Source organism: Crinia signifera, chromosome 12 (assembly GCF_055691185.1).
Source record: "Crinia signifera chromosome 12, ASM5569118v1, whole genome shotgun sequence".
NCBI classification, from domain to species: domain Eukaryota; kingdom Metazoa; phylum Chordata; class Amphibia; order Anura; family Myobatrachidae; genus Crinia; species Crinia signifera.
In genome coordinates, this window is record NC_139228.1 from 44,249,914 (window position 1) to 44,322,002 (window position 72,089).

A 72,089-nucleotide genomic window follows, 5' to 3' on the forward strand; every position below is an offset into this window, starting at 1 on the left:
CAAATATATCAAGGGTTTTAACATAGTACAGGTGGGAAATTTTCTTCAAAGGAAAACAAGTAATAAAACACGAGGACATGCACTGAAACTGGAGGGAGGTAGGTTCAGGGGAAATGTTAGAAAGAATTACTTCACAGAAAGGGTAGTGGATAAGTGGAATAGCCTCCCATCAGAGGTGGTAGAGGCTAAGACAGTAGAACAATTTAAACATGCTTGGGATAGGCATATGAATATCCTTACAAAGAAATAAGGATTAAAAAGGGTTGAGTTTACCTGAAGGGTAAAAAAGGGGCAGACTAGATGGGCCAAATGGTTCTTATCTGCAGTCAAATTCTATGTTTCTATGTTTCTGCATGTCTACATGGCATTGGTCTTCCCTCCTCCACTTCTCATAATAGGCCCTTGAACATTTTCAGCTCCAGGCCCATGTAGCCCTTAGACTGGCCCAGGTCCTATCTATGAATAAAGGGTATGAGATCTTCTGTACATCATTCACAGAAAGGGTTCATCTCTGAAGCTGTCACTCATAGTCACTTTGTTGCTAATTTCTGCAGAAACTGAGGGGAGCTGGAAACAGGACCAGCTGCACTTTACTAATTACTCCTGTAAATAACACAGCACCAGATTAACAAGATAACAGATGAAGCTGCAGCCCCAGGGCTACACATAAAAACAGGCCCATCATCATGACAGCATTGTGATCACCAGACACTACATGGCCACATGGTTGGCTATAAATCATAAATATTACAACTGCATTCTTATCTTACACATTTATGCAATTGTTGTACTTTTATGAACATAGGGAGACATTAGAATGTATAATATTAGACAAAATATTAAGGCTATAAATAGTACAACGTCCGTGATTCTATTGCTGGTTTTCGGCTTCCTCTTCACAAACTCTCATATATTCAGACATGTTGATAAAAAGAGAAGGAAAAAAAAATGTGTATGATTGTTCAAATTTACGTAAAATTATTATGTCGAGTGTGAGGGCCAAATAAATCTTTATTTGGACCCTCGCCAAATTCACCCAGTGGTAGGAGAAGGTAGAAATGTACTTTCTCACTGACATATACATATATATATACTAGTACATGTGAGTGAGAAAGTACATTTCCACCTTCTACTACTGGGTGAATTTGGTGAAGGTCGGAATACACTATTATTTATTATTTATTTATTTATTTATTTACAGTTTCTTATATAGCGCAGCAGATTCCGTTGTGCTTTACAATAGTAGACAGTGATAAAACAAACTGGGTAACATACAGACTTGGGGGTTAGAGGGCCCTGCTGCAAGCTTACAATCTATAGGGATATAGGGGGGGAACACAAGGACAGGCATCAGTAATAGCATAGCAGTCCCACCAAGTTACAAGTCCAGAAGGGAAGCTATATAGTACATAAGTGCCTCCAAGGGTTATGCGTGTAGAACTTAAATATGATAGGCTTGCCTGAAGAGGTGAGTTTTCAGGGAACACTTGAAAGTTTGGAGGCTAGCGGAGAGTCTAATTGTGCATGGAAGGGCATTCCATAGGATGGGAGCAGCCCGATGAAAGTCCTGTAATAGTGAATGGGAGCTAGTGATCCATTCAGAAGAGAGACGCAAATCTTGTGCAGAGCGGAGTGGTCGAGATGGGAGATATTTTGTGATAAGTAGAGAGATATAAGCTGGTGCAGTATGGTTAATAGCTTTATATGCTAGCAGAAGGGTTTTATATTGAATACACTAAGATACAGGTAACCAATGGAGGGACTGGCAGAGCGGATTAGCAGACGATGAGTTATAAAGATACCTTTATGTGTTTATCCCCACACTTATATGTGGTATATGTTCATTTGTGGTCCTCACAATCTATATAATCAATTTATGTAAATTTGAATGATCCTACATATTTGTTTTTTTCCTACTTCTCTTTTTCAACATGTATGAGTATACGAGCTATAAAAAACATATGAGAAAATAGACACATATGAAAAGTAAAATACAGTAATAAATAAAAAACAAGTGGCCATCTATGGAAAATATTACTAAGAGCATTATATGCTATTGATACCAGCAATGAAAGAGATCTTAATTAGATGAAGTTTGTTTTGAAAAAGAAAGGAGGGGGGTGTCTTTGTCAATTGTTCCAGAAATGTATATTTGTATATAATTTAGATTATGTCCAGTGGTATAGAATGGAACGCTGTTTTTTGTACATGGAGGCCCAGGATTATACCCAGCAAGTATCCTGCCATTTATTGTACCAGGACAGGAAGAAGGAGCCGACCAAGGGTTGTGAGCTATTCCAACATTTTGGTCAGCTCATCAGCAAGGCAGAGGCGAGGATTTATCTGTCACCTGCCGTCCGTCTCAATGGAGGTTCAACGTACACCGCGACTCCACACTTCAGGTTGGCTCGGTAAGCTAAGAACACCACTGCTTACCGAGCAACCTGAGATGCCGCCCGGTCACTGAATACCCTCGGTACCATGCGAGGGGATGTGTACGAGAACCCACCCCAGCGCATGTCTCCTCTAGCTGGAGAAATCATTTGATTGTCGTTGACCATCGAAGGATTCGCCCTCCTTAAAGTATCAACTGCCTTTTATTTCCAAGCCCAGGACGAAGATGGGACAGGCGGCTGACTCCCTGTAACATCAGCCACCCACCCCTAGCAGGCATCAGCCCATCCAGGAACCCATGTGAACACCCAGAGTTTTCATGGGACGACCATAAAACGCTGGGCATTTCCATGGGCATGCCCCGTTTTCGCCCTCGGCCCTCCCCTCAGCGAACGGCCCGGCGAGTATGTAAGTCGCCTAAGCCGTTTGCTGTACGGGTTTGCACAGGTGCAGAAATGTACATGCGCATGTGCAAACTCCAACCATCTGAGCTGGGGCTAAATTTGGATCGCTACGTGCAATCCTGAATCAGTCCCTTGGTGTGCCTGCTGCTCATGTTGGGCTGGGATTGGATGAGGTGAAGAACATCAGGCTAAGTATTTGGGAAAGTTGAACCAAAGGCAGAAGGTTACTGTAGGCTTACAAGTTATACGTAGTCCTATGAGGTGAATGTTAAGTTATAAAGCATACGGCCAGATGCACTAAGCTTCAAAAGTGATGAAATGGAGAGTGATACACAACCAGCCAATCAGCTCCTACCTGCTATGTCACAGACTGTGCTTGAAAAATGTCAGTCAGGAGCTGATTGGTTGGTTTTTTATCACTTTTCAAGCTTAGTGCATCTGGCCCACTTTGTTAAATGTACAGTAAATTGTATTGGTGTTCCTGTCACATTGCTTAGACACAAGTAGCTGAAATCAACCTGGCATCTCTAACACAATCTGTTTAGGTTATATGAGCCTAAGTATTTTTACCACATGTGCAAATGCCTCTGGTTTAGTGTGTAAGCTCCCTGAACTGATTTAATCATGTGATGGGATTGTTTAGATTTCATAGTGATTACCAAACTATGGTTCGCTGATAGCCATGACTAGGACATCATTGTTCCTGGTTATGCTCTGATTAATAAAAGGTCAGCTAGAAAATACAAAGTGGACTTATGTTCCTTATTCAGACTTGCTAGCAAGGCTTTTTTAGGAAATGGGAAAACAATTTTACATTGCTGGCGAGGCAAATGTAACAGAAAGAGTTAAATTTGGGTGAGTTATTTAGTTTTTGTGCAGGGTGAATACTGGCTGCTTTATTTTTACACTGCACTTTAGATTCTAGTTTGAACTAGGGGTGTGCACCAGGCAACGTTTGTGTTTTGGTTTTGGATCTGGATCTCCTGTCATGTTTTGAATCTGTTTTGGAAAAACCACCCTTTCGGGTTTTGGTTTTAGATCTGTATTTTAAAGAAAAACACAGAGAATGTGGGTGTTTTTTGTTCCTACACTATTATTAACCTCAACAACATTAATTTCCACTGATTTCCAGTCTATCCTGAATACCTCACACCTCACAATATTGTTTTAAGGCCAATAGGTTGCACCGAGGTAGCTGGATGACTATGCAATGTGACAAAAGTGGGCGGCACAAACACCTGGCACATCTAGCAGTGGCACTGCAGTGACAGACAGGATGGCAGTTGTAAACAGTAGGCCCCAAAGAGAACAAAATGCAAAAATAAAGAGGTGCAAGCTGGAAAAGTCCTTGGGCCTTTCCACCCACCCTTATGTTGCATAAATAGGACATGCACACAGGGCCAGTTTAAACCTTTGGGGCCCGGTCACTTTAGACAGGAGGGCCCCCTCCCGCTTGTTTGGCACATCCCTCCCTCCAGTTCCGAAGGCAGTGGCTCCCGCAGCGGCTCCCCCACAGTCCGGATCGTGGCACCACACTCATCAGGATGATTCCTATTGGTAACAAGGGAGCTCAGTGCATGCATGCTAGAAAGCAGACGCACGCTTTAGCCCTTGAAAAGGACCAAGTGGTGCCCTCTCATCCACACATTAATACCACACATCACTGGGCCACCTTACTCCATCCGCCCTCAGAAGCTAAGATGTGATTGGATATACCTGGAAAGTAAAAATACCACAGTCTGTGTAGAGGAGCCTTCCTCTCCTCCTGCTTTTCTTTCACTTCTTTCAAATTAAAAAGTACCTGATAAGGTTATTATATGACAGTGGGGATAACTGCCTTAATCTTAATTAAATTATATCAAATAATGTATTTATTTATTAAGAACCATGGAGGATGTTTTGTGTCATGCGTCTCCATTTTTTACTCTCTTTGACGGTAATCTGTTCACTTTAGAATTGCAATTGTTGCTAACATATTGAACAGTACTCACTTCAATCAAAGGAGTCTTATGTATTCGCCTTCAAAACTATTACATGTTCATTATAATAATTTTGTGACTGCAGTGTTAATACAAATATTATTTACTGATTATTCTACATTTATGATGTTGTATATGTTTCATGTGGTATATTTTGTCATACCTACGTGCTTATTTATTAACTTAGTATCTCAAATAAAAGTTATGTTTTAATTAACCAATTTATCCATTATTGATAAAGTGTGCCCCAAAAAGCCTTTTGTTCTCTTCAGGTCAACCTTATGACCCATTTTATCAGTCTCAGCACAAACCTCTCAGCCTCTGACCTCTTGTGCAAAATCTCATGGGACTTAGTCAACTCCCAGTAAAACACTGCATACTGTACTTGTGCAATCAGTGTGCATTGGCTCCCAATGCTCAGCACCATTAATCATTGTCACATTGGCAGATAGGTGAAGCTGCAGCACTACCCCACTCCCATGCACAAAACCTTTAGCTATAAAAAAAAAAAAAAAAAAAAAATATATATATATATATATATATATATATATATATATATATAGGTACTTGTTTCCTAGCACGGCCACAAATCTTGGCCATCGGGGGTAATTTTAGTGGCCTGCGACGCGACCGACGCGATGCCCCCGATTTTTCCATTGAAATGCATTGAAAACAGTGAAAAATCGGGTCGGTCGCGTCGTGTGCGCCTAAAAATGCTTAAATGGTCCACCCGCGATGGCCGCGATTTCCCCATAGGGAACAATGTTAAATGCCTCAATTTACCCGCGATGACCCCGATTTCCCATAGGAAACAATGTTAAATGGGTCAATTTACCCAAATCATCATAGGGAAGAATGGTAAATGGGCCAGAAACCCCCCAAAAAAACCCTGACCAGTGAAATGTACCCCCAAAAGTAGTTTACGCCACCCCGCGATCAATGTGAACCTGAAGCGTGGCGAGCGCAGCGAGCCCGCGAGGTGCGGCGGTACGCGTCCTCCGACCTTTTCATACCCCCATGCGATGCCTGCGATGGCCCCGATTTTACCTCCGATGACCGCGATTATGATCGTTGTGGCTGTGCTAGGAAACAAGTACCTATATATATAAAAGCACTTACCCCCCCCCCACCACCACCACCACGTGAGGAATTGGAGCCGGCACACGGAGTTGAAGAATAGGTGATGATTTAATGTATCAGCAACATGTAGACAGTAACAGCTGTATTACCCGACAGCCGTTTCAACTGCTCACAGGCAGTTTTCATCAGGGGATGTGAACAGTTGAAACGGCTGTCGGATAATACATCTGTTTCTGTCTACATGTTGCTGATACATTAAATCACCGATTCTTCAACTCCGTGTGCCGGCTCCAATTCCTCACGTCGTGAGGGGTAAGTGCTTTTATTATCAACCTTTATGTGCCTGGCACCGGGACTGTGTTTTACTTTGTGGAGTGCCCACCTGTGACCCCTGCATAAATATATATATATAATGAAATCGCTGAAAATATAGTCGCAGGCGACCTTATTGCCAGTGATGGGAGTGTGGCATCACCGGGGCATCACCGGGTGCGCGCTCCCATTTTCAGCTCCGTTCTAATCGCTGGTCGCAGGACCAGCTGATTACCTCTGCGGCAATATATGGCTGAGCAATATATCTCCCCCGTGTGTACGGGACTTAAGAAATCTAGAGTTGGGAGTTATGCAGTTTTCTAAAAAAAAAAGGATTTGACTTCAATATTATTAGTCCTTAAGCCCCATACACACGGGGGGAGATATATTGCTCAGCAATATATTGCTAGCAATATATTGCTGAGCAATATATTGCCCAGTGTCTCCTTTGCATCAGCGACCAGAGATGGTCGCTGATGAAAAGGAACCTCTGCTGGGGGAGCCGCAGAGGTAATTAGCTGGTCGCAGGAGCAAGCGATTACAATGGGGCAGAAAACGGGAGCGCGCACCCGGCGATTTATCACTGGTGCGCACTCCAATCACTGGCAATATGGTCGCCTGCGACCATATTCCCAGCGATTATAGCCCCTATCGCCCCCGTGTGTACACAGCATTAGAGTCTGTGTTTGCATTTTATTTTTCTCGGCATGCCATGGTCCTACAAGTCTCAGCATTAAAGCATCTTTTGTTATGTTTAAAATTAGGGTGTGCCATCCAGCCCCCCTTTCCTTTAGTTTGCAATTGTGGATGTGGATACTCCTTCTTCTGTATCAGGATTACCACCCCACCCTCCTGCTCTTAGCTGTTGTTGTTTTTTTAGAATACAATTTTATTAATTTTCATAGAAATATTTTACAATCATTTGAAACTTGAAAATAAACAGGTATTGATTGGATATTGGAAGCAATAAAATACCTTTGTATATTACTAAACTGTTTGGAGCATGAAATTCCTTGAATATAGAATAAAGAAGCAGTTTTACAAATACAGAGCAAAAATTAACTATAGCAAAATTGTTAGTCAACAATCAATAATAATTTAATATAAAATGACTGTAAAACATCCTTTAATATCCTAGCATAATAAAAAATGAAGGGATAGGAGTGGGTTGAGGGAGGGTGAGGAAAAAAATTGTAGGGAGGTATGATTAACAGGGGGAGATTAGGGGTTTATTCTAGTTCATTCTTTCTGACAAAATCCTTCTTAGATGGACAAAACCATGTGCACTGCAGGGGGGCAGATAAAACATGTGCAGAGAGATTTAGCTTTGGGTGAGTTATTTTGTTTATGTGCAGGGAAAATACTTGCTGCTTTATTTTACACTGCAATATAGATCTCACTTTGAAGAAAAACCCCACCCAAATCTAATTCTCTCTGAACAAGTTACATCTGCCCCACCCACAGTGCACATGGTTTTGTCCATCTAAGAAGGATTTTGTCAGAAAGAATGAACTAGAATAACCCCCTAAAAGAGGAATACAATACTCAATAATACTTTGGAGGAGAAATCGGAGCACAGGAAACCCATTCATGATTCTTACGGTGGTAATCCAAGTTGTCCCATTAAGAACCAATTGGAAGATTTGAAGAGTTTTTGGATATGCAGTTGTGTATGGGCATCTTGATTTAAAAAAAAAAAAACAACAACACACATTTCTTATATAAAATGTCATTTTTAAGGATGTTAGGAGCACATCTAATGCAGTTCAGCTTGACATTATAGATGGACTCACATTTTTGGGCAAACATACATTAAGAAACTAATTTATTCTCCATGTTAATAGTAGAGTTTATAAATAAATAACGGTACTTATGTAGTAACTGGGCTGCCGATTTTGAAATCGGGTCCATCGCATTGCATCGCACCCGACCATATCGCATGCGATGCGATGCGATGCGATGGACCCGATTTTTCCATAGGATTCAATGTTAAAATGGACTGAGTCCATTTTAACATGGAATTCAATGGGAAAAGGGGTCCTTTTCATACCCCTACTATCCAAGTGGGCATGGAGTCGGATATAAACCTGTGGCGAGCGTAGCGAGGCGAGCGTAGCGAGCCCCGCGAGGGGACACAGAATACCGTTCGCTCGCCACGCTTCGGGCATGGTGGCTCGCTACGCTCGCCACTCCATGCCCACTTGGATAGTAGGGGTATGAAAAGGACCCGATTTTCCCATTGAATTCCATGTTAAAATGGACTCAGTCCATTTTAACATTGAATCCTCTGGAAAAATCGGGGCATCGCATCGCATCGCATGCGATATGGTCATATGCGATGCGATATCGCATCGCATCGCATCTGATTGTATGCCTTAACTTAAGGCATACAATCAAAAAATCGGCAGCCCAGATACTACATACAGTAAGTACCTAAATAACTATTAGTATTCTTTGTGCTTAAAGTGTGCATCTGTATCCCCCCCCCCTGCATATTCCTGTAAGTCTGTACATCTGATTATGTTTAAAATTAGGTTGCACAGTCCAAGTGCCTTGCTTTCCCTTGATTTCCTAAATCTTACAGCACAATACCTTCCACATTTACATCATAAATTTCCACTTCTCATATCATTTTTTTACAATCTCTGAAGCGTTTGCTTGTAGTGCTGCTAATAGTGCCATCATCTCTGAAAGAAATCACAGAAAAAGAACTCACACAAGGTGGGTGTAGCAGCGCTTAAATCAATGAAGAATACCAGGAGTAAAAAGGTATAACAATTTTAATGAAAATATTAAAATTACATCAATAAAACAATGACATCAATAATAAATTACAATAATGGTATAAGGTGGTACGGGGGGGGAATAAAAGTAAACTGGAATAAATGTCAAAATGTAAATGATAAAAATAGGCCCCGCCTCAAAGGACAGTCACAGTGAGCGGTGTCGACACTGATATGGAGAAAAACAGGTAAGTACACTTTACCAATGATGAATGGTAGATCCTTATAGGTAAGGGATGTACTGGGAGTCCTCACGATGTTTGCGGCTGGATTGGTAGCCGCTGGAGGTGGTAACTATCGCTTGGTGTGAATCAGACCATATATTGGTGCGAGACTGATGAATATAGACTCGGGAGACCAGAATTTGTCTGTAGCGATCCCAGATGATTGATCCCAACGATGGAATGGAGATGTGGCTTCCGTGCCTGATAGCAATCCACACTGGTATAGATGGTGATAACCAGTAGTGGTATGCACGGTGTCCGCCAAAAGAACCAAATGTCCAAGTTGGAAAATGAATGGAGATAATATCCAAATGAAACTGGAGGTGTCACAGCTAAGTCCAGAGGTGAGGGGCAGTCATCTAATGTGTTTCACTGCGTCCTGCAGCTTTATCAAAGGTGTCCCTTTCATCTCTGAAAGTGCTAGTTTCTCCAGTGCAGAAAGTAAGCTCTGCAACTGCTACCAAACAGTAGCAAACCTAGGCCCTTATTCTAGTTCACTCGCAAAGGCAAATTCCTTCTCAAATGGACAAAACCATATGCACTGCAGGTGGGGCAGATGTAACATGTGCAGAGTAGTTAGATTTAGGTGAGTTATTTTGTTTCTGTGCAGGGAAAATACTGACTACTGTACTTTATTTTTACACTGCAATATAGATCTCACTTTGAAACCCCACCCATTACTAATTCTCTCTGCACAAGTTACATCTGCCCCACCTGCAGTGCATATGGTTTTGTCCATTTGAGAAGGGATTTGCCATTGCGAGTGAACCATAATAACCTCCTTAGTCCAGGCCATCCTATTTACCCATTTGAGGTGCTGGTGGAAGGTGCCCACAAGTTCTAGTGTCTGATTATACAGCAAAATGGTGCATACTTCCAGTAATCAGAATTTGGTCTTTTTTTGGAACTTCCTCTTGGCAGTGAGAAGAACAGATGCAAGTGTGAAGACCCGAAGTATCAGAATCTGAACTAACAGAGTGTAACCTGGGACTTCTGGGTCAAGTCAGGTTATGCAAACAGGAGACAGATAAAGATTCAGCAATATATTTATTAGAGATCTATTTAATCCCAGTTCTCTAAATCAGCTATAAAATAAACAAATGTGAAATGTGTCAAATCCGGAACAACAGGACCCAATAAAGACCATTAGACTCCCTCTGTATCAGGATTACCACCCCACCCTCCTGCTCTTAGCTGTTGTTGTTTTTTTAGAATACAATTTTATTAATTTTCATAGAAATATTTTACAATCATTTGAAACTTGAAATAAAACAGGTATTGATTGGATATTGGAAGCAATAAAATACCTTTGTATATTACTAAACTGTTTGGAGCATGAAATTCCTTGAATATAGAATAAAGAAGCAGTTTTACAAATACAGAGCAAAAATTAACTATAGCAAAATTGTTAGTCAACAATCAATAATAATTTAATATAAAATGACTGTAAAACATCCTTTAATATCCTAGCATAATAAAAAATGAAGGGATAGGAGTGGGTTGAGGGAGGGTGAGGAAAAAAATTGTAGGGAGGTATGATTAACAGGGGGAGATTAAGGGGTTTATTCTAGTTCATTCTTTCTGACAAAATCCTTCTTAGATGGACAAAACCATGTGCACTGCAGGGGGGCAGATAAAACATGTGCAGAGAGATTTAGCTTTGGGTGAGTTATTTTGTTTATGTGCAGGGAAAATACTTGCTGCTTTATTTTACACTGCAATATAGATCTCACTTTGAAGAAAAACCCCACCCAAATCTAATTCTCTCTGCACAAGTTACATCTGCCCCACCCACAGTGCACATGGTTTTGTCCATCTAAGAAGGATTTTGTCAGAAAGAATGAACTAGAATAACCCCCTAAAAGAGGAATACAATACTCAATAATACTTTGGAGGAGAAATCGGAGCACAGGAAACCCATTCATGATTCTTACGGTGGTAATCCAAGTTGTCCCATTAAGAACCAATTGGAAGATTTGAAGAGTTTTTGGATATGCAGTTGTGTGAGGGCATCTTGATTTAAAAAAAAAAAAACAACAACACACATTTCTTATATAAAATGTCATTTTTAAGGATGTTAGGAGCACATCTAATGCAGTTCAGCTTGACATTATAGATGGACTCACATTTTTGGGCAAACATACATTAAGAAACTAATTTATTCTCCATGTTAATAGTAGAGTTTATAAATAAATAACGGTACTTATGTAGTAACTGGGCTGCCGATTTTGAAATCGGGTCCATCGCATTGCATCGCACCCGACCATATCGCATGCGATGCGATGCGATGCGATGGACCCGATTTTTCCATAGGATTCAATGTTAAAATGGACTGAGTCCATTTTAACATGGAATTCAATGGGAAAAGGGGTCCTTTTCATACCCCTACTATCCAAGTGGGCATGGAGTCGGATATAAACCTGTGGCGAGCGTAGCGAGCCACCGAGCCCGAAGCGTGGCGAGCGTAGCGAGCCCCGCGAGGGGACACAGAATACCGTTCGCTCGCCACGCTTCGGGCATGGTGGCTCGCTACGCTCGCCACTCCATGCCCACTTGGATAGTAGGGGTATGAAAAGGACCCGATTTTCCCATTGAATTCCATGTTAAAATGGACTCAGTCCATTTTAACATTGAATCCTCTGGAAAAATCGGGGCATCGCATCGCATCGCATGCGATATGGTCATATGCGATGCGATATCGCATCGCATCGCATCTGATTGTATGCCTTAACTTAAGGCATACAATCAAAAAATCGGCAGCCCAGATACTACATACAGTAAGTACCTAAATAACTATTAGTATTCTTTGTGCTTAAAGTGTGCATCTGTATCCCCCCCCCCCCTGCATATTCCTGTAAGTCTGTACATCTGATTATGTTTAAAATTAGGTTGCACAGTCCAAGTGCCTTGCTTTCCCTTGATTTCCTAAATCTTACAGCACAATACCTTCCACATTTACATCATAAATTTCCACTTCTCATATCATTTTTTTACAATCTCTGAAGCGTTTGCTTGTAGTGCTGCTAATAGTGCCATCATCTCTGAAAGAAATCACAGAAAAAGAACTCACACAAGGTGGGTGTAGCAGCGCTTAAATCAATGAAGAATACCAGGAGTAAAAAGGTATAACAATTTTAATGAAAATATTAAAATTACATCAATAAAACAATGACATCAATAATAAATTACAATAATGGTATAAGGTGGTACGGGGGGGGAATAAAAGTAAACTGGAATAAATGTCAAAATGTAAATGATAAAAATAGGCCCCGCCTCAAAGGACAGTCACAGTGAGCGGTGTCGACACTGATATGGAGAAAAACAGGTAAGTACACTTTACCAATGATGAATGGTAGATCCTTATAGGTAAGGGATGTACTGGGAGTCCTCACGATGTTTGCGGCTGGATTGGTAGCCGCTGGAGGTGGTAACTATCGCTTGGTGTGAATCAGACCATATATTGGTGCGAGACTGATGAATATAGACTCGGGAGACCAGAATTTGTCTGTAGCGATCCCAGATGATTGATCCCAACGATGGAATGGAGATGTGGCTTCCGTGCCTGATAGCAATCCACACTGGTATAGATGGTGATAACCAGTAGTGGTATGCACGGTGTCCGCCAAAAGAACCAAATGTCCAAGTTGGAAAATGAATGGAGATAATATCCAAATGAAACTGGAGGTGTCACAGCTAAGTCCAGAGGTGAGGGGCAGTCATCTAATGTGTTTCACTGCGTCCTGCAGCTTTATCAAAGGTGTCCCTTTCATCTCTGAAAGTGCTAGTTTCTCCAGTGCAGAAAGTAAGCTCTGCAACTGCTACCAAACAGTAGCAAACCTAGGCCCTTATTCTAGTTCACTCGCAAAGGCAAATTCCTTCTCAAATGGACAAAACCATATGCACTGCAGGTGGGGCAGATGTAACATGTGCAGAGTAGTTAGATTTAGGTGAGTTATTTTGTTTCTGTGCAGGGAAAATACTGACTACTGTACTTTATTTTTACACTGCAATATAGATCTCACTTTGAAACCCCACCCATTACTAATTCTCTCTGCACAAGTTACATCTGCCCCACCTGCAGTGCATATGGTTTTGTCCATTTGAGAAGGGATTTGCCATTGCGAGTGAACCATAATAACCTCCTTAGTCCAGGCCATCCTATTTACCCATTTGAGGTGCTGGTGGAAGGTGCCCACAAGTTCTAGTGTCTGATTATACAGCAAAATGGTGCATACTTCCAGTAATCAGAATTTGGTCTTTTTTTGGAACTTCCTCTTGGCAGTGAGAAGAACAGATGCAAGTGTGAAGACCCGAAGTATCAGAATCTGAACTAACAGAGTGTAACCTGGGACTTCTGGGTCAAGTCAGGTTATGCAAACAGGAGACAGATAAAGATTCAGCAATATATTTATTAGAGATCTATTTAATCCCAGTTCTCTAAATCAGCTATAAAATAAACAAATGTGAAATGTGTCAAATCCGGAACAACAGGACCCAATAAAGACCATTAGACTCCCTCAGGGCCGATGTAAGGTTTCTGGGCACCCTAGGCAAAACATCAACCTACTGCCCCCTCAGGGACCCAACACCCAGAGGCAATGGAGACACCAGCCTCCGCACTAGGGAAGCCAATCCCGGGGCATTTTTTCAATCCCGGGATTCGGGATTGAAAAATGCTCAATCCCGGGATTCCCGGGATCCCGGGATTGGCTTTCCTAATAGAAAAAAGCCCTGGCTGCCCCACAATTACTTACATGCAGGGGCAGCTGGGTTGCCGGGTGGGTGAATTGGCGGTCATCTTAAGGAGCCAGAAGCCGGGTTGGGGGACGGGTGGTTAATGCTGCTGCTGGCTGGCTAGTTGGGCGGGCGAGCGGCACGGTGTGGCTTCTTCATGCTGCCGGCCATGACGTGAGTGACCTGCCTGCGCAGCGTGACCTTGTCACGCTGAGAGGTCACGCTGCGCAGTATGCTCCTGCTGGCCGGCTAGTTGGCGGGCGAGCAGCGTGGTGCTGCCGGGCGTGATGTGAATGACCTGCCTGGCCTGAAAAAAAGTAGATGTGAAGTACTGGGGTGTGGAAATGAGCCTGTGAGGGCTTAAGGCAGTTTCAGAGAACTCCTTTACAATCCCATAGGCTTCAGCCTATGTCCTTTCCCTTCTCCGTGATGGAGGATTTTAATTGTCTGGTGTGTGTCTCTCCACTTAATAGTGGTAGGAGTTAGTGGGTGTGCTCTGTCACAGTGGGTAGGAGAGAGCCTTAAAAAAGAAAAAAACAGCAATAGCTGTTTAGAGCGCTGGTCATGGTTGTTTGGCTCAGGGTGAGCTGCTGCAACTAGGGATTAGTCAGATCCCTGGTAACGATTAAGAAAGAACAAAAAGAGGGATAGTTGCAGCGCTCTAAAATTTTAATGAGTGAGTAGGATCTCAATAATAAAATGAATAATAAACGGTACTCTTTACCTAGAACGGCGACCATCGCGACCATCGAATGCACTAAAAATCGGGTGCGATGCGATGGCCGCGATGGCCGCGATTTCCCTTAGGGACCAATGTTAAAAATGAGATTGGACCCGATTTTAGTGTTCAATGCCTCAATGCCCGCGATTTTTACATAGGAAACAATGTTAAATGGGCCACAGAGCCCAAATAGTCACCGTGAAGTCTGAAATGGCCCCCACAATTGTTAACGCCACCCCACGATCAACGTCAACCCGAAGCGTGGCGAGCGCAGTGAGCCCGCGAGGGGCGGCGGTACGCGTCCTCCGACCTTTTCATGCCCCACTATCCACGTCGGCGTGGAGTTGAGAATAGAATAGTGTGGCGAGCGCAGCGAGCCACCGAGCCCGAAGCGTGGCGAGGGGACGCGGATACCTTCACAGTTATACGCGTCCCCTCGCGGGCTTCACAGGTGTCCGTGGCGACGCGGACACCTGTGAAGCCCGCGAAGGGACGCGTTTACCTGTGAAGGTATCCGCGTCCGCTCGCCACGCTTCGGGCTCGGTGGCTCGCTGCGCTCGCCACACTATTCTATTCTCAACTCCACGCCGACGTGGATAGTGGGGCATGAAAAGGTCGGAGGACGCGTACCGCCGCCCCTCGCGGGCTCGCTGCGCTCGCCACGCTTCGGGTTGACGTTGATCGTGGGGTGGCATTAACAATTGTGGGGGCCATTTCAGAGTTCAAGGGCACTATTAGGGCTCTGTGGCCCATTTAACATTGTTTCCTATGGCCAAATCGCGGGCATTGAGGCATTTAACAGTAAAATCGCGGTCAATCACCGTTTTTACATTGATCCCTATGGGAAAATCGCGGGCATCGCGTCGCACCCGTTTTTTATGTACCCGCGATTTACCCGCAATGCCCGCGATGGCCGCGATTTTTTACCCCCGACGCCCGCGATTCCAATCGCGGGCGCCGTTCTAGGTAAAGAGTACCTAATAAACATACAGTACATATGAAAAATAAAAAAAATTGAATAAAACAATGTATTGGTTAAAAGCAACAAGTGGACCAATTATTGGCCCTTATCGGTGCGGTAATATCCGTGTGCATTCGTGCCGCCGATGTTTTGTGTCTGCGCATGTGCAGAGGCGTCTCTGCGCATGTGCGAGAGGGGCGTACGGCCAAATCCCGCATGAAATGTGAACACTCCGAACAGGGGGTGGAGAGGGGCGTGAAGGGCTATTTGGGCTCATTACCATATGCATACGCCCCGCGTTTCATGGGCGTTCCCATGCAAACGCTGGGCGTACGTATGGTAATGCGGCCGTGACGCACGTGTAGGGGGCGGACATATGACATCGCCGGATGTCAGCTGCCCGCCCAGATCCCTGCTTTTGCACGGAAAAATGTCTGTGTGGTCTGAGGTTGCGGGAGCTGGTGGAGCACTCGGTCCTGCATTCGATGGTCTGCGACCATCGAATGGTGGGGGAGGTTCCCTGAGATGGAGGAGGCGTATTCCGTGAAAAATACACGTGCGGTCCGTTCGGCCAGCTTCTTACCGCGTACGTATGGAAGGCGGGGTTTCGCACGCACGGTCCTGGCCGCATAATCGGATCCGGCCGCACCGATCAGAATAAGGGTCATTGTGTGGAAAATATAACCTGCTCTGGTAAATAACCACTGGATACGGGTGCTGGAGTCCAATTTGAGCCCCAATTTGTAATCCCAAAGGTCGCTGGAGGTGTCCCTGGCCCAATGGGGCGAAGAATATTGCTTGTAGGGATCCTCTCTAAAGTGCGGATATAATGCAGTTGGGGAATGGGTATGGTACTCCAATTGAAGCAAGCAAGCCGTGATCTTTTTGCCCCAATCCGGATGAGTATGGGGAGGCTGCCGTAGTAAGGTGCTCTATGCTTGGGAGTAAGGAATGCTCCAAACGAAATGAAGAGGTGGTTTTTAGAGTCCCAGAAGGATTTAGCAGGTAAAGTGAAATGTCCACAGGTGGTCCCACTTGGTCACCGACGCGTTTCGCTGTCACTAGGGACAGCTTTATCAAGGTGACTAATGTTGGCACATTGCCTGGTATATATACCATAATCAATTAGTGAGGCTTGACCTCATGACATCACAGTGTTACAGGTCATGGTAAAAGATTACACTCATATGATAACATATTGTTAGACAAGAAACTCGGAGACAGACTTTCATTAATAGGACCATACACATAATGTAAAACAAAATGATTTTGACTATATAAAACAAGATTAGACCAAAAAGAAAAATTATTATGATTATGGTATATATACCAGGCAATGTGCCAACATTAGTCACCTTGATAAAGCTGTCCCTCGGTTGCCGGAGCCTCGTCTGGGAGCTCCGTGTCCGGCTGTTGGTGTCGGAGATCTTCTCCCTGTGGGTGCAGGAGAGATCTAGTGGTGTGCGTGGTCTCCTACGCGTTTCGGCTTGTCAAAGCCTTTTTCAAGGATGGTTTAATGGGGATAATCGGTGTAGTATTTGTGCGTGCCGCCTGCATACGATTGGCTGCTGTGGGGCACTTCCTATTGGTTCATACGTTGTGATGCTGCTGTGTAGGGGAGTGCCAGGTTTCCCTCACACTTAGGGGGTCTGTTGAATGGGGTTGATAGTGAATTGTAGGCTGCGTCGTTCCATTGATTTGCATTACATATGCTGAGTGTCACCTGTCCTGGTCATGTTCCAGGGTTTTCTGTCATATTTACACTTAGGTTTGTTTAGATGATGGGGTATAATTGAGGGTTGTTAAATAAGGGATGGGTTGTTCAAAGTAGTAGGTTTATAAGGAAAATTAGAGTTATAGAGAGGAGTGGTAGAGTGTAGAGAGATAAAGTATTGGAAAGATTTTGGTTGATATATAAATTAATGTTCCTAGTGTTTGTTGGTCTAACTTGCTTGTGGTTGCTGGTGTGGATTAGGATCCACTCGAGTGCATAAAGTGTGGAGAGATAAAGTCATCAATTTTGTGTCTGTGTAATTGCTGTGCTGAATCTATTATCTTTTGTGGGTGTGAGTTGTCTGTATGGGTTGAGGTAATGGCATTGACAGAAATGGTGTTTGTTGGGTATACAGATGTGGATTTGAAACACTAAAAAACTAATAACACTAAAATACAAATCCACATCTGTATACCCAACAAACACCATTACTGTCAATGCCATTACCTCTCTTTTCATCTCTTTATTTCCCAACTCCACACCAAAATCAAAGACAGAGCACACAGTTAAAATTTACAATTGCCAGTATAAGGGATCACAAGAGAAAGGCAGCGCCATAAGCCCAGCCAAACAATTCTTGTGCTTGGATGCCATATGTTCTTTTTAAAAAGTATAAATAATAATCCCTAGTTCCAGTTTTATGGTTACTGCAGCCCTGAATGACAGGAACTGATTGGTTGGTAATTTATCTCTCTTCTCTTTATCACTCTCAAAGGCCACCTAAAAGCTGCATAAAATATTAGAACTGGCGGTGTTCTCCCATCGACATACGTAACTGTCAACAAATCACATCCCTAAAATGTTGCTGTCCATAAAAAATCAAGGGATAAAATATTATATACTATCGTTACTGTTATTATTCTTATTCTTTTTATTATTATTATTATATTTAAAAATCACTTTTGCTGGCTTTTCCTGCTTCCCCCTACTGGGTACATGATCTCACTTGATGCCTCAGTGTGTCTGTGTAGACAAGCTACCACTTTATATGTGCTTACCACTCTTGCTCCTATGTTTCCAACCTCTCAGAGTATATCTTACATGCAGGGGTGCCGACACTTCAGCCGGGAAAAAAAAAAGAAGGGGGCCACCGGGTGGGGCATCCGTGGTGTGGGTGTCGCCATCCCCCGTGGGAAACGAGAGGGAGAGAGAGGACAGGCTGCTGCAGCTGTCTCTTTACCCAGCTCAGCACACAGCACTGAGCAGCATTTGCTGAGCTGGGGAGAGAGGCTGTGCTGTGGTGGCAGCCTGTCATCTCTTTCCTCACTATCCAGCTTTCTGTCACTACTTATACAGTATGTAAGGTTAAAAAGAACTTACATTGGAAACAATTATGAGCACAGGCAATATGAATATGCTCTATGAATGAACTGACAATGAGTCCTACTATATTTGTACCAGCTAAGCCATTCAAACCCTATTTTTGAAAATGTTTGAAAGCAAAATTAAAAATGAGTTTGTACCGCTGGAGGGGCTACTAAATTCTACATACCATACACATGGACATTGTGTATAAAAGCTTTTGCAGGATATACTTAAATGTAAAAGAAACTGTGAATAAGAGTGAGTGATTGTGCAAGTAGTCAGCACTACCACCGATCCCCATTTTAATTGGCCAGATTGGCACTGCTGTGGTTTGATTTGTCCTGCAGACAGAGCCAATGTCATGTGGGTAAGATTAATGTTGTAGACACTATTAAGATGCCACATGCTTTCTCCTGAAATCGGTGTGCAGGCTCACAGCAGCCTGAAATATTACCAGTGAATGTGTTCATTGAATTGTTGTGTACTCTGGCAGCAGGATAGAGCTGTCTGCTCTCTTTAAAATGTCACCAAAGACACAGAGCTCTGTACTCATTCATTAATGTGTTTTATTAATTACCACAGATCTGGCAGTAATGAGTAACTGCTTCTGGCTTGGAGAAAAATAGCTAGAGTCAGATAATTTGATTTAACAGGGAACTACTTTCTGTCTATAACGCTCACCGCTCCGCAAGTCCCGTTGTCAGACCCCCCACAAGGACTCCTGGTTCTCCTGCAGCTGGCACCCTCTCATTGCTAGAAAGCCAGCATTCATATAGCTTCGGAATTACCAAGCCAAGCCCAGAGAGCTATTTGACCAAATACATTTTCGTTATGCAATGGCAGTAGTATGCAGTAATATTACCATAGTGGGTTTTGTGGGAAACTATAGAATTTCAAGCAAGCTAAAATTGTAAATTTAGATGGCTATAACATTATAATATTAAATATAAGGATGTAGTCATTAAATAAATCACTACTGTATTGACCTATCGTATAAATCAAGTTAAGCATATTTTAAAAGGTATTTCCAGTTGTGTGCATTTGTTATGCTATTTATTTTTCTCAGAAGAATAGCTTGAAATTGACTATGTTAATAAGTTTATTTATATATTTTGAAAGTAAAATATTTGTATGTATTTTTATTGTATGTATTTGTGCTTAGTATGCCTAATTTATACTTGCAGTTTGCCATGTGATACAAAGTACTGTGAGTACTGTTACTAAAAATGAACCCACAGAATAATTTTTTTTTAGTGTATACTGTCATCATACAGAAGTTTTATTCTTTTAGTTTTATAACTTTTATTCTGTAAAACAGATGAACTTTTTTCAAGTTTAAACCAGCTATAAAATATGTTTGACAGAGGTGCACATTAAGGGCCTTATTCTGTTTCACTCGGTCGGATGTGCGTTCGGTCGTATCGGACCAAATGCACCTCACAACCACACGATGAGCGAAGACACGCCTACAAGGCCACCGCATCCGTTCAGATGGGCTACCATATAAGAGGGAGTTGCGTGGTTCTGCATGAAGACAGAACTCTTTTAGCGTCCAAGCGGCCGGACAGCCGACCAAACAACCTCTGTTGGAGATTTTCACAGCACAGCAAGAATCCGCACGGAACTTATGCTTCTAACCCATTAAACAATTATCCAAACTCTATGGTCTTTATTACTTTCAATTAAATGCTTTTCTACCCAAATTGCACTTTACATTAACCCTTGCTTAAGGTTTCTATGTATTATTTTGAATATGGCATTTTCCAAACTACCTGCGTTTATGTGTCCCACAATTTAACATACTACAATGACCTTTGCACCACTACAATCTAATGTTTAATCAACACCCCTTCAATTTGTATAACTGCCACAGTTGTGTACCCATTATGTAATCTGCATCTAATATTTCTCATAAACATTACACACAATAAATAAATGCCATTTTTGATTTTTCTAATATTGTGTCATGCAATGCTGTCACTTCCATATACTACATTCCCATACCTATGTGGCCCAGTACGTGTGTGTACTTCATCACTTATCTATGATAGCATTGCAAAACACAATTTCTGGATTCAACTCAAATGTGTGCTTATGTGTACATGTGTTTGGAAAACCAGTGTCTGCTGTTACCAGTGTTTACATTCATGCATTAATTATTATGGTCATATTTATGGTTATCACACACTAACCTAACCCTTTATTCTGAAAACACACACACACCCCACCACACATTCAGCAACATGTATTCATTACCCTTCACTTTTTACCACAAATAAAAATGCAATCATACATGTGTATACAGTATGTTCCTATTTCCCTTACCATAACACAATACACAAACATATTTCACAGACAACTTCTAACTTATAATAAACTTTTATTTTAACATACAAAACAAAAACAAAAATTTAATTCAGCAGGTCTGATAGGTTGGCAACCTCCTGCGCTGCCGCCAGCAAATAATAGCACAGTCCCGCCAGCGTCCCTTGAACTGCCTGATGAACTTGGGTCAGGTGATCTGTTGGCATGGGAAATGGGGTTTCACATTAGTGCTGTTAATGATTTACACGTTAAAAGTTTTTGTCTCAAGTTATTTGAATTGAGCTAGAAATCCTACAATCATTTCTATACAGGATTAAAGAGCTGCTGTCAACATGTTACTAACTACGATGTGTTAGGACGCCGGACGCCCGGTGGCAGGGGGACGGTGCACGGAAGGAGCACCGGGCACTTTCGCCCGGCTCAGCCGAGCGCCCATATAGCGCTTCCACCCGACGGCGGAACGTCACTTCCGCCCGGCGGGGGAGCGCGTCATTCAGTGCTCGGCGTTCCCCTGCCGAGCAACAGGGGACGCCGAGGCACGTAGCGCGCCTTCAGCCACCTGAACGCAATTCAGGCTGGGGGCTGGTGGCACGGCAGCCTTGGATTGGCGGATCTATCCCTCTTAAGGGATGAACCCACTCAACATGGCGCCGGTTATAGTTTCTCTTGAAGCACCTGCCGGTTTGGATTCTGCTCCTAGTCTCTGTTCCAGCTTTCCGGGTCCTGCTTCCTTGGTGTCTTTCCCTGCCCTGTTCAGTACCCCCAGCCTGGGTCACGTAAGTGCTCCGCTGGAGCCAGGTTTCGTTTTCTGCCTTTTGCAGTTTGGCAGTTATTTTCTGAGTTCTAGTGGATGACCCGCCGCGGGTGTCTCACCTGTCTCATTCACTGGAAGATTCCAGTACATACTTTAGTTTTCTTTTGCCCAGTCATTCCTGATTCCTTTTCAGGTGGAGCCCCCCCAGTTCGGTTATTGTGTTTGTTTTGGGGATTGGTACTTGTGGTTACCTTTTATTTGGTGATTCCCCCATCTGTCACTTGTATCTGTGACTGGGTCACGTCCCCGTCTTTGGCCAGGTGCTGGTAGCTAGGGGTTATTTCCAGCTAGGCCCTGTAGTTAGTCCTTCCTCTTGAAGTACCCCCTGACGATTGCTCACCCCTTGTCCCATCCTAAAACCTGGCTGCATCGAGGTTGGAGCTGGCTTAACCGGCTCCTTCGAACGCGGTGGCCACAGGTGAAGCCTAGTTCCTGCAGGGGTTTGTCATCTGCCCGGGGGACTCAACAGAGTCAGAGTAGGGTTCGCTGTGGCCGTCCTGACCGGCGGTCCCGGCTACGGGCTCACGTCTGACTCCTGTATCCTGCTGCCCACCCGGAGCCCAGGCGGGCCTCGTAACATGATGATTGAGAGACACACTAGTCTAGTATATTAATTGTATGGCTTGTGCCATCATATACCAATGTATGTTGGCAAAGCTTGATTAGGCTTGTGGCTGTGTCAAACTGGACAACCCTCTGCAGTAACCAATGTACTGATAAGGTCCTAAAATTGGTGCTCCTTGCCATTTTGAACCATCACCAACTATATGGCAATGTAATGGGGGTAAGGTGTGGCTTTTCTTGAAGGGTTACTGCATGGACACAATTCCAAGCTTCAACAAGGGGACGAGTGTTGGTTGTGGTGGACATACAATAGTCATTGGTGTGTGTGGGGCGGCCCACACGAAATACCAATAGTGTTTTAACTGGAGTTTTGTGTGTGCAAGATAATGGTTGTGGAATGTTCGGCACATATATAATGTTTGCATTTACAATGCAATCTGGGTGGAGTATTACCACCCAGATTGCATTGCATTGGGGATGCGGCCTCCAGCGGTGAAGTGGGTTTGCAGCAGGGATTTGAGATTCCTGCTGCCGACCCACATTGATACATTATGAGGTGACTTAATATTTGTTGCTAAACCCCAAAAACTGGTGTTTTCTGGGTTTTAGCCACAAATATAGTGTGATAAATGGGCACCATAGTAGCTGACATGTGGCATGTGCACTACATAGCAAATACATGAGTTCAAGTACATGAGGCATATTGTGTACTTACCACTCTCTCCATCTTGTGAGGGCATTCCTGCATGCTGGGTGGCGGTGGGAGTGTAGGTGGTTGTTGGGAGAGGGGATTGGCTGGGGGAGGGTAGGTGGGTGCTGGAGAGGGGATTGACTAGGGGAGGGTAGGTGGGTGTTGGGAGAGGGTAGGGGATTGGGGTGGGGAAGGTATTGGGAGTGGGTAGGGGATTGGGAGTGTGTAGGGGATTGGGAATGGGTAAGGTATTGGGAGTGGGTAGGGAATTGGGTGTGGGTAGGGGATTGGGTGTTGCCATTCTCTTCATGGGCTGCCTCCTCCGCCTGCAGCCGTTGCTGTCTTGATCTTTGTTGTGCTGTGTATATTTTGTTCAATTGTAGATTATGTGTTGTAGGTGGTATCCATGGAGATTGGGGGAAAAAAACACACATTATAGTTTTACTACTGAAGTTAGAAAGCAATAGACAGGACTCTTTACAAACAATAAAACTGAGGTTAGGTGAAATTTAAAAAACAAAAACACACTCTCACACACACACTCACACACACACAGATTTTACAAATCTCACACTAATACAAACAATTGGCCTAACATGGGCAAATATGAACAAACACATGCAAACATTTGCAAAAAACAGTGATTATGTGTTGGATGATAAAATAATCACAGCGTCTTAATCAGCTCCTCAGCTATTCTAGGAGGTCCGGCTGGCGCCTTCACACGTCGGACCATCGCCGCTCCAATTTGGTGATGGTCCGATGTACGCCTTTGCGGGCGTAGATGCGGTGCCGGTAGATATGCCCGGCGCTTATCTTGATTGGAAATATAGGGGGCTGCATACCCCAGCCTGAGTTCCATGACACCCACAAGGGCCAGAAGTTCCCTGTGGGTAAAGGGTGCTGCCCTGTAGGAAGACATATTGGCAATGGCGCAGTAAACAAATGCAGGGACATATATTAATAATGGTGTTCTCTGATTGGTTGTTAACATTCTTATTTGGTATTAACTTTATTGATAATAGTTCAATTAACAGTATGTATGCGAAAATTTTCTTGATTGGATCGGATCGCATAACTTACTCTATGCATGTATGTATATGCTCATATTTTACTTAAATATAGCCATACACATACAGATGTAGCGGGATTCATCTTTGCAGGGGATGGCGATGGCGACGCCAGCCACCATCCCCTGCCCCGCGCCATCTGTATGCCGGAAGGGGACGCGCGCGCACGAGGTGCGCGCGCGTCCCCTTCCGACGGTACTGCTCTCGGTCGCCCGGTGCCCACACCGGGCGACCACACCCCCGCAGTGCCCTCGGGTCCCCCCCAGCCCCCTCGAGCAGGAGGCGGACAGTATTGCATTCGCCGCCCCGCCACCCGGATACTGAGACGCGCGTGCGTGGGGAACGCACGCGCGTCTCAGTCAGATGGAGTGCCGTGTTGCTGGCGGAGCGTGGCGCTTCGCCAGCAACACTAAGGCCGGCTACATCTGTATGTGCATGTCTCCTGCCTACATGTTTTTATTAAACCTTATTTAGACTCCTGACCATACCTGCCTGACTCTCTATAGCCACTGAAATATTAGTAAATTCTTAAGCACCATATAATACCTACGTATAACAAACACAAAATACAAATACAAACATATCTGTTAAAGTAGGATAGACATACAAATCAACTCACCTTATATGGCCTCAATAATCAGCTATATAGAAAAATGACAAATGCAATATGTTAGAAAATTGTCAAAACATGCAAAACATCATCCAGTTCACACATGACTGGACCCTCAACCCATTACACCAAAATCAGTATGTAGCCTACAGGTATAATGTTGATGAATTTCAAATAAACCGTGATGTGACCTTTTTAACACATCTTAAAGTGTGTGTGTATTTCTAATGTAATCGATCACTTTAAGATATTATATAGTATGTTGTCCATTCAGACAGATACCTGAAGTAGCGTGCTACCATACAGTCCTGCAGATGGTATCCCCGGATGCTCTCATGGGTGCAGGATGGGCGCAGGGCAATATCTTGCGGCTCAGCTGTTGTTACTTCTGACTCAGGAAAGGGAACATTACGCCTCACAGCGATGTTGCGCGAAGCAACACACCCCCACAATCCTTGCCACCATTTCTGAGGAATATTGCAGGTCACCACCAGTGCGGTGGAGCACACAAAAACGGCCCTTTAACAGGCCAAATGTGCGCTCCACCACTTGCCTGTTGGTGACATGCGCCTCATTGTATGACTCCTGTGGGCCCGGTGTTGGGGAACTGTAAGGAGTAAGCAGCCAGGACGTGCAGGGGTAACCGGAGTCACCCAGAATCCACGCATCACGGCCTTCCATCTCTTGGAGTCTTTGCCAGGTCCCAGTTTGTCAGATGACATGAGAGTCATGGGCACTTCCGGGAAAGTTGGAATTGAAGGCAAGTATTTCCATGGATGGGCCACATACCACCATCACATTGAGCAAGTGGAACATCTTCCTGTTATGGTAGATCCGATCGCTCCGTGATGGTGGTACAAATGGTACATGGGTCCCATCCACAGCCCCTATCACATTAGGGAAGCCAGCCAGTTGTTGAAATGCAAGCTTATTCCTATCAAGGGTATCTTGGGCAAAATACATGGCCATGAGCCCCTTGTACCTAAACATGGCAGACATCACACGCCTCAGGATCCTGCTGAAAGCAGGCTGGGATATCCCAGCAAGTACTGCCACTACTTGCTGGAAGGATCCTGAGGCGCAGAAATGCAACACCGCCTACACCTGGGTGAGTGGCGGTATTGCTGTTTTGAGCCGATGATGAGCTTCCAGGTCACTCTCAATTAAAGAGAGAGTCTCTAGAATAACATGTGGGGGAAACCTGTACCTAGTAAGTACCTCATCATCGGGCATCCCAAAGAGGGTCACCCATGAGTGGTAGATTCTAGCATGACCATGCCTCCTTTGGCGCCGAGTGTGTGGAGCCACACGTTGCCCCTCCTCGTACACAGCATACAGCATACACCATTGCAGCTTCTGCTAACTAAATTAACAGAAAATACTCACAATCAAAAACCTATTTAATTCTACCATACATACAGGTGACGGATGGGCAATATTCTCCATTGTTCTGTATGGATGGCAAATGTTTTCTGAAACAATGGACATTTAAGTTGACACATACCACAATTAAACATATATGTAATTACCGTGGACAACATTGCCACCAGTTAGACCAGTGCTTGCAAAAATGTGACAGTAGCAGCATTATGCCAACAAAAATGTACCTGAGATACTGTATTCTAGCCACCATTCAAGAGGCAAAAGTGTGCACATGTAACATGCACTATTTAGCCAAGCAATATATGTAAAAATTATGTTGGGATTGTGAGAAAACGCCTTTTAAACACATACGGAAGCATGAAGTAAGAATTAGTAACTTTAAAACAGACATCATATCCAAACTTACCTTGCTACTGAAGACACTGGGACACAACTACATTGCAGGCATCCCATATATATATAGGCCCCTTACATGTGTTTGCCATGACATCAGCTAATTTGAGGTGCTCTGATGTTGGTTGTTTCAAAATCTGCCATGGATTTCTTTATAGTACTGCAATATAGCACCAAGACGCACAAATACATATACAGAAGTACACAGTAAGATCTGTCACCAACAAATAACTCCATTTACTACATTTCAACTTGGCCTGTGTGTAATTATTCAATTCCCAACAGATTTTCGGCGTGTTTTTCATGGTGTGAACGCCGAATGTTCTTCGTGTGAGTACGGAACGCTGCATGGAAGGGAGGGCGGAGGGTTGTTTCAGGGGTATTTATAGAGGGCCAAACATAAGGTCTCTTTGCTGTCCATCACCTCCAATGTGTGGCAGTGGGCCAATCAAGAGCGGAGGAATGAGGAGCAAGGCAGCACCTCACAGGCAGGACAACATATGGCATCAGCAGAATCATCACGATCACAGCAGGTGCTTTCCCAAGAGAGAAGCAAGGCCAGCACTGCCAGTGCATCAGAAACTAATCCTGGCAGTCAGAGGTCGACAGGCACAAAGAAAAAAAATTAAAGCATTTCAAATGAGGAACTTGCGATATTTGTACCCTGAGCATGGGAGTGGATAAAAATTACAAGCAAGAGGCTGATGCCCACAGTGAAGGAAAAAATATGGGACGAAATAACGGAGGAGATCAATAAGGTGGCACCACAGCATCGTGATGTGGATTGTGTGAGGCGAAGGCAAGTGTGTGTGTTTGTACTTATGTATTTGTTTGTGTAAACAGTCCAAACAGCTGTATGTCAGGTGTACCTGACAAATGTGTATCTGGCGCTATAGAATAGGTAACTGTTGAGTTGTGTGCAACTCTGAACAGAGGGGTGTGATGGTGCAGATGAATGCTGCTACTGTAGTGAGCATTGAAGTGTTCATTGCAACATTCTGGATAAGGAATGTTTAGTAAGCAATACAGGATAAATAAACCATTTTTTATGTTTAGATAACACCCACAAATAGGTTGGTCAATGATGGTTATATGTGTCTGAAGTATGGGTTGAAATCAGGGGCGGGCTGGGCCGGGGGGCAGGGTGCCACATGCCCCCCAGGCCGGTATGTACTGGCTGGACCCGGGCCGGTTCTCTGTCCCCTGCTGCCGCAGCCGCCGCCTCCAGGCTCCATGTCCACTGCCGCACTGTGCTTCCCAGACACTAGAGGTATTGATGAGAACAGCGCGGCCAGCGTTACCCGGAAGTGCGGATTCGGGTAGCGCTGGTGCGCTATTTAAAGGTAGAGAGACTAGATGGAAGCATGGAACCCCTTGACAACGAGCAAGTACCCTACCCTGTCTACCACCTGACAAAAAATATCACTCCCATGGCAACAGCACTCACAAATAGAGTGTTACATGCCCCTTCCTCCAGCAAAGAGCATGTAGCACTCCATAGCAACAGCATGTCATTTCCACTAGCAATGAGGAAGAAAATCCCCCATGGCAACAAATGAAAACCCTGGCAACGAGCCCCTGGCAATGAGCAATATTAATCTAATAATGAGCATGCAGGTAAGCAGCAGTTAAATGGTATAACATGTAATAGGCATTATTATGTTTAATGGTTATCACGGTGTTGGCATTATGTGTAATGGGCAGTACGGCGAGTGTCATTATTTTTTATGGGCATTACATTGTTGGTATTATGTGTATTGGGCATTACGGTGTTGGCATTATGTGTAATGGGCAATACGGTGTGGCATTATATTTAATTGGCATTAAGGTGTGTGGCATTATGTGTAATGGGCATTACGGTGTTGGCATTATGTGGAATGGGCATTACGATGTTGGCATTATGTGGAATGGGCATTACGGTGTCTGGCATTATATCTAATTGGCATTAAAGTGTGTGGCATTTTGTGTAATGGACATTACGGTGTTGGCATTATGTGGAATGGGCATTATGGTGTGTGGCATTATATTTAATTTACATTATAGTGTGTAGAATTATGTTTAATAGGCATTACGTTGTTGGCATTATGTGTAATGGGCATTACATTGTAAATTTTTGCACCACGCCATCTGAGCTCACTGTCCCCATTTCTGGTGTATATGTGTGTGTGGGAAAATGATTGTTTAATCCATGGGTCCTCAAACTGCAGCCCTCCAGATGTTGTGGAACTACAAATCCCAGCATGCCTTGCCACAGTTTTAACACTCCCTTATAGCAAAACTGTGGCAAGGCATGCTGGGATTTGTAGTTTCACAACATCTGGAGGGCCGCAGTTTGAGGACCCATGGTAATCCTTGCTGCATACTTGAAGTCAGAGGGTAGGGTGGTGAAATGATGGCGATGGTGGTGGGCCACTTGCTTGTGTAGCCCCCCAGGCTGAAAGTTGCCAGCCAGCCCCTGGTTGAAATAGACTTAGATGCGAAATACACTTCACATATGATGTTGCTATGGGCAACCAATCTGAGTGTACTTCTTATTTATGTAGCACCCTCTACAAGATAGTAGACAGTATATGATTTGTTGCCCATAGCAAGTGTCTTTCACATCTTACAAAATAAGACCCCACGGGGTGTATGACACCTTACTGTCCTATGAATTTAAGTATGGGAGGAAACATAAATAAGTTTGGGCCTTATGCACTTCAACAATTATGTCTATTTGGATTGGTGTGATAAGTAGGCGCCATGAACACAGCATGTAAAATTTGTACATTGCTGTAAGTGCAATGTGCATGCTTTAAAGTGAATGCAAATGATGTTGACTAAATGAAAACAATTATATATTATGGCCGTATTCAATGAACCTAATCGCGATGTGCAGCTAATCCTGTTTAGGATTCACTGCACATTCGCCGTGTTCCGGAGGGCTTGAGCCCTCGCTGCCAGCCCTCACTGACACAGTATTCAATGAGGCAGGGGCTCGCTGCCCCTGACGGCGAATGTGAACCCCTGAGGAGCCGGTGGACGATGGCAGACGGGGAGATGGAAGTCTCCCTGCCTGCCCCAGAACGTATGTGGGGGGGAGGTGGGCTCCCCGGGAGCCAGGCAGCAAAAGCTGCCCCCCGGGAGAGCCAGCAGGGGACCAAATATGCACTGCTCCCGATCGTGCATATGTAATGATCGGGAGCAGTGAATATATGAATATGTAATGAGCGGCTCTCTGCTCCCGGCCCCCTGCTGGCTGTTATGTGTAAAAAAACATATATATTTTTTTTTATTAAATATATATTCATGTGCTGTATGCACATGAATAAAAATTGCATGCCCCTTCACAGAATAAAATTGCTGATTTTTTTTTACACCAAACAACATTATTTTAAAAGTTCACATTCCACTTCACTATGAAAAGATGGCGATTGCTACACGGTGACACACGGCGAAAATCACTTAGAAAGCAATTTGCCATCTTCTCATTGAATACACTCACGGCGAATCACATTGAAAAACCCATTGAAAAACCACAGCGAGTTGCGGAGAGTATCAGACGGTGAATTGTCCCTCATTCACTATTCACCATCGACGAAAAGTGCACGTTGAATAGGGTGATTCACTTTCTGACACAAAAAATCATCTTCCAAAGTGTAAATAGCACAAATTCGCCATGAAACATGGCGAATTGGCCTCTTTGAATACTGCCCTATGTATTCAGTGGTCATTTCTCTTTTTTATGTCAAATGCAACCTAAAGAAGAAGCTGTCAGGGCGGTGGAGGCACAGCCAGACCACCGAAGCTGGCAGAATGCCCAAACATCTTGCGCTGACCTCCCTGGATCTCCTGGCACATAATTGTGTCACAATCGAGGAGATCTGAGGAGTGGACAATATGGACGGCGAGCTCCCGGTGGAGGTGTTTGCGGCAGAACTTGGAGGTAAATGTTGATCGTGGCCTTTTCTTGTTTGCTTCCAGTGTATTATAGCATGTGTGTAAAATGTTTTTTTCCCCCTATATTTTTAGACCAAGATGGGCCTCCACCATCCCCAGGCACTCCATCTTTGTTCATGTTGACCATGGCTGCCAGGATTCTTGGCTGATGCCCAGTCAGTGCTGGTGTGGTGTATCACTTGAGCAAACACCTGTTGTGTGAGAGATGATTCTTCTGATGCTATATTTTGTCCTGCCTGTGTTTTGATTTGAGTTATGTTTTACTTTGACATTATGATTTTTCCTGTAAAACTGAACAGAAAAAAATAACAAATAAAATACTGATTTAAAGTGACCTTTGTTTTGTTTGTGAAATGATATATCTGCAGATTTGCAGCTTGATTTTGGTGCAATGTGGGTCCCCACACCCATATTGTCTTACGTTTGTAGAGTGATGAAGTCATATTACAGTATTTTTGTTTCAGGAATGGACACGTGTGCATTGGGGGAAATTTACTAAGATGGGAGTTGTATTTCACATGTGAGGTTGCTATGGCCAACCAATCTGAGTCTTCTTCCTATTGATTTAGCACCCTGTAGAACAGTGGTCAGGGAACTCGGGGGTAGATTTATCACACTGCGCTATGGGGTATACGCGCTATCCGCCTGCGCTAAAGCAGGGGATAGCACTTCCCCATATCTATCAAACCCGCGATACGGCTGATTAGCGTGCCGCGGTATGGTGCAGGAGGGATAACGTGTATACGTTATTTGAATGTGGGCGCCCGGCTCATACCTTATTTATGAAGGTGTCGGGTGTCCACGCGCTCCTCCTCTAACGTCCAGGGCATAGCGCCAGATTTTTCTGGCGCTGTGTAGCCTGAAGTCACTTTTTTTTTTTTGTTCATTTAAAAAAACACGTTATTGTGTCTCTTCCTGGCTGACACCCGCCGATGACGTGCAGCCACAGGGTGCCTGGCCGCACGAAATGGGGGGAGCAGTGCAGCTGAAGGGGCAGGCCGCCGGGGATGACAGAGGAGAAAGGCTCCTGAGTCCTGACAAGGCATGAATGCTACACTAACGGCTTCCCTCCTCGGCGCCAGCACATCCCCGCTGGCCGATGGGTGACGGTGTATCTGCGCATGCGCCGGGTACACATCGCAAGACAAGGTATCCGGCGCATGCGCAGAAGACACCGCCGGACACCTATGCAGCATTCGTTATGGGAGGAATCGTATCCCCAGCAGGAGGGGATAACGCACTCCCATAACGTGTGGCCAAACAATAATAGATTCGGGTGAAAGCCAGGTTCTCTTCACCACGATAAAGTGGTGAAGAGAACCTGCGCCCTTAAGGATCGGTACTGCATTATTAATAAATCTACCCCTCGGTCCTCATTACCCCACGCAGTGCATGTTTTGCAGGTCTCCTCACAGAATCACAAGTGAAATAATTAACTCCACCTGCAGACCTTATACAATGTGTCTGTGAGTAATTAGTACACCTGTGCACCTGCTGGGTTACCAGCAAAACATGCACTGTGTGGGGTAATGAGGACCGAGTTCCCTGACCACTGCTGTAGAAGATAGTAGAGAGGGTGTGATTGGACATAGCAACATCACATGTGAAGTACAAGACACATCTTAAGAATTTTGGGCCAATGGCCCTAAACAGCATTGATGGATGATAAGGGAGAAATGTGCAGGACAGGCCAAACTAAAGATATCCAAAACAAGGGCATCAATCATGTTTGTTAACACATCAGTGAGCTTAGAGTACATGATCGTATAGATGCATAATCACATAATGATTATTTTTGCATACAAGTATGAGAGTTGACACATGTCGATGAGTTGACACATGTCGTCGATGAGAGTTGACACATGTCATTAATTGTGACCAGTACTGTGTTAACAGGATAAACACACTTATGTTTTAAGGGTGTACATGTAGTAATGGGGCAAAATAACTCACATGGCATCAATAATAGAAATTTCTTTCATGACACTTTTCAAACAAATGTTTGCCTTCCATGTGCGGCCTTCAATGACTAAGGGGAGATTCTCTAAAAATCGCGGCTCAGCTCCGCCCCCTTCGCCGTCCATCGCATACATAATTATCGCATATGTTCTAACATATGCGGTAATTATTGCAAAGGACAGCTCTTGTGTAAAGAGCTGTCCTTTGCGGTGAGAGTCGCCGGGTCCCATCGGGTCCCGGTGGCTCCCCCCTCCCTCCCTTACCCGGCTTGCTGCTGCTGTGCCAGGCTCTCCTCCTCCCTGCACCCGTAAGAGGATTTTAGTGCAGGGAGGAGGAGGTCACAGGTCCGGGCAGCACAGCTCTGTGCTGCCCGGACACAGGTAAGGTGGGGGTTGATGCCGGACGGTGGGGGCCATGCCATGCCAAAATGCAGTAAAAACCCAGATAACGGGGTTTTTACCGCATTTTTTTGCTTAGAGAATCTCCCCCTTTATTTTAGCTGTGGGGTGTACTGATTGTCTGACCGAATGCGGTACAGATGAACTAATGCTCTCCGAGACATGAAAGCTACTTGTTTGCACCAAAGGTTTTGGGTGTGTAGGGTCGCGGCCGCTCAGTGAACGGTCCGAGGGCACGCCTACCATTTATTGACCACACCCATGTTGACACCCCGATTTACGCCCAGTTTTGCCCACTTTCAAACCGCGATCATAGATACACCTACATTACGCCCATATTGTCCGAGAGTGTTCAGTGGACTTTTTTTTTGCGTAGCGATCCGACCAAGTGCGGAGTGCCGCCGTTGCACATGCGCAATGCGTAGGCTTCGCGTGCGCACTCTGCAGGAATATGCAATCCAAACGAAAGTGTAGCTGTCCAACTCAATCAGAATAAGGGCCTAAGTAATAATGGTCCTGATTTAGTAAGTCCCACTACTGTGTAAATATTGCTTATTGGTGCGCAAGTTGCAAATTCTCAAACTGTGGTTGCATCCTGGAAAAATGCGTACGTAGAGTGACAGGAAGGTGGCTTGATATGGTGGGGATGCGACATTGGGTGAGCGCGGTCCCGACAATGCAGATGCGTCTGACCATTTTCAGCTGTTGCAAGCTTAAAAATGGGGCTACCATAGTATTACAAATGTATAGCATTTCTGCAATGCGATTGAATATAAAAAAACAATGTATTATGTGAACACATGCAATGTCTCAATAAAAAAGTTTTGTTAAAAAAAAAACAATAAAAAAACTAAAGAATTAAAAAAAGAACATCTGTACCTGAAAAAATTGGTATTTGATAATTTAACAAACACAATTAATTCTCTCATTAATCCACATTATTATCTAGTTTTCTGTATTTCATTTTCAAAAATGAGGGCTGTGGATTCAACTTATAAATCGGAACGGAATATAATGGTGTCACATAAACATTAATATATACTGTATATATTTATCTAATAAAATTAAAGTTTGCAGTAGTAGTTTTGGTACTCTTTACTTAGAAGGGCGCCCACGATTTTGATCGTGGGCATCGTTAGTAAAAAATCGTGGCCATCTCGGGCATTGAATGCACTAAAAAATCGGGTGCGATTCAACCGACGAGATGCCCGAGATTTCCCCATAGGGAACAATGTTAAATGTCTCAATTGACCCAATTTTCCTGTTCAATGCCTCAATTGACCCGATTTTTCCATAGGAAACAATGTTAAATGGCCCACAGAGGCCAAATAGGCACCCTGAAGTGTGAAATGGCCCCCACAATTGTTAACGCCACCCCACGATCAACGTGAACTCGAAGCGTGGCGAGCGCAGCGAGCCCGCAAGGGGCGGCGGTACGCGTCCTACGACCTTTTCATACCCCCACTATCCACGTCGGCGTGGAGTTGAGAATAGAAAGTGTGGCGAGCGCAGCGAGCCACCGAGCCCGAAGCGTGGCGAGCGCAGCGAGCCCCGCGAGGGGACGCGGACAGCTGTGAAGCCCACGAGGGGACGCTGATACCTGTGAAGGTATCCGCGTCCCCTCGCGGGGCCCGCTGCGCTCGCCACGCTTCGGGCTCGGTGGCTCGCTGCGCTCGCCACACTTTCTATTCTCAACTCCACGCCGACGTGGATAGTGGGGGTAAAAAAAGGTCGTAGGACGCGTATCGCTGCGCTTGCCACGCTTCGGGTTGACGTTGATCGTGGGGTGGCGTTAACAATTGGGGTGGCCATTTCACACTTCAGGGTGCCTATTTGGCCTCTGTGGCCCATTTAACATTGTTTCCTATGGAAAAATCGGGTCAATTGAGGCATTGAACAGGAAAATTGGGTCAATTGAGACATTTAACATTGTTCCCTATGGGAAATCTCGGGCATCTCGTCGGTTGAATCGCACCCGATTTTTTAGTGCATTCAATGCCCGAGATGGCCACGATGGGCGCCCTTCTAGGTAAAGAGTACCGTAGTTTTTTATCTAAACATTTAAACATTGAAAGTTGCACCTAATATCATTATGCCTTAATTAACAATAAAATGCAGTTAATCTTTTTTGCTCTGCACAATCATGGAGATGGACATTCAGCAAAGCCTGGTTTGAAAGCTACACAAAAATGCCTTAAATAGAATTCATATACAGCAATTACACAGATAGTAGACAGTATTTTGAAAAACAAATAGAAGAGAATGAATCCAGCCTTCAGTTAGTCCTATTTTATACAGTGTACTAACTGCGTGGCACTATAAATACATAGTAACATAGTAACATAGTAATTGAGGTTGAAAAAAGACGTTAGTCCATCGAGTTCAACCTATTTCACTTGTAACTGCTGACTTCAGTAAGTCATATCTATAGGATTCCCTAAGTGGCCAAAAAAATTATCCAGGTTTGATTTAAATTAATTAACAGTAATTGCTGTAACCACCCTCACCGGCAATGAGTTCCAGAATTTTACTGCTCTAATGGTGAAGAATCCTCTTCTTAATTCAGTATGGAATTTATTTTCCTCAAGCCTCAGTACATGCCCGTGTGTCCTAAGTATAGGCCTGTTAGTGAGCAAATCATCTCCCAGTTCCATATGATTGCCAATCCTGTGTTCGAACATAATGTACTAATCATATCACCTTTCAACCTCCATTTCACCAGTGAAAGCATATACAGCCTGGTTAACCTATCTTTGTATTCTAGTGAATTGAGACCTTTTACTAGCTTAATCGTCCTTCCCGGTACCTGTTCCAATTAATTTATATCCTTTTTAAGGTGCGGTCCCAGAACTAAACACAGTATTCCAAGTGTGGTCTCACCAATGCCCTGTAAAGAGGCACTATCACATTGGTATCCCTTGAATCCATCACCCAATTGTCCTGTTTGCTTTTGCTGCTGCACTTGAGCAGTGTGGACTATTACCCAATTTTTATCTATGATGACCCACAAGTCCTTCTCTACAGCAGAATTCCCTATAATACCTAAATTTAGCCTATAAGTAGCTTGTTCATTTTTGTTCCCATAATGCAGTGGTTCCCAAACTGTGTGCCGTGGCTCCCTGGGGTGCCTCGGGACACTTGCAGGGGTGCCCTGGGTTGGTGGTCCAGGACCAATTAAAATTATTAATGGCTAATTATTTATGAGCAAAACAAGTGCTGGTGGCTGGCAATTATAAAATGTGTATAAACAGAAGCAAATCCTGCCCTTTACCACACAACTGATCCTAAGAATCGCATATAAACCCAATCTAATAAAAAAAAATTTGGCCTAGGGGTGCCGTGAATTTTTTTTTATACTCTAGGGTGCCGTGAATCAAAAAAGATTGGGAACCCCTGCCATAATGAATTATTTAACATTTAGCAACGTTGAACTGCATTTTCCACCTTTCCACCCACCTTTCTAGTTTAATTAAGTCACTTTGTAGTGTATCCAAAACCTCTCCTGAGTTAATTTCCTTACTCAATTTCATGTCTTCTGCAAATATTGCAATATTCCTTGCAATATCCATGTCGGCGTGGAGTTGATTTTACAAGGCGTGGTGAGCGCAGTGAGCCACCGAGCCCGAAGCCACGCTTCAGGATCGTTTTCCGCTGCGCTCGCCACGCTTTATAAAATCAACTCCACGCCGATGTGGATAGTGGGGGTATGAACAGGTCAGGAGGGCGCGTAATGCGTCCGCTTGCCACGCTTCCGGCTGACTTGGATAGTGGGGGTGTGCAAGGATGGAATAGCATGCAAATCGTCAGGAAATCACGAAAAATCGGCCAAAAATCGGCCTCGAAATCGCATTGCGGATCAAATCTGTCGTTATTGTATGCGATTTAGATAAAAACGGGCGCCATAATAATACACAAGTACCTTTTTTCTGCTAGATGGCCCCTATATTGGCTGGCCACACCCCTTTCAGCAAATGACCACGACTGGTCTCCTGTGAGTGCATTTCCCTTCATGCCCCAGTCCGACACTGTACATTACTCAGTGATACCCAGCATTGTTCATACCACCTTTCTTTACTGTTTAATCCTGATGTCTAATGGTGCAACATACACTATACGATTCACTCGCTGAGCAATATTGTTAGCAATATCAGCAGGTCTCTGAGGCAAAGTATATAGTGCATACACACTGAAAGATATTGCTAATGATATAACTGAGGTGGTCAATGACCTGCGGATGAGTGTTATTGTTTAAAACATTGCATAGTGTGTATGCACCTTATGAGTCTCAGAAACAGAGAAAATATTGGGGGCGATTCATGTCAGCTCACCAAGAGCTGATTTTGGTGCGGCTCTGCGATTCAGCAAATATACGCATGTACAGAGCTGCTGTGCGCATGCCTATGGCGACTATCACAGTCACCAAGGCATTCGCAGACATCGGTGCGGGCAGTGGGCAGACAGGAGACTGGTGCATGGGGATGCCCAGTGTTTCCTGGGCCTGCCCTCAAAAACGGTTGGTGCACCCAGAAAATCTCTGGGCAACCCCATGTGAACTGCACCTGCCCCTCGAAGCAAAGAAATCCAGACTGACTTTTATTTGCGGAGGCCTAAAAAAATCATTTGATGGTCGGCGATACAATCACATGCGAATGGATGTGTGAGTGTACACATCGATTACATAGCGGAGCTCAGTGGGATGGGCGTTCGTTCACCTAGCGGGAGGCGTTAGCCCGCTCGCTAAGCAGCGAAAGACCGCTGCTTAGTGAACCAATGTGAATCACCCCCATAATGTATTAAAACTTAAGGTACTTGTGTATTATCTGGGCGCCCAATTTTTTTCATCGCATGCCACTACTTAAGGCATGCGATGCGATTTTTCATTGTAAAGACCTGATTTTTAATTGTATAGTCACCCATGGGTGATTTCATACTACCACTATCCAACTACAGATGGAGTTGATTTTATATAGTCTGGCGAGCGCAGCGAGCCACCGAGTCCGAAGTGTGGCGAGCCACCGAGTCCGAAGCGTGGCGAGCCACCGAGTCCGAAGCGTGGCGAGCCCCGTGATGGGATGCGGATTACTTTACATGTATTCTGCGTCCCCTCGCGGGGCTCGCTGCGCTCGCATCGCTTCGGGCACGGTGGCTCGCTGCGCTCGCCACACTATATAAAATCAGCTCCATGCGTAGTTGGATAGTGGGGGTATGAAATCACCCATGGGTGACTATACAATAAAAAATCGGGTCTTTACAATGAAAAATCGCATCGCATGAATTGTATGCCACTATATTGCATGCGATGTGATGCGATGCAATACAATGAAAAAATCGGGCGCCCAGATATTACACAAGTACCAAACTTAATAAACATTACCAATATATTCTGCATAAAGGTCCTCATATTCCATCACAAGTGTACCAACATATTAATTGCTATTAGTCAGTACATTCTTTAAGCACTTTGAGTCCTATTGGGAGAAAAGTGCTATATAAATATTATTATTATTATTATTATTACATTCAGCTCATCTAGGGGGTTATTCTAATCCACTCTTTCTGACAAAATCCTTCTTAGATGGGCAAAACCATGTGCACTGCAGGTGGGGCAGATGTTACTTGTGCAGAGATAATTAGATTTGGGTGGGGTTTTACTTCAAAGTGAGATCTATATTGCAGTGTAAAAATAAAGCAGTCAGTATTTACCCTGCACAGAAACAAAATAACTCACCCAAATCTAATTCTCTCTGCACAAGTAACATCTGCCCCCCTGCAGTGCACATGGTTTTGTCCATCTAAGAAGGATTTTGTCAGAAAGAGTGGATTAGAATAAGGCCCCTAGTCTGCCCCTTTTTTAACCATGTTGTTACCTCAAACCCTATTTGATTTCTTTGTAAGGATAGCCTATCCCATGCATGTTTCAATTGTTCTACTGTCATAGCCTCTACTACCCCTGTTAGGAGGCTATTCCGCTTGCCCACTACAAATTGGAATAGCCTACCAACTGTGAACTAATTGTTATATAAGTCTTACCATTTTTGTAGTGAGTGTGTGGGTTGAGTATAAGAAGGGCTTAATATGTATTGATATTGATAGTTTAGATAAAGGAGATTGTGGACTTCACCAATAAATCAGTTAGGGCCAGATGTACTAAGCTTGAAAAGTGATAAAATGGAGAGTGATAAACCACCAGCCAATCACCAAATCACCTCCTAACTGTCATGTCACAGGCTGAAAAATGACAGGCAGGAGCTGATTGGTTGATGGTTTGTGGATTTTTCACAATGCACTCCCAAAGTCCCTTTGATGTTTATTAAAAGAGAAAAAAATGGACACACAAAATGATTTAATCCACTGTATGTGGGTAGTCAGGTTACTTTAAATGCGACACACAAATTAAGCCTACTTCCAAAAGACCTAGAGCTTGATTCAGAGATGTACGCAGTGCTGATGTTAACGCAGCTGAGCATTTATCAGGAGACTATGCACACACCAAAACAGCCAAAATATAGTGCTATGGATTGTTTGAGGAGGGCCCCAAACTAGTATATTGCCTAGGGCCCCATGAGATCTAATTCCAACTCTGCCCCAAACCCTTCCCAGCTGGGTTACCAATGTACCTCATTCATTCCTCATCTTTATTTTATGTGCCTTGTTTGCCCTTATTTTATACCTGCTCTATTTTACCCACTTCCTAGCATTGTGGAGAAATGCAGGGGATGTGTTCTGCATCCCATCAGTGAGTCTGCTGGCATTCACAATACCGACTACAGGGCTGGCGCCACCACTAGGCAAATCTAGGCATTTGCCAAGGGCGCCAGCCACTGGAGGGCGGGCCCTTCGACCCTCGCCTCTCGCATGGAGGCTGCAGGGGTGTCCGTGCCGGGTACCTGCGGCGCTGTGTGATCTGGCGGCGAGGTCCCTGCAGTGATGCGCGCTATCCGGCAGCCAGGCGGCGGCGCGGGAAGCGCTGCTGGGTTTGAAAACATTCCGCATGCTGATTGGCTGAGATTCAGCCAATCAGCGTGCGGCGAGTTTTCAAACCCATCAGCGCTTCCCGCAGCGCCGCCTGGCTGCCGGATAGCGTGCATCACTGCAGGGACCCCGCCGCCAGATCACACAGTGCCGCAGGTACCCCCCCCCGTAGGCACCAGGGCGCCCCACCCCCCCTCGCCTGGGGCGCTCCGGTGACTTGCACCGGCCCTGTCCAACTATATTCAGACTAAAGTACCAACCAATTAGATCCCTCCAGTCATTTTGCAAACATAGCCTGTAACATGTCAGCTGTCACCTGATTGGCTGATACTCTTGCCCTCCACTTTCTCTCTCTCCGAGCCTTAGTTCATAGTACACGTAGTTGTCTGACAATGACAGTGCATGGCAATCTGAGGTGATACAGTACTATTTACTGTTGCAATTGTGCACTTTATTAATCCTAATTTTTTATACATACTGTACAAAGTGTCTGTGTCCAGGAACATCAAACAGAGTATACGGACAAGCACCTATGTACACACCTGTCAAACACACTGGCCCACTTGCTCAAAATAGAATGTTCTGCATCTCCACATTTATTCTGGATCATAAATAATCCTCCACGTGTATCAAAGCAAACATTATTAGCAATGTGCAAAATATTATGCTTGCTAGGCTTCCATTTATACATCTCGTTGTTTTCCGACCGAGGAAAGAATTTGTCATTTTGTTCTTTCCAAAAGAACAAAAATAGGTTCGAAAATAGAGGAGAAAACTTGTTTGGTAATGAATGGAATGTCAAACAGTCAGAAAGTAATGGGCAACTTGGAGACGGATGTCATGTGGTAGGGCAAGGTATGCAGAGGGTATCATGTAACTGTCTTTATACAGAAAACAGTGGGGCTTTGTATTTCTGTCCACATGTGGAATGCTGAAGCTCACAGGCTCATACCTCAGTCAATGAGAATAAGACACACCGCTGGGCAGAGGCACAGAAGAAATAAAATGTTTAAGAACTGAACATAAAATCTCACATGCTTATACTTCCTATGACAAATTAGATGGAGGAAATATTTTACGTAAATGTGACACGTCACCTGTTCAATCGCTTTTTCTCATTTGCTGTCACACTTGCCTTGGCATACTAATATCATGCATATTACCATAAAGATAGCATTCTTGTGGAGAACATACTACAGGTTACTTTTGATTGGCCAGTTGGGTCAGGTTGTAACTTTTGTGTTTATTTCAGTTATCTAAAAGGGTTCAGAGGGGTTTCCAGACCATGCACCCAACAACCACCAAACGCTGCAGAAATGACCAGCAAACGGGAGCTGGCACCATTTTACCGGAGCTCTACCTCTGTGCGACAGAGAAAATACCAGGAGAGTGATTCAGCCCATGCAGCAGGAAGGGGGCACCCATATGGGATAATAAATTAAGTAAACTCTCAAATAAAAAAAGATGTTTTGAAAATACATTTAATTTTGTGGGACAAAATGTTATTTGCAGACTGAACTGCTCTGGCTTTCCCAGCACAGGTAAAAATGATGATATTGTCCTGCAAGCTTTTTGAATACACTGACCCATTCCATATTATTGATTTTATAGTTGTAGTCATCATTGTGTCCTGGCACCAGCCCTATTGTACTGGTTTCTTTACCTTAAGAGAGCATCCCCATCACCCCTACCCTAGCCTCCACTGTTTCCCATGTCTGAAATACACTCTCAATCTTCAAGGTATCCTATTTAGTCATATTGAAATCTGTATTGCTTCATGGCTATTTCACATATTCTTCACCTGTACTCATTCCCTTATTAAATCAATAGTCAACAAATGTTCCTTCCTTTACCTGCGTAAGTCATTATGGGAATAGGAGAGTGAACTTGCAAGGTATCCCTTACACCCAGTAATCCAATATTGTCTGAGGACTCCCTTACCGAAACCTCTGCAGACCCATGACATACTTTTCCTGCCTCTCTCATGGCCTTAAAAGCCTTTAAAGTTAATGCATCTGCTCATAAGTGTAAACCTTCCTTCCAGAGTGTAATTTAGAAAGTCATTAATATCTATAGTCAATTCAACCTGCAGGTGCAAACCCCTTCTTCGATTCTCATATTCCATCCAACATAAGACCCCATACAATCTATATTATCTGCTCTCTCTACTCTAACCACCTCAGACCTATCCATCCACCTAATACAGTACATCTAATCCTTCTAAACATATACACATCCTTTCCGTTCCTCTGTCTTTGCTTCACTCTGGAATTCGAGATGTGTTTCAAACTTGTATCTATTTCCAAATCCCTCACCCTCCATGCTATTACAGTACGCTGGCCAACATACCGTGACCCTACATCCCCTGCTGCTCTATCCTCGATTCCTACCTCCCTCAGCCACACTGCGAAACCTTGTCTAAGACAAGTTGGTACAGGAGGTACATGTACAGTATCAATTTACAATATTGTATTTATACTGTATATTTATGTATTTGTGGATACATAGCTGCTACTGGCCAATTAGTGCGGTTTCTAGTGCTTTGACTATAAGTGACTAGAGGAACCTCATAGAGTAGACTAGACATCTCCAGCTCAGTGCAGCTACCAATACTTTGGCACATTGCTTTATAGTTCAGGACCTCCTGCCTAACTCATTTGTAACTAGTGGTGACCATCGACAGCTCAGCTACCCGTTGATGGTTTTTAACTATGATGGTTCATATTAACTTGCAGCAATCATCCTTCTTAGCATCGATATGCACAGTGAGTAAAGAGCATTTCATGATCCTATTAGGTGTCTGTTGGTTTAATTTAGCAAAATCAGTTCGGCCATGATCAGGGCTTAGAGCGGTCCTGGATAGGTGGTGGAACTCATTTAAGACTGCCAATCCCCCCCCCCCCCCATTAAGCAGATCCAGGGCCAATGGTAGGGTTTTGGGCACCCCCTGCAAACTATTATGCTTTTCTGTTGGAACTACTGTACGGTGCCATGCCAAGGTGGAGCTTGAACTAGTTCAACCTCACCATTACAGGTGGTGTAACTCAGTTCCAACCACCCCTCCCCTTTTTGCAGTCATGATGTCCACCATGTCATGACATCAAACTCTGGACCCTCCGGTGGGCCTTTACTCTACCAGTCCGACATTGCATGTAGAAGACGAATCTTGCTAAAGTTTACTTGTATGGTATTTTACAGTCACTCCTCAGGGTAATTTTGGGGAGAAGAAAGCTGGGGAAGGGGGGCTGTTGAGACACACAGAGCGAGGAAGCTCGAGATGCTAGAGACATAGAGCGAGGGGGTGGGTTGCTGAGAGACACAGAGCAGGGATGGGTTGTTGAGACACACAGAGCGAGGGGGGACGAGATGCTAGAGACATAGAGCGAGGGAGGAGGGTTGTTGAAAGACACAGAATGAGGGGGCAGTTGAGAGACAGTGAAGGGCATGAGATGGAGAATGGTGGCAAGGGTTGCATGTAGCAGATGATGGTGTGGTTGAGAGACAATCAAGATAGGAGATGGTGTGGGCTAAGAGATGATGCAGATTGGAGATGATGGTGGGGGCTAAGAAATGACCCAGATAGTGTTAGTGAGGTGCCCTCTGCTACTATCTCTACAGCCCGCAGGCTGATTGTGCCGTAGCTCTCCACGATAAGGTAGGGGGTGCGTGCCTTTGCATGCCTTCACAATGTCACATAGTGAGTGACAGCGCGCTTAGCCAATAAGGTGATAGCGCACCCTTCTGACAGTGTACCACCTAATAAAATGTGCTATGCATGCCTATGCCTGGTCCTTTAATTTTAGCTATAAGGAGTACATGTTGGTCTGACAAAATCACTTACATTTAAGAAAACTAATATCCCTCATAGTTCAGAATGACAATTTCTTGAGAAAAGACAGACTGTAAATGGAAACATTTTCAAACAATTTCAAATAAATAATATACTTCCCAGACTATTTCTACGGTGAAGAAGCACAAAAGAATAAAATCAAAACAAATGTGGCTTACTTCAAAAGGTATAAAGTTAAATTCAAAGCAGAGGGCATCTAAAAAATGTAAACTCAGAAGGAACAGAAACTTATTTGTGAACTTCAAAGAATGTAACAAGAAATGCAAATCATATTGGGCAAAATAGAAAATGAAAAGCAGGTTCCTATAGAGCAGGACTAATCTCAAATAGACTTTAGGTTAATTATAAGTACAACTAGTTAAAAACCTGTCAAAATGACGGTGTCAACAATGTACTTCCACTTTCAGCTGTGACAGTTTTTAGCCCACGAACTCTCCACCCCACCACCAGTCCCTATCTGCTCTACCTCTAATCTCTGTCTTCTCCATATCCAGCAAGTTTGAAATAGATCAGTGTCCCTGCAAAAGTTTCTTTCACTTTCTATTATGACATCTTTTAGTACACAAAGGAGTAATGTGGTCTGTTAAGTGGCCTCTAGTGGTCACTGGTGGTACTTCACCTCATAGAGGTGAGGCGTAGTTGGCCTTTTATATACATTGATGTAAATGAGGCAGTTAGTAACTGATGTTAAATACTTCCTTTTCCTCTGTGTATATACAGAATCAAGGAGCAAGGGTGAGAGACACTATTACTAGTTATGACCATTAGAACATTCTATGTCCAGTGGCAAAATCTAGATGGCCCGCCTCCCCTTTGCCATTGTCACTACAATGCAGTTAGAGAGTGTGTCAGGGAGGGAGGGAGAAAGAAATGGGTTGCAAGAGAGTGTCAGGGAGAGAAAGAGAGAGACACAGGTAGAGAGTGAGTGAGTTCCACATGCAGCACACACCCGCCATCCCACGCGTAGTACGCACCAGCCATCCCAAACGCAGCATGCACCCGCCATTCCACACACAGCATGCACCCATTGTCCCACACACATCATGCACCTGCCGAAACACATGCACCCGCAGTCCCAGGCACAGCATGCACCCAACGTCCCATGCACATCAGGCACCCACTGTCCCACACACAATGCATCCGCTGTCCCACACAAATACACAAATACACAAAAGAACATATTCAGGTCTGTTCGCTTGCATGTGAATTCGTATGCAAGCTCTATGTTTTCCAAATGCGCATTTCTGGGTGTGTACAGTTAGGAGTTGATTGGCTGGTGTGTTATCATCTTACACTTTATCATGGCTTTACCAGGCTTAATACAACCCATTGTATCATAGATGGCAGTTATTTACGATTCTTAAGGTGGTTTTTGATTTGTATAACATTCAGTACTTATAAATGCCATTGTACTTTATATCATACAGCATATAGTATAGTTTGCTTCTTAAATTGCTGCTTTTTTATTGAAATGTTGTGTACTGATTCATATGCTTCAATAAAAAAAAATATATGTACAGATAAAAAAAATCATAATAAAAAAAAATTAAATGTTGATTCAAGGGCGTATGATTGATTACAAACCAGGAATACTTTCAAGAAAAATTAGATAAATAGATAAAAAAATTTAATAGGTTGCTATCATCTATAGGGATGTTTGAACACACACACACACACACACACACACACACATATATATATATATATATATATATATATACTGTAGTCTGTAGGTAACATGCGGCACTCGGAAGCTTTAGCGTGGTGAAATCAAGCGAAAAACTTTATTGCCAAATCAACGTTTCGGGGTCGAGGTCACCCCTTCTTCAGGATAAAAAGCAAGTGTACAGCCTGTGTATTTATAGTAAAATAAACTCTTACCTCCTCCCTCCGTCCAGCCTAGCAACGGAATGGTGTCTAGGAGACAGAAGCAAAACAACAACATATCAGTGATCAGTGATAACATAACAAATACAGCCAGTGATTTGTTTTGCTTCTGTCTACTAGACACCGTTCCGTTGCTAGGCTGCGGCAGACGCCACACAAGGGTCCGGGACGTCACTTCCGCCAGATGTGCAAAGACGATACCGGAAGCGGACCGGAGACCCTGTGCAGGCGCCGGCGGGCCAGGGGACGGACGGAGGGAGGAGGTAAGAGTTTATTTTACTATAAATACACAGGCTGTAAACTTGCTTTTTATCCTGAAGAAGGGGTGAACTTGACCCGAAACGTTGATTTGGCAATAAAGTTTTTCACTTGATTTCACCACGCTACAGCCTCCGAGTGCCGCAAGTTACCTACAGACTACAGTATACCACGCTCCCGAGGGAGCGATCAAGAGGGCACCAGAGCAAGGAAGTCCTTGGGGAAACAAGGAGTGCCGGAGCATCGCTTTGCCATATATATATATTGTATTGTACTCCCGCCGCCGTGCGGGTCATTACCCATATGCTGTCTTGAAGAAAATACTTAATGTATTGAAACGTCGACATCTATGCATATGCGTGCTTGTACTACATAAAGTACCTCTTCGTTTATTATCCAAAGACCCCTGGAGTGACTCAGTTATTTCTACAGTATCCATTATCCACTGTAGGCACCCGGGGCAGTTGTTCATTAGTTGGAGTGCCGGCTCATTTGCATCGAATATATATATATATATATATATACATACAGGGCCACCAAGAGAAATCCTGGGCCCCGGTACAACAACTTCCTGGGGCCCCCATGGACGGAGCTCCCCGCACACTCTGTTGACCCTTGTAAGTTCCACTTACCTAAATGCTCATTGATATGGGCTTCATGCTTGATGCCAGGGGTTAACATGCTCGTTGCCATGGGTTTACATGCTCTGCCTTGAGTTTCATGCTCTGCCAGGGGTTAACATTCTCTACCAGGGGTTAACATGCTCTTTGACATGGGATTAACCTGCTCTGCCAGAGGTTACATGCTCTGCCAGGGGTTAACATGCTCTGCCAGGGGTTAACATTCTCTGCCTGGAGTTACATGCTTTGCCAGGGGTTAACATACTCTTTGCCATGGGATTAACCTGCTCTGCCAGGGGTTACATGCTCTGCCCAGAGTTACATGCTCTGCCAGGGGTTAACATTTTCTGCCAGGGGTTAACATGCTCTTTGCCATGGGATTAACTTGCTCTGCCCGGAGTTACATGCTCTGCCAGGGGTTACATGCTCTGCCCGGAGTAACTTGCTCTGCCCGGAGTTACATGCTCTGCCAGGGGTTACATGCTCTGCCCGGAGTAACATGCTCTGCCCGGAGTAACATGCTCTGCCAGGAGTTACATGCTCTGCCAGGGGTTAACATGCTCTTTGCCATGGGATTAACCTGCTCTGCCAGGGGTTACATGCTCTGCCAGGGGTTACATGCTCTACATCGGGTTACATGCTCTGCCCAAAGTTACATTTTCTGCCAGGGGTTAACATGCTCTGCCAGGAGTAAACTCCCAAATCACGTGGCGGGCTCTTAGCAGGACCTGGAGTCAGAGAGTGGAAGGACCCCTGTGATGCTGCTGCCCCCATGCCAGCCCACGTCTGCCCACAACCGCACTCCCAATGCCGCCGCTCAAAAGTTGACTACAGCACACTCAGACCCAGTGCACTCTGACAGGCCTGGGCCTGGGTAAACTGTACCTGCCCCCACCACCCCCTCTCGGCACCCCTGTATATACACACAAGGGTGGATCAATAAGTGTTTGAAGACTGGTGGCGTTGCTGAGGAAAGTTGGCATTACTATCGTGTATTACCATCTTTCAAACAACGCCATACCAAATTTCAGATTGATTCACAGTTAGTTTTTTTTTCCACTCCCTCATCCGGAATTGTTGCAGCCAAATTGCATGAATTGAGATATGAATTGTTGCCGCATCCACTGTACTCGCCCGCAGGGCCGTTTCTAGATAATTTAGCTCCCAGGGCAAAGGAATAAAAATGCGCCCCCCCCCCCCCCCCCCAAAAAAAAAGTTAACACGTCATAGAAGAAATTGCGCGCGTCGAAGGCGCGCGCGCCGAAATAGGGGGCGTAGTTTCTTTTTAAATGTGGTGTGGATTAATATAAGGGCGTGGTCGAGCAGGAAAACAATTACCTTACATCTCACGTTTGCAGCCTGCATGACCAGACATTGGTTACCGCAGGAATAGTCATTGTCCTCCCGCACTTTAGTTGGCCGGCTGAAGGCCACACAGTGACATAAAAATATAAAGGCCCACACAGTGACCTAGTACGCCTCACGGATCAAGGCCAAACAATGACAGGCTACTTGAATCATTATACACTATTTATCCGTGATGCCAATTACACAATACGCCGCACACCGTGATGACAATTACACATTATGTCACACACCGTGATGACAATTACACATGACGCCACACACCGTGATGACAATTACACATGACGCCACACACCGTGATGACAATTACACATTATGTCGCACACCGTGATGACAATTACACATTATCGCACACCGTGATGACAATTACACATTATCGCACACCGTGATGACAATTACACATTGTCACACACCATGATGACAATTACACAATACTCTACACACCGTAATGCCTATTACACATTATGCCCCACACGCCGCTGCCGCACAACTCATGCCGTTTACTAATATGCCCCCACAGTGCCACACATTTGACCCCACAGTGCCACACATGCATGCCCCCACAGTGCCACATACATATGCCCCCACAGTGCCACATACATATGCCCCCATAGTGCCACATATGCCCCTAGTGCCACATATGTCCCCAGTGACACACATATGCCCATGCAGTGCCAGATATGCCCCCACAGTGCCAAATATGCCACACATATGCCCCCCCACAGTGCCACATATATGCCCCCAAAGTGCCACATATATGCCCCCACAGTGCCAAATATGCCCCCACAGTGCCAAATATGCCCCCACAGTGCCAGCAGCACAACTCACTGTCTCCCCCTCCAGTCCCCCGGCGCTGCATGCTGCTGCTTTCTGTGTCCACTGTCCCTGAGCCTGTCAGCCATTCATACCTCGCGGGCTGGCTCCTGATTGGCTGCCAGCCCGCGAGGTCCTCTGATTGGCTGCCAGAGTGAGGGGAAGGAGAGCCGCGCGATGAGCTCCCCTCCCCTCCCTTGGGGCTCACCTGTGTCTGCGGACGGGGAGCGGGGGACCTGGCGGCGGGGGGACTTGGAGGCGGCGGCGGGACTTGGAGGCGGTGGCGGCGGGTTGGAGGCGGCGGGGTGAGCTCATCTGCCGGCCGGGCGCCCCGGCTGTGTAACAGGTGGACAAGCCGTGCGGCGCCCCGGGCTGCTGCACGGCTTGTCCGCCTGTAGAAACGGCCCTGCTCGCCCGACTTGGCTCCCTGTGACTTCTTTCTGTTCCCTAACCTGAAAATGTGGCTCACGGGAAAACAATTCAGCTTAAATGAGGAGGTCATCGTTGAGACAGAAGCCTACAGTATGTGAGTTTGACAAATCGTATTTTTTAGAGGGTTTAAAGAAATGGCACGGACGTTGAGAAAAGGAGATTATAAATAAAAAAATTGTGAAAAATGTTCATCTACACAGGTACTTATTGATGCACCCTCGTATATATAGTGTTCCCTCTCGGCTCATTTCACAGGGCACTGAGCCATGCCCCTCTGAAAGCCACCGAATTATGCCCTGCCCGGAATTTGCTGCCCTGCACCCTGTACAGTAAATAGCAGCCGCTGACAAAATAAAGTCTGTGGGTCCCCAGGAGGCAGGTTGTACGTGGGCAGCAGAGTCCGGGTAGGGGGCGGAGTATGGACAATCTCGGCGGGGTCCCTGTGGCATATGGACAGTCAGCACTGGGGTCGCTGCAGCGTATGGGAACTAGTTCAGTTCCCATCCACCACAGGGTCGCCACCACTGATTGTCCATATGCCGCAGGGACCTCCTGCCCGCCTGCGCTTCCCGGACCCCGCTGCCCAGGTTGCCACCTGCCTCCCAGGGACCCACAGATCTTAATTTGTCAGTGGGACCCTTCCCATTCCCACAACCTTAGTCCTGATCACTGTGGCTGGCAGTGAACGGGAGGATGCGGAACCGTCCCCTTTTTTTCCGATGCGAAGGAGACCCAGCGCAAGGCAGAGGAACTGCTAGTGGTGGAAAGGGAGACCCAGTGCTGGGAAGGAGAAGCCCTGCACTGGCAAAGAGAACAAGAGTTGGCACCGGGTGCGGAGACAGGGAGACCCTGCGCTGGGAAGAGGAACCCTGCATTGCTGGGGACAGAGTGCAGGTGCGCTGGGGCGAAACCACCCTGCACTGGTGGGGGGCAGTAGCGCACGCAGGGGGGGTTTCTGAGTACCTAGAAACCCCCCTAGGAGTCTAAGGGCCCTAGGCTGAAAGCTGAGGGTCCCCTCTTTCCATGGGTACAAGAATTTTAAAAATCGGCTATTGGGAACCGGAGATATCTGACTTCAAAGCAGTGGTCCCCATTCAAGACTGTTAATTACTCTTCCCAGTCAGATATTTCAGGTTCCGTCTGACATAGAGTTTTTCTGAGGGTATATTACAAAAGCTGGGACTCTCCCTCTTTGATGGACACTAGTAGCTTGTCTCTACTCTTCCCAGAACCAGATATATCAGCCTTCCAGCAGCTGCTCCAGCTCCACACACCTGGTATGTAGTTTTATATTGTCATTGGCAGATTGCTCTCCCTGCTGAACTCTGATCCCCTAGTCCCCAATACCATTTGGTAGGTGGGATTCTCTAGTTTTTAATTCCATTAAAAGCTAAGAAATCTATTTCCGGGAACTGGAGATATCTGCAGTCAAGCAAGCTGTCCTACCACCAGAAAATTATGAATAGTAAGCCCACTCCACTATACACCCCTCCTCTGCATATTAAATGTCCTCTACCACCCTGGAAGTTATGTATCAGGACCCCTTCATTCAGCCCAATGCCCCCTTCTCCCACCATCTTTGCAGTAAAGGGGTACTTAGTGGAAATTACTGATCCAAGCCCTACATGCTGAACGGTTGATATAATACCCCCTACCCCCCGCGGGACATCAAAGCTTCCCCCACCCCTAACGCTGGAGGATCGGTAGGGGCCCCAAAACATTGGGAATCACTGCTGTTGATGCCCCTGTATGTATATATATATGTATGTATGTATATGCAGGGCTATTTTTCAGCAGGCTCCAGCAGAAAGAGTGAACTAGAATAAGCGCCTCAGTTCCTGCTGGAGCCTGCTGAAAAATAGCCCTGTGTATATGTATATATATATATATATATATATATATATATATATATATATATATATATATATATATATATATATATATATATATATATATAGGGCAGGAATATGCAGCACTCCACGGCAGTATAGTAGTAAAAATCTTTTTAATCCAAACAAAGTTTCAATATCGTGTAGATATTATCATCACCTGATGATAATATCTACACGATATTGAAACGTTGTTTGGATTAAAAAGATTTTTACTACTATACTGCCGTGGAGTGCTGCATATTCCTGCCCTATCTACGTCCCCTGCTGTGCGGGCACCCAGGCTGAATCGTGACACGGAGGTTGTACCTAGCATCTTGGTCTCTCTCTCTCTATATATATAGCAAAAACGGGTTTTTCCAAAGGGCAGTGTTACCCGGTCCAAATACAAGGGCCAAGGAGGAGAGCTTCTAGGAGGGGAGGAGTTAAGCATAGGAAAAAGATCACAAGGACGGAACAAAGGGAAACAGTAGTCTTTAACTTATCGGACTACACCCCTAGTACTGATGAATTGGACGTGCTCAGTAGGGGTTTATCATTTGTTAGGACGTTTAAACAGAGACCCTTTGATTTCGAAGTTGAATTATATCGGTTTCACAGATTGTTGAAATTAAAAAACTTTTTTTGCTAAAACCCCCCCTTCTGATAAACCACCTAATCAGTTTAAGTCCAAAAGCACATTTGAGCCACCCTATTCTAATCCCTCCATTGAGATTTTTATTAATCTAGTAAAAAGGGATACCCTTGACTTCATTAGTCATCAGAAAGTTTCATATTCCAATTTATCTAGACAACAAAATCTAGCGCTTCGAAATCTGGCTTCTAATCGTGAGATAACCATTCGCCCCGCTGACAAGGGGGGGAGAGTGGTTATCTTAAATAGGTGTGACTATGTATCAGAAATACAGAGACAGTTGGCAGACTCCAGTTGTTACAAATGTTTGACCTATGATCCCACTTACAGTTATAAAAAAGAGATAGATTCAGTAATTTCTATGGGCTTAGGTAACAACTGGCTAGACGAGACCACTGCCTACTTCTTGACCCAAACCCATCCACGCATCCCCATCCGTTATATACTACCGAAGATTCATAACACTTTAATTAAACTTCCCGGCCGCCCCATAGTCTCTTCATGTGGTTCAATATGTCAACCACTGTCCTAGTATATTGACTTTTAGCTTCAGCCAGTGGTTCAGAATACCCCGTACTATTTACGGGACACTACGGATTTCATATTGAAATGAAAGAAATTGAATAGTATACCATCGAATGCACTTTTAGTGACACTGGACGTATCCAGCCTTTACACTAATATCATACATAAGGAGGGCTTAGATGCGGTTAGGGCCTTGATCACCGCCAGTCCACACTATGGAGGTCCCAATGTAAACTTTTTACTTTTACTCATGGAAATTGTGCTGACTAAAAATTATTTTTTATTTGAAAGTAAAAAGTTTTTACAGTTACAGAGCACGGCTATGGGGTCGAACATGGCCCCAGCCTATGCCAATTTGTACACGCACATGTATGAGAACCAGCACATTATGTCACATGATCAATTTTCACCTTTTGTGTTTTTTTATGTGAGATACATTGATGACCTCTTCATGGTGTGGACTGGCGGTTTGGATCGCCTGACTCTTTTTGTGGACTATTTAAATTCTCTGGAGACCACTATACGTTTCACTATGTCTTTTAGTGATCACAACATCAGCTTTCTTGACGTTGGCGTGACCTTGACTGATGGTTTATTGTCGACACAAATTTACAGAAAACCAACTGATAAAAAACACTTTATTAATGGCAGATAGTTTCCATCCTATGCCTTTAAAAAGAGGTTTGCCGCTATTACAACTTCTGAGGGTTAGACGCATTACTTCGGATGACAGTGCACTAGCAACAGCACTTACTGTAATGGGTGACAGATTTATTAACAGGGGTTACCCTGAACATGAGATACAGGATGCTATTACACATTGTAAAAACTTGTCACAGGAACAGTCCTTAGTGTCTACTACTAAAAATAGTTCAAAGGATAGACTAACGTTTGTAAGTACCTATTCTATAGCGTCTAAAAAGATCAGAGAAGTCGTCCATAGTCACTGGCACATTCTACAGGCCGATGACACTATGGGACAGTTCTGTGACAAGTTGCCTATGTTTTGTTATAAAAAAAGCAGTAATGTTAAAGATCTAGTTGCTAAGTCAGACTTGTTACCTAGAAAGAAATTTGAGTGGCTTAGTCTTGTGAATGGCAGTTTTAGATGTACTAAATGTGTGAATTGCCAGCATATGATACAGTAACTTCCTCTGTCTTTACAGAACCTAGTACATTCAGGACTTACCCCATACGTTTTCATCTTGATTGTGACAGCCGCTTTGTGGTGTATGCGATAATCTGCCCATGTAAAATGTTATATATCGGCAAAACCATTAGGACTGCAAAAGAAAGAATTGCCATGCATCGTTCATCTATAAAGAAAGCTATGGTCTCCATTGACAGCAGTACGCCACCAGTCGCTAAACATTTTCATAATTGTGGACATACTTTGAAGGACTTCCGTTTCCAACCCTTGGACCACATACCCCCTTTGAGGAGAGCGGGGGACCGTGGCAATTTGTTACTCCGGAGGGAGTGCTATTGGATCAACCTGCTTAATTGTACTTAACCCAATGGACTTAATGAAGAACAATCGTTACATTGTTTCCTTTGACCAACATTTGTTCTTATTCCTATGGACGATCATTCCTATATATGGCGTCTTCTGATGCATCTGATACCATATCCGGATTACATTATGTGTGTATTTAGTTTTTTATTTTTATTTTTTATTTTTACCGGTGACCCTGAGTGCAAGTCTTTAGAAACCTGCAGTTTTTCCATTTTATCCCCAGTTAGGCGATCGACGGGAGGGGAATCAGGCCCGTAGCCTGCTGACTCGCCCTGTCAGATGCCCTGGCTTCTACTGCACCGCTCGTGACTGCGGTGATCCTTGACTGTTAGTTGTAGACGCCCGCAAGTCATTGGCGTGTTGCAGACAAGCAGAGTGAGACTCGTTTCCATGGACACGGACGCCGAGGCTGGTTCCCACCCAGCCCGACGACGTGTGCATGACGTCGACGTCTCCTACTGCATGTTAGGAGGTAGCCATGGTGACGACGCTGTATACGGTGAAAGCCGGAAACAGCGATGTGTCACTTCCTGGCCGCACCTCCAAGCTTTGAAATGTTGCTTGGATACAGGTAGCTGCCGTGATTTGAACCAGACAAGCACACAGGTGTCAGGTATTTTGTTATTTGTGCACGCTATTTATATCCGGTCTTCTAGAAGGGTCACTTATGCTCCTGAGGACGGTGATAGCACACCGAAACGGCCGTCGGGCATCAGTGACCCTTTAGGTGGACCACCATGCTACATCTGCCATGCTGTTGTTTGGATTCGGTAATTTGTATATGGACTTTTTTTCTATGCTGGTGTGTCCACCCAAATGACTATTAAATATATTTTCACTTTTTTGCTACTTCATTCTGTTATGCTGGCCTCTAATTTTTTGCAATACCACATTTATATGGCTACAGCATTTCTCTGGTTGAGTGGAAGAAGTGTGCTGACTGCGATTTGGACATATATATATATATATATATATATATATATATATATATATATATATATATATAAATAATAATGCGATGCACCTCTTACCTGTGCTCAGTATTACAGTTCTGTGGAGGGTCCTGATGCTATCAGCGATGTGCTAGATGGTCCTCTTCGCTCCAGCCGCGGCTCAGTCAGCATGGCAGCTGCACAGCGAGCTCGGCTCCACAGTGCGCGGCGAGACACGACTTCTGGGGAAATGGGATCATTCGTCAGACTGCATTAGGTCTACAAGCATTAGGTCTACGCCATTAGGTCGACTTGCATTTAGGTCGACCTGACTGAAGGTCGACATGGGTTAGGTCGACAGGGTCATTAGGTCGACATGGGTTAGGTCGACAGGGTCATTAGGTCGACATGTGTTAGGTCATCATGTGTTAGGTCGACATATGTTAGGTCGACATGGTCATTAGGTCGACAGGTATAAGGTCGACAGTGAAAAAGTTGACATGGGTCTTTTAAAAAAAATTTTTTACATTTTTTCAAGCGTCGACACAGTCAACATAGCACTACGTCCCCTCGCTGCGCTCTCCATGCTTCGGGCCCAGTGCCTCGCAACGCTCGGCATACTATTTTATTCTCCCACCACACCCTAGTGGATGGTAGGGCATGAAATACCGCCTGTCGGCACATGTCGACTCATAAGACAGTCAAATTACCCCATGTCGACCTTTTGCCTGTCGACCTTCCCCATGTCCACCTAATGACCCTGTCGACCTTATAAAAGTCGACCTAATGACCCTGTCGACCTTATAAAAGTCGACCTAATGACCCTGTCAACCTTCAGTCATGTCGACCTTCAGTCATGTCGACCTAAATGCTTGTCTACCTAAATGCAGGTCGACCTTAATGCAGGTCAACCTAGTGGTGTAGACCTAATGCTTGTAGACCTAAATGCTGTAGACAATATGACCGTATCCCCTTCTGGGTACCGTCTCCCGGGGTCATGATCTCGGCATCGCTGCTGTGAAGGAACTTCGGCTTGCTTAGGATACACTCATTGCCCTTTAGATTACAGCCAGGACACAAGGTTGTGTCCTGGCTGTAATGCTTTTTAATCTTTGGGATTAATTGCACCACAATGCCACATTTGCATCGCGTTATGTAGTTGTGTTTTGAGCAGACTCACCATTTAAAGTCTTTATGCCCTGATTTTTAAAATGGGAAATACTGTATATGTTTTACATTTACAATCCATTCTGCACGTATACACGAGTGCCCCAAAACAGAATCATGTTTATTAGCTTAGGCTGATTTGTTGACTAGCTGAAGTACCCAGCGTTGCCTGGTTTTAAACCAGGCATGGGGAACCTTTGGCATTCCAGCTGTTGTTAAACTACACATCCAAGCATGCCCTGCAACAGGTTTAGCATGGCTAAATAACAAAACTGTAGCAGGGCAGGCTGGGATGTGTAGTTCAACAACAGCTGGAGGGTCAAAGGTTCCCCATGCCTGGTTTAAATCTTCAAGTTAATAAGTTGAGTTCAACTTAATGAGTTAGATGCCACTGTCATCATCTTAAGAATAATTATCAATTTAGCAGCTCTTCCAACACACCCGTGAGGTGGCTGCCTGGTGTCGTTTTTGTTTTTGGGGTGTCGCCAGTAGCCCTAATCCCCAGTTGTCATTCCTGTTCCATCTGAGCAGGTATTATCACAGACGAGTAGCAGTCCCAGCATCTGAAGCAACTGCAGGATCTGAGCTATGGTATCGGCTTGCTGGAGTTAGAAGCAGGTGACCAGTCCCACCAATACCAGCTCTAGGAAGCCACAGCAGCACCAGGATTAAGATTAGAGATGTGCAGGCTAGGATTTACTCGGATTTACACGGATCTCAAAACGGGATTTTATTGGCTATATGCTGTCACATGTGACAGCTGGAAAGCCAATAATATCCTGTTTTGAGATCTGTGTGAATCAGGGTAAATCCAAGCCTATTCCGACTTCTTGGCTCTCTGTTTAGCGCCTGGATTTTTTGGCGGCTTTGGATTTCTTTGCTTTTGTCGGTTTCTTTGGTGCTGCTTTTTTTATGTGTTGCTTCTGGGCAGGCTTCTTTACCATCTGGCTTGTCACAGGCTTTTTTTCTTTTTTAGCTGGCTTTTGTTCTTTTTTGCCGCGCTCTGTGTGATGTTCTGCCTCATGTTCTCTGTGCTGGTTCACTTTTTGGTGGTGTTCTCCATGCTGGTAATCTCTATGGTGGTGTGCCACATCATGTTGTCTTTGGTAATGCTGCACTTCATCTTCAACATGATATTTATCTTCCGCATAATATTCTGCGTCATGATGTTTAAATAGAGAGTCCACCAGCATCGCCTCAATGTCTGTTTCTGGGCCTGCCACCTTTTCCGGCACTTCCTGTTCTATGTCATCCAGCTGTTGGCATCTTTCTTGGTAGCTGAAATATAACAATAATGAGAAGATGTTAGTTGATAATAGCGCACACAGCCCAGCCCAGAGACCTGTCCCCCCCCCCCCCAGTGTATCCATCACTGTAGTAAATATTTCAGGCCAGAGACCTGTGTAATGTGTAGAGAACGTTAGTAACTTACAATGCATGGATGCTCTTGTACAGTTTGTACAGTCCCACCAGGATCAGGATGCATACAAAGATATATCCACATGTTGATACTATGTCTAGGATTGATGTTGCTGTTCAGGAAAGAAAGAAAGACAGATGAGATAAGCACGTGATACATGTATGTATAGAAACATTTCATATGGGTAAGGCTGGGATGTCTGTACGGAGCTTACATGTGCTGTGATACTGCAGCCGCTATCCAGCCATTTGCCAGTATCACAGCATATGTAGTCTGAGCACAGCTGTGGGGAAGGAGACAATGGGGTTTATTCTAGTTCATTCTTTCTGACAAAATCCTTCTTAGATGGACAAAACCATGTGTACTGCAGGGGGGCAGATGTAACATGTGCAGAGAGAATTAGATTTGGGTGAGTTATTTTGTTTCTGTGCAGGGAAAATACTGTCTGCATGATTTTACACTTCAATATAGATCTCACTTTGAAGAAAAACCCCACCCAAATCTAATTCTCTCTGCACAAGTTACATCTGCCCCACCCGCAGTGCACATGGTTTTGTCCATCTAAGAAGGATTTTGTCAGAAAGAATGGACTAGAATAACCCCCAATGTGCACATGACTGCTGTCAGCCTATTACGTGTGGTTATCTAAGGTTGAGAATGGCTGACGCTTGTGTAATGCACAACCTGCCCAATATTCACAGGCCTGTGCGTGTGTGTGTGTGTGTGTGTGTGTGTGTGTGTGTGTGTGTATATATATATATATATATATATATATATATATTATCTATATCCTGTTGTGCTGATCTGTAGTGCATTATAGATAATTCTGTTGTGTAATATACCAATATTACTATTAATGTAATTTCCAGCCAGAAATGTAACAATCTCTTTTCAACTTTTACATCAAAACATTTGTTACAGGCCAAAAATGAAACAAGTTCTGTACCTGATCTCCAGCCACTTTGCTCCATAGAACTGGTCTCCGTAGCGCCTTTAAAAATAAACAAATACATAGAAATGTTACTTTCCTAATAAAGATGCACACATACATGTTATTGTATACAGTGCGTTTATAGTATTTTAATAATTAGACATAATTAAAATGCTATCACATAAAAAAAAAAATCCTAGGCCTGGAATAAAGCAGTGTTGGTCCTCCTACTCTGGCAATGACATTATAAGATGTTGCTACCAGAACAGGTAACACCATGTAATATGTAATAATTAAACGCTGTGATACATAGGGCTGTCTCATCAGCAATAGGAATGTCCTACCATAAATATACCTGTTATGTTATATAAATTCCCTACTAAATTAATAGCATTATTCCCCAGTCCCCATTACCTTCCGGTGTACCTGTAGTCTGGCCTTGGGTTCTCATGGTGAGCAATGTCACCAGAAGAAAAATCATTAAATGTAGATTATTCATCTCAAATCTATTCTCACTCCTCTCCTCTCAACCACTACTTCACCTATCAAAGCCTCACCTCCCAGGAGCTGCAATTTATTCCCTTCTATTGTCTGTGACATCATAATTACATCATGTCTATGACATCACAGACACCACTGCATGGTACCAGCTACCTGGGATTAGACCCAGTAGGTTTATATGGTTGGCTTTAAATTGCTAATAAAACTGAAAACATGTTTCACATCGATCTACTAATATTTTTTTTCCAATTTGCTAATTCCTTTTACAAAATTGTGGGCACTTTTCTTCCTCACTTGAAGGTGTAGAAAGAGAACAAAGTCACTATTATTAATATTGGATGCATTGTTTATGTATTATCATTGTGTTTATATTATTTAATAATTAAACATAATTATAATACTAACACAGTAAAAACCATCCTATGACCAGAATAAAGGAGTGTTCGTACTCTTTCCCTGGTAATGGCATTATAGATGGTGTTACCAGAGCAGGAATTACGGCGGTACTTGTATTGTAGCGACATGAAATGTGGGAGGCTAAACACTGTGATACAGCAGTATTGCTCTCCAAAGGTAAATACACCCGTTATCCTATGTAAATTAGTTTAGCTATCCTTACTTATAGAAATTCATAGAAATAATTCTCCATTACCTTCCGGTGTACCTGTAGTCTGGCCTTGGGTTCTCATGGTGAGCAATGTCACCAGAACAAAAATCATTAAATGTAGATTATTCATCTCAAATCTATTCTGACTCCTCTCCTCTCAACCACTACTTCACCTATCAAAGCCTCACCTCCCAGGAGCTGCAATTTATAACATTCTATTGTTTGTGACATCATAATCCTGATGACATCACAATCACTGCTGCATGGAGCCAGCTAGCAGGGACTAGATTCAATAGGTTTCTATGGTGGCTTTAAAATTGCTAAGAAAACATCCATCTGTTAAATTGTAGTCCCAAGTTACTAATTCCATTTTCACACTAAAGGCTACATTTCTTCCTCTCTTGTAAAGTTTCGAGAGAACATGAAGTCATTAGTATTAACTTTGGATAGATGTCTTGTGCCAGTGACTGTAGTTTATTCCCAGGATCCTAATCTTTCATGTAAATATATGTAGAAAAATTGATTTATAGTTTTTATTTTTTTTAAATGAAAACCACTTCAGCGTAGCATTTTGTACGCAGATACAGCTCAGTCCCAAACAGAATGCAGGCATGACTCATATAATTGTGATAGGCAAAAGCTACGCGTGTGTCATATTTGCATTGTTTTGTGAATAAAAGGGATGTTTAATGTGCTGGGATGCTGGATGTAAGTGGACACCATACGCGCACATAGGGAGGTGTACTGAGTACCTGGAAACCCAACCCCCATGCATCGATCCATCAGCCGTGTTTAGGCCTCCAGATCAGTGGGCCCCTCTTGGGCGGCTGCCAGAGGTGTTTCTAATCAACAGCTTTGTCGAGCGGCCACCTGGACTGTACAAAATAACCTTTGTTCTTTGGACAGTAACTATAACAAAGCATACAGGATCCCGGTGGTGGCACCATTACTGCTCTATGACGCCTGCAGAGTGCCTGGAACAGTACATTCAATGGATTCTCTTGGCAGGTACCGTTCTGTCCTTAGAATGCTCTACTTCCCAAAGGAGGTGACCAAAACCGTTAGGCATGATGTTATGATGTCACTGCTTAGGGGGTGAGGCTGGCACAGGATGCACTGCCACCCTGCTATGCCACTGATAGTTATAGCCAAGCCCCAAATTATAATAGTTGCTCAAGGATGCTAATGTAAGCTTCTTCGAACTAAAGCAAAAGGCCTCTACTGAGCATGTGTGGTCCGGCATAGCAAAGTGGTGGCCTTAGGGTGTGAGGCCACTTGGCCAAGGTTGGGAGCCTTGAAACAAGCATAAAACAAGTTTGTTGACTGGGGTTGGGCACGGAATTTTGACAGTCATAGGAGGAAATTTACTAAGATCTGAGTTCTACTTCACATGGAATGTTGTTTTGGGCAACCAATCAGAAGCTACTGCTTTTTTATTTAGCACCTTCAAAAAGTTAATTGATAGTAGCTGATTTTCTGGAGCCTGTACAATGTGCCCATTGTATAACAGGAAATGTCACTGTTGTGTGGTTGCAAGTTCTGGCCTGTGATGTAATTGTAGCAGCTTTCTCTTCTCGGAGCACCCTATTCCTATATCCCTGTTTACTAGAATTGTGATCCATAAAGACAGACTATTTATTATGCATTTTCTGCCATTCAGCAAGTAAATGACTCACCTACAATTCGAATTAAGAAGCCCTTGGCTGAATTTTATAGGTACTTCACACGTAGTGAAGTAGGGGTGTTTTCTGAGCGGTGCACTTAAGTAAAATCACACAGAAAATGCCTGCATATCGCTATGTGTAGGCCCTATTATTCATTGGGGTTTCCCTCTAAATGCCCCTATACTTTAGGCCAACCCTAAGGTCCCTCGGCAGCTCCTCGGGAGAGGTCAAATACAATTAGGCACATTTTTTACATGTGATAAATCACATGCGTTTTACCACATGCAAAATCCCGGGGAGCTGCAGGTGGGGTAAGCAGGGCGGGGGGACGGCAAGAGCCGGGAGCAGGCAGGGGGTGCTGGGAGCACCCATAGAAATGAATGGGTATCCACGATGTGCAGCCCGTCCGACCTCCGGACTCTGGGCCTTATTTTGGTTCATTCTTTCTGACAAAATCCTTCTAAGATGGACAAAACCATGTGCACTGCAGGGGGGCAGATGTAACATGTGCAGAGAGAATTAGATTTGGGTGAGTTATTTTGTTTCTGTGCAGGGAAAATACTGACTGCTTTATTTTTACACTGCAATATAGATCTCACTTTGAACTAAAACCCCACCCAAAATCTAACTCTCTCTGCACAAGTAACATCTGCCCCACCTGCAGTGCACATGGTTTTGCCCATCTAAGAAGGATTTTGTCAGAAAGAATGAACCAAAATAAGGCCCTCTGATCCGATGTGCACGGGATATCAAACGCCTGAGATTTGTTCCAATTTATCCTTGATAATCATACATTTTAGTTAAGCACAGATCGCTCAGCACACAGCGCTGCTGCAGTGATGTGCTGAGCGATCTGTCACTCAATTGAGAGAACACTGGTGATGACTAGATTTGTACTGCATGCAGCATAAATGTAGTCAGGCGATAGTGACATGTGGGACAGCGCATTGCCATCGCCCATACAACAGGGGAATCCGTGCTTCATTTCTAAGTGATTGAGATTCTACAGAGATCACTTAGAAATAGGGCTGTATTTGCCCTGTGTGTATGGCCTAAAAGCCTAGGATGGAGATAAAGAACCAACCAGCTCATGGCTGTCATTTTTCATACACCGTGTTGTGATCCTGACTAATATTATTATGTGAATCTGCCATCTGTCCTGTATCTCAGGAGTTGTCTATTGGGTTTAGCCCAGATCACCAGTATCATGATTTTTCTGTCTACTGAGTTCTGCTCTGCATATAAACTGCAGTCTGTGCTGCTAGCTGCTGATGAGCCGTCTATGTTCTGAATTCAGCAAGTCTCTCCATGCTGTTCCTGCACATTTTATTTGAGACAGTCAGGAAGTGGGGTATGGGCAGGGCCGGCCGGCACCACCACTAGACAGCTTTAGGCATTTGCCTGTGGGCGTCGGCCACTGGAGGGCGGCACTTGGGAGCAGCCCCCCCCCCCTGTGGAGTCAGGTGAGCAGCCGTGGATCTGGTGAGCGGCGGGGCACCCTTTACCTGTGGAACGGCACGTCGGCGGCCGCATCGGATCATCTCCCCCCCGCGCCATGTGTGTGAAGCAGGTTGGCCGCACACCCCCCACTCCCCCTGGACTGATACAGCGGTGGATGCATCCAACCCCCCCCTCCCCGTGGAGCAGGACAGTGGGGCGCTTGCAAGCCCCCCACCCCTGGAGCATTACATCGGCAGCCACATCAACACCCGCTCCCCCCTCCCCACCTGGGGCGCTGAGGTGTGGGGTAGTGATGGCCATCTGCCATAGATGGTTTATGGCCGAGTTCTTATGATTTTTCCATCGATGGTAGAGAACCAGATGGTTTTCCTCCATTGATGCCATAGATTTTTATTTTTAAAAAGGTGTTGGGACACAAAGCATAGCTCCTCACCTGACACCCATGAAGCCCTGCTGTGATTGGCCTACGGGTCATTTACTGAAAGAACAGGGACTGCCAGTGATGGCCAAAATTATCGCTGGCATCCCATAGCATATTTCGTTACCATTGATGGACACTTGCAATTTCATCATCGATGGCAACTCTTGATGATAAACCCATGTCTAGCTGCAGTACTGACAGGTGGCCAACCTGGTATGGATAAGGGCCAAATATATTGGTAGTGCTGCACTCAGCTCCTAATGGGTGCTGCGTGGGAATATTATATGCAAATGTATATTAGTGTAACACCTTTTTCCAAGGAAATGGAGAATAGATGAGTGACAGAATGATTTTTATTAATGATCACACTATAATTCTAGGTCACAATGCCAAATTATGTGTGCAATGGATAAAAAAATTTTTTTTTGGGGGGGGGGGGGGAGGATAATATAGTGGGCTGTCCACTATTTGATCCCAGAGGGGCTGTGGGTGATTATCAGTTCGCCTCGACGGTGGTATAAGGGGTCTGTTTGCAGTGGTGCACGCAGGGGGGGGGGTTCTGAGTACCTAGAAACCCCCCTCGGAGTCTAAGGGCCCTAGGCTGAAAGCTGAGGGTCCCCTCTTTCCATGGGTACAAGAATTTAAAAAATTGTCCATTGGGAACCGGAGATATCTGACTTCAAAGCAGTGGTCCCCATCCAAGACTGTTAATTGCTTTTCCCAGTCAGATATTTCAGGTTCTGTCTGACATAGAGTTTTTCTGAGGATATATTACAAAAGCTGGGACTCTCCCTCTTTGATGGACACTAGTAGCTTGTCTCTACTCTTCCCAGAACCAGAGATATCAGCCTTCCAGCAGCTGCTCCAGCTCCACACACCTGGTATGTAGTTTTATATTCTCATTGGCAGATTGCTCTGCTTGCTGGACTCTGATCCCCTAGTCCCCAATACCATTTGGTAGGTGGGATTCTCTAGTTTTTAATTCCATTAAAAGCTAAGAAATCTAGTTCCGGGAACTGGAGATATCTGCAGTCAAGCAAGCTGTCCTCCCACCAGAAAATTATGAATAATAAGCCCACTCCACTATACACCCCTCCTCTGCATATTAAACGTCCTCTACCACCCTGGAAGTTATGTATCAGGGGTCCTTCATTCATCCCAATGCCCCCTTCTCCCACCTCATCTTCCACCATCTGTGCAGTAAAGGGGTAATTAGTGGAAATTACTGATCCAGGCCCTACATGCTGAACGGTTGATATAATACCCCCTACCACCCGCGGGACATCAAAGCTTCCCCCACCCCTAATGCTGGAGGATCGGTAGGGGCCCCAATACATTGGGCATCACTGCTGTTGATGCCCCTGTATGTATATATATATATATATATATAATTTATAAACATTTGGTCTATCTATAATACTTTAACTGACCCGGCATATACTGGGTCACCTAAGTGTCCGTCTCCATGCTTAGGTCCGCCCCACTGGAAACCCCCTTCTGAATATCCTGCGTTTGCCCCTGGGGGGAGTGAGACCCAGCTTAAGGGAGAGGAACCCTCCCCTGCTGGCGGTGGGAGAGGGTATCCAGCACGGTGGAGTGGAAGCCTGCACTGCTGGCAATGAGAAGAGGAAGCCCTGTGCTGAGATGGGCAGAACAAGGTACACTACACATTCAAAGTGTCACTATGATTTCAAACCCCTGCTCCACCTTCTGCCCCTCTCCTCTCGCCATTTGTGCCTCTGCCCCTGCGTGCCCATGTGTGCACCTGCCAATGTGTACCTCTGTCCCAGCCTCTGTCCCTGCCCATAATTTCCTCTGTACCTGCCCATCTGAGCCCATATCTATGTGTGCCTCTGTCCCTGCCATGTGTGCCCCTGCCCATATGTGCCTCTGTCTCTCCCCATGTGTGCCTCTCTCCCTACCCAACTGTGCCCCTGTCCCTGTGTGTCCATGCATGCCTCTCTCCCTGTGTCCTAGAATATTGGCTCAGTCTGTGTGAGTGTATGTAAAGTTTGGCTAAACCATCTGGGTGGCATGACATGAATTTTGGCTCAATCCTGTTGGCTTGACATGAATTTTGGTTCAATCCTGGTTGCTTGACGTGAATTTTGGTTCAATCCGGGTGGCATGATGTCAATTTTGACTCAATATATGTTGCATAACGTGAATTTTTGCTCTTTCAGTGTGGCATGATGTGCATTCTGGCTCAGTCCGGGTACCAGGATGTGAATTTTGGCTCAGTCCGGGTACCTGGATGTGAATTTTGGCTCAGTCCAGGTACCAAGAAGGGGATTTTTGGCTCAGTTTGGGTACCAGGATGTGAATTTTGGCTCAATCCAGGTGGCATGACGTGAATTTTGGCACTTTAAGTTTGGCTTAAAGGTGCCCATACACAGAGCAATCCTTTTTTGCGAGAAGATGGGCAGTCCCTCGCATGGCATATCGCAAAGCACAAGTATGTGCTGCACATAATTTTGAACTAGATTACATATAGTTCAAAATGCATGCTGCTTTAGCACATCGCATACATTTTTAACTAGATGCGATGTGATATAGTTCGAAATGCATGGAGCACATCGCTCCATGTATGGGCACCTTAACATGAATTTTGGCTGATTCCGTGTGTTTATGGGACAAGTATAAGGGGGTCTACTATTGTGTTGGGGTATATGGCATAGCACACTACCCTTTAAGGTGACCACTTCCCCATTTAGGTGACCACTCCCCCTTGTAGGTTAACACTCCCCCTTTTAGGTGACCATCCATATATCGCATAATTTTTCCCTTTAAAATTAAAATATGCCTTCCAGACTAAAAATGTGCCCTCACAATTGAAAAATGTGCCCTCCCCGTGGTCAGCACCCTGCCCTAAAAAATTTCTAGAGTGAACACTATACAGTGTATACAGTATATGGATTCTTAAAAACCAAAGAATTGCTATGGAAGTAATACAGTAAGTCGCATTTGTTTCGTAGATTATTAACCCATTCAGTGCCAAAGGAATTTGCCAAAATAGGTTTAAAAAATTGCCAAGGAAACATGTTTATTCATCATAATGACCTGTAATGTTTACCTTACATAGGTAATATAATTTTTTTTAAAACAAAATTTTTTATTTGAATTGATATAACAAATGTGAGTGATGCTGGCATTTTGTAACGAATACTTGGCAAATCTTTCACAGAGATATTGGCACTCAAATGGTTAAATCATGTTACATATATCTAAAAACCATATCCAAAGTACACCTATATCTTACACAAGACACTGCTAAAACTCTAACCCATTCTCTCATCATCTCCAGCATTGATTATTGCAATAGTCACCTTATTGGTCTTCCCCAATACAGACCCTCATCACTACAATCTATCATGAATGCAGCTGTGAGGCTGATCTTCTTCACCAGAAGTTCATCATCTGCAAAACTGCTTTGTCAATGCCTCCATTGGTTACCTGTATTCTACCGTATTCAATATAAAATACTTTCACTTACACACAAGGCCATAAGCCAGAGGTTCCCAAACGCTGTCCTCAAGGCACCGCAACGGTCAGGGATTAAGTATATCCATGCTTGGCCACAGGTGACTTAATTAGTAACTTAGTCTGTCTGATCTAACCATCTGTGCTGAGCCATGGATATACATAAAACCTGGACCGTTGTAGTGCCTTGAGGGCCACGTTTGGGAACCTCTACCATAAGCCAAACTACACTAACATGCATCTATTTGCATATCTCAAAATATCTTCCAACCCATCCTCTTCATTCATCTATGTCTCTTATCCGCACGCATTGCCTGCTCCTATTCCCGATTGCAGGACTTTCTTCAGGCTGCATCCATTCTGTGAAAGACTCTCCTCCAGTTCCCTGAAAACTCACCTCTTCAGGCAAGCTTATACGATTCCAAAACTGCCCACATGACCTTCATAATCCTTACCCATCCAATTACATTCTTAATGTACAGCACAAACATGCTCACTTATTTGCTGTCCTATTTTCCTTCTTACCCCTAGCTTACTATGCTGGGTCACCATATCATTCATCCCACCAAGAACTTTTGACATCAGGTGGACCATTATTTAATACAGAATACCTACAGTATCCTTGTGTATCAATGCCTATTTTCCTACAGATTGAAATCATGACAGCAGGGCCCTCCTACCATTTGACAGCTTGTAACTACTCAGTTTGTTTTATCCCTATATCCAGGGCTATTTTTCAGTAGGCTCCAGCAGGAACTGAGGCCCTTATTCTAGTTTACTCTTTCTTACAAAATGTTTCTTAGATGGACAAAACCATGTGCACTGCAGGTGAGGCAGGTGTAAAACCCCACCCAAATCTAACTATCTCTGCACAAGTAACACCTGCCTCACCTGCAGTGCACATGGTTTTGTCCATCTAAGAAATATTTTGTCAGAAACAGTGAACTAGCATAAGGGCCTCAGTTCCTACTGGAGCCTACTGAAAAATAGCCCTGCCTATATCTAATTGTAAAGTGCAATGGAATCTGCTGTGCTGTATGAGAAACTGTTAATAAATAAATACAATTACACAATACTGTAATGATTTATTAGGTTGATGTGTTCATGTTGAAAACGTGTAACCAGGGCATACTGTATGTTCCCTAATATAACTAGAACTCAAACCTCAACATAAATTAATCTCTAACTTTTTTCAGAAGTACATTTTGCAGATTGAAGATGAAACTATTTACTCAGAATGTGTAATTATTTCTTTGAACAGAGATATATCTTAAGAATTACAAATGTCAAGGAAGCACAATGTCAAAATAATTGATGCTGTTCTAAGTATGACCTGAAATAATCTGATGTTTTATTAATATTTAATCCAAGGCAGGGGCGCTGGAAAGTTTTTAGGTTGGGGGGGGCAAGATATAATCTCATTTTGGCGCCCCCTAAATTGCTATATGTTACCCCCAGGCACTATACACACTGGCAGCGGCATATACACATGGGCATTATACACAGGGCAGCGGCATATACACATGGGCATTATACACAGGGCAGCGGCATATACACATGGGCATTATACACAGGGCAGCGGCATATACCCATGGACATTATACACAGGGCAGCGGCATATACCCATGGTCATTATAGACAGGGCAATGGCATATACACATGGGCATTATACACAGGGCAGCGGCATATACACATGGGCATTATACACAGGGCAGCGGCATATACACATGGGCATTATACACAGGGCAGCGGCATATACATGTGGGCATTATACACACGGGCAGCGGCATATACATGTGGGCATTATACACAGGGTAGTGGCATATACTCGTGGGCATTATACACAGGGCAGCGGCATATACACATGGGCATTATACACAGGGCAGCGGCATATACACATGGGCATTATACACAGGGCAGCGGCATATACACATGGGCATTATACACAGGGCAGCGGCATATACTATATTATGATGATAATCAGAGCTAATCACATAAACCTGTTTTGGTGTGAATCCAGGGGTAAATTACAACCCCTGGATCTGTCAGTCACTGCAGGGAGGGCGAGAGGAGCAGCATTTACCTTTACACAGTTTTAGTTGTGGGCGGCAGCACAGCGTGATGGCTGCTGCTGCGGCTGTTTTAGGATGCTCCAGTCCCGCCCATGCACTGATCCACCAGTCTTCCTCCCTACCGCCTGCCAATCACTGTGGACACACATCACATCCACAGCCACTGATTGGCGGGCGCGTGTAGTCAACATCTCCCCGCAGCAGCAGCAGCAGCCATCCATCCATGTGGGCGGGCGGCTGATATGATTCTTCTTGCTCGGCGGGCGGGAGGCTGTGATTAATCAGTAATATAGGCGGATGGGTGGGAGGCTGAATCAAGCTTAATCAGCCCACCGCCCGCCCGCCTATATTACTGATTAATCAGCCGCCCGCCCGCCGAGCAAGAATCCGATAGCGCGCCTCAGTAATAATTTTGGGGGGGGCAATCTGCCCCCTCGCCCCCCCCCCCCCGTTCCGGCGCCACTGATCCAAGGCATAGTGAGACAATTAAACATCAATATCAAAATGAATGCAAATGAAAATTATGATTCCAAATCAAGGACTACGCTGTTCGTTCAACTTTAATGATGATTGTATGGTTGTTACTAAAGTTTATCTAATAAACTTGATTAACTCCAAATTTTACATAGACATGATTATACTTCAGATGTCCGTGAGCTCATGGAATCTACCATGGTGATGTTAAACATAAACAAAAAATCCTAAAGGAATCACAGGACTGTAGGTTATTATAGGTATGCTTGCTTAGTGTAACTTATTGGGTCATCTTCCATGGGAGGGTCATGAAGATTGTTTGGATGTCTCCCAATGTCACATGGATACAAGAAAGAATATCACAAATATGTATGTGCGCACAAACACACGCAATTCCTTACTTCAGATAAATTATATACACCCATATTCATACAAAGTATTAAGTCTTTCACCTGCTCAATGGTTTTCCTATTACACCTTTTCTACTGTTGCAATAACCCAAGATGTTTCTGGGTAAACCTAATAAAGGTATCTAAGCTGGATCTCTGACACTTGCAGATGATGAAACCTCCAGCAGAACAGAAACACTGCACACGGGTCTGTGAATGGGGTCTGGCTGAGGTTGGAAGCGTATTCAAAAAACCCAGATCCGACCCAGATTTTCGGTGGCAAATGTGTATAAAATAATGTAAATATGGAGCTCTCCATCTGACGGGGTATGCGCAAGCGTCTCGCACGCACGTGCGGCCCGATCAGCATGGCACAGTACTGTGGCGGGGAGCAGTTTCCCTGCCCATCTCCACTTCAAGGAGATGGGCAGGGAGTGGGGGGAGCTGATGGTGGATGCGGCGAGGGACTGGCGGTGAAGGGCTATAACGGAATGGGTTGTGCGAGTGTCTCGTGCGCCCTCTTCCATCAGCTGGCACCGGAGCTGCTCCATCTGTATATAAATAAAATAAGAATAATAATGATTATTATTATTATTAGTAGTAGTATTATTATTACCCGCAGCAGCAGGTTGAAACTCAGGGATAAATATGCTAATACAGGGGGAGTATCCCTTTTCTGTTTATCCAAATTATTCCAAAATGATGTTGTATTATATGTAGGGGTAAATTTACTTGGTGATGGGATATTGCCAATAAGAATAGAATCTGATTGGTTGTTATGGGCAACATCCCATCTTCAATAGAACTCCCACCTTAGTAAATTTACATCGCAGTGTTTAAATCTTATTGCTGATTTAGAATATCCCCTCTCTTTCATGCACCTGATATTACTAGGTTGATTAAGCAGATGCCATTTTATATTTGTTTGAAAAATGACAGACACTAATTGGTTGTTACTTTAACTCTCTACACTTTATCCTTCTCCATTATCTCCCAATTACATATGTGGTGTGCAGGGCAAGGCAGTAATATGTTGACCAAAGAAAACTGCACAACAAATCGTTCAGTTCTAATGCTGCTTAGAGAGCCTTGCTGAAGCAGGGCCTAAAAGACCTCTAGAACAGCATATGCTGCATATATCTATTTAATATATGCATGCTTTACAACCATACGGTTGGAGCAGCTCACATTGGAGCTGCTCCTGGCGAATCTATCCCCATTCGCCAGTTCCCGCTACCTGTCACCAGCCAACGGAAGGGGGTGCGCGCGCACAAGACGCACGCACACCCCATTCCATTGGAGCCCTCTGCCAGCTCCCCGCTGCTCCCCCGTTGCTGCACACAGCCGCCGCAAACCCCCCCCGCACCCCCCACCAACCCTTCCCATCTCTCTGAAGTGGAGACGGGCAGGTAATTCACTCCCCACCGCCATGCTGATGGGGACGCGCGAGCATGTGACACGCTCGCGTGTCCCTGTCAGATGTAGTGCCTCACAGCTAGTCTGCGCTATACTCAAGGGATCTGCCGATTTCACAGGCTGTCTGAGAGCACTCCATCTGTCCTCAAAATGTACTAAATTAATACTTAATCCCCCCCCACACACACATACACCCACACCTACACACACTTACCCCTCCCTTGTAGGCTGTACCATCGGCAGAAAAATGTTAAAAAGTCGCACTCACTGTTCTTACAGGCACCAGACTGACAGCCGCGTCCTGAAGCAATGATACCATTTTTCAACTGCACCATCTTCAGAGGAGTGTTGTAATGCTCCTACTCGTCAGTGGTCCGGCACAAGGGGGAGAGCAGTGGGTGATGTCATCGAGCTGGGCGCATACATGGGATTGGACAGTGGGCATACCCTCCAACATGACCCTCTCCATTAGGTACAAAATGATCTATTCCTGGATTTCCCTCTTAATTTATGATTACCGTCACCTGTGTTGAACTGGTTCTTTTATAAGAAAGGTGTGTCAACACATGTGACGGCAATCATATAAGTAAGAAGGAAGTCCTGGAACAGAGCATTTTGTACCTAATGGAATGGGTCATGTTGGAGAGTATGAATGGGTGGGTGCCTTCAGTTTATTACAAGAACCTGAGAGGCAGAGCCGGAATGCACCCTTGATTATCCTGGCCAGTAATCCACTCTTGACCAGGCACTGTGATAGGGGAGGTGGACTAGTGGTCATTATGGGTGTGTGTGTGAGGGGGTGAGCTTGTGCACACCAGGCACCCTCCGTGTGCACAACCACACACCTGTGACGGGAAGGAGAAATGGTCCTCAGTGTGGAGCTTCTCTTTGCCAGCTGTGCTCATGACCACAAGGATAATTCAGCAAATTAATTTTAACGCCCCCCCCCCCCTCCTCAACCCCCCCATCCAGCGCCCGGGCCGCCTGACCACCAAGATCCCCCTAGTTACGGCCCTGTGATCATGTTGCATAGCTTACCTTAGCAGCCCATGTCTAGCCATTATTAGCTAATACAGAGAAACTCTTTCAGGCAATGCAATTCAAATACAAACTAAAGCTACATCTGTTCTAATGTTTTGCAGTAGATAAATGTCTCCACATTTCTATGCAAATGAACCATGGCCTAAGTAAGAACAGGCTTTAACCATTCAAAGAGCTCTACTAACCTGAACACATTAAACATATAAGGGCTGCAAAAAGAACATCAGAAATATCTGTGGGCAGATTTACAAAAAAAATTGCATGTGTTGCCCACAGCAACTAGAATCTAGTTATCATATAGTGTAGTGCATACTACAATCTGATTGGTTGCTTGAGGTAACACCCCTGCTTTTCTGTTTTAGATGCTGCAGCACAGGGGTTCTCAAACTCGGTCCTCGGGACCCCACACAGTTCACGTTTTCCAGGTCACCTGGCAGGTGCACAAGTGCATTCATTATTCATTGACACATTTTAAAAGATCCACAGGTGGAGGTAATTATTTCACTTGTGATTCTGTGAGGAAACCTGCAAAACA